The 72,089-nt window shown below is 36.3% G+C and overlaps 3 protein-coding genes across 5 annotated transcripts; all 3 read left to right on the forward strand.

The window, feature by feature from the left end:
* The first annotated feature begins 6,849 nt into the window (after window positions 1-6,849).
* LOC114307627 (uncharacterized) lies at window positions 6,850-21,311 on the forward strand. 3 transcript variants are annotated; one of them, XR_014330326.1, is made up of 6 exons: window positions 6,852-7,061; window positions 7,261-7,306; window positions 8,606-9,451; window positions 12,204-14,228; window positions 14,993-15,105; window positions 20,278-21,311. XR_014330326.1 is itself a non-coding variant. In XM_028253027.2 (4 exons), the coding sequence occupies exons 3-4, from the start codon at window positions 8,606-8,608 to the stop codon at window positions 14,085-14,087; spliced, it is 2,730 nt and encodes a 909-aa protein (XP_028108828.2). In that variant the 5' UTR covers window positions 6,850-7,061; window positions 7,261-7,306; the 3' UTR covers window positions 14,088-14,691. The 3 variants fall into 3 exon arrangements, 2 of the variants coding, with proteins under 2 accessions (XP_028108828.2, XP_028108829.2); XM_028253027.2 differs by lacking the exons at window positions 14,993-15,105; window positions 20,278-21,311 and having other exon boundaries at window positions 6,850-7,061; window positions 12,204-14,691; XM_028253028.2 differs by lacking the exons at window positions 6,852-7,061; window positions 7,261-7,306; window positions 14,993-15,105; window positions 20,278-21,311 and adding an exon at window positions 7,583-7,688 and having other exon boundaries at window positions 12,204-14,691.
* Window positions 19,393-21,311, forward strand: LOC145791787 (uncharacterized). The gene is made up of 2 exons (XM_082872225.1): window positions 19,393-20,224; window positions 20,320-21,311. Exons 1-2 carry the CDS (start codon window positions 19,533-19,535, stop codon window positions 20,666-20,668), a joined length of 1,041 nt encoding a protein of 346 aa, XP_082728351.1. The 5' UTR covers window positions 19,393-19,532; the 3' UTR covers window positions 20,669-21,311.
* Window positions 21,312-31,734: 10,423 nt separating this feature from the next.
* Window positions 31,735-35,030, forward strand: LOC114307628 (Photosystem II reaction center PsbP family protein). Its single transcript, XM_028253030.2, has 3 exons — window positions 31,735-32,260; window positions 34,147-34,366; window positions 34,593-35,030. The coding sequence occupies exons 1-3, from the start codon at window positions 31,945-31,947 to the stop codon at window positions 34,903-34,905; spliced, it is 849 nt and encodes a 282-aa protein (XP_028108831.2). The 5' UTR covers window positions 31,735-31,944; the 3' UTR covers window positions 34,906-35,030.
* Window positions 35,031-72,089: the final 37,059 nt, after the last annotated feature.

The raw sequence follows: 72,089 nt of genomic DNA on the forward strand, positions 1-72,089 counted from the left end.
ATTGCCTTACGGTATTATGTCGACGACGAATATGTCGTGACTTACCGTTATACATATGATTCTGTGCCCTGCCTATTGCAGATTGACTATCACAATGAATGCAAATAGCTGGCATAAGTTTTGGCCACATTGGAATGTCTTCTAACTAAGAAGTGATGAGGCCATTATGCTTCTTCTCTTACTTTGTCTAAAGCAATGAACTCAGATTCTATTGTGGATCGTGCGATGTATGTTTGTTTCGTAGACTTCCAAGAAATAGCAGCGCCTCCCAGAGTAAAGACATATCCACTTATGGATTTTGAATATTTAGTGTCCAATATCCAATTTGCATCACAATAACCTTCGAGTACTGCTGGATATCGAGTAAAATTCAAGCCATGATTATGGGTGAATCTTAGATATCTAAGAACCCGAATGATCGCCTTCTAATGGTCTTCTTCGGGGTTACTAGTGTACCTACTCAATTTACTGATAACATAAGCTATATCAGGACGAGTACAATTCATTAGGTACATTAGGCAAAACAATGATTTGGGAGTATTTTAACTGAGACACTGCATCACCTTTATTTTTCGATAAATAAAGACTGATGTCTATAGGTGTTCTAGCTACATTCAAATCATCCTTGATAAATTTATCAAGAATTTTCTTAATATAATGAGATTGAGATAACGCATATCCGTTAGATGTTTTAGTAATTTTCATTCCTAATATAACATCTGCAACCCTCATATATTTCATATCAAATCTTCGGTTAAGCATTTGCTTAGTTGATTTGATCATGTTTTGACTGCTTCCAATGATAAGCATGTCATCCACATAAAGACAAACTATGACATATCCTTGGTCAGTGTTTTTAACATACACGCATGTGTCACATTCATTTATCTTAAGCCCATTAGTAAGCATTGCATGATCAAATTTTTCATGTCATTGCTTAGGTGCTTGTTTTAATCCATAAAGAGATTTTACAAGCCGATAAACTTTCTTTTCTTGCCCTGGCATTACAAACCCTTCGGGTTACTCCATATAAATCTTTTCATTTAGATCACTGTTTAAGAAAGCTGTCTTAATATCCATTTGATGTATTTCTAATTTAAATAACGCTGCTATAGCAATAAGCATACGAATAGATGTTATTCTTGTCACAGGAAAATATGTGTCAAAATAGTCTAGACCTTCCTTTTGTCTGTAACCTTTTACTACAAGTCTTGCTTTATACTTGTCTATTGAACCATCTGCCTTCATTTTTCTCTTGAATATCCATTTATATCCAAGAGGTTTAGAACCTGGTGAAAGATCTACCAATTCCCAAGTATGATTTTGCATAATGGACTCAATTTCATTATTAACAGCCTCTTTCCACAAAGGTGCTTCAGGATATGTCATTGCTGCCTTAAAGCTTTGAGGTTCATTTTCTAACAGGTATGTTTGGAAATCTGGACCAAAGGATTTTGATGTTCTCGCTCTTTTACTTCTTCTTGGTTCATCATCAGTTTAATCCTGTTGGTCGAGACCATTATTGGTGTCTTGTGTTTGATTGTCATTAGTCTCTTGACTTTGTGTATAATCATAAGTTCTTTTCTGTGAACTTAATTCCTGTCATTTCTTGTAAGGAAAGACATGTTCAAAAACCATAGCATTCCTTGACTCTATAATAGTGTTTACATTTATATTAGGTATTTCTGATTTATAAGTCAGAAATCGATATACACTACTATTTTGAGCATAACCAGTAAACACACAATCTACTGTTTTTGGTCCAATCTTAGTCTTTTTAGGAACATGAACTTCAACTTTTGCCAAACACCCCCACACTTTTAAGTATTTGTAGGAAGGTAGTCGACCTTTCCACAATTCATAAGGAGTGCTGTTGGTTTTCTTATGGAATATTCTATTAAGAACATAATTAGTAGACAATATTGCTTCCCCCCACAAGTTCTGTGGTAAGCCTGAACTTAGTAACATGGCATTCATCATTTCTTTTAGGGTTCTATTATTCCTTTAAGCAATTCCATTTTGCTGTGGAGAATAAGGTGCTGTAGTTTGGTGCATAATGCCATGTTGTGCACGAAATTCATTTAATGGTGCATCATATTCACCACTCCTATCACTTCTAACCATTTTAATGGTTTTACCAAGTTGATTTTCAACTTTTGTTTTGTAGAGTTTAAACATTTCTAAGGCTTCATCTTTACTTCTAAGTAAATAAACATAACAATATTTTGTGCAATCATCGATAAATGTTATGAAATACTTTTTGCCTCCTCTAGTTTGAACAAATTTTAGATCACATACATCAGTATGAATTAATTCTAGAGGTTCAATTTTCTTTTCAACCGATTTAAATGGAGCCTTAGTTAGTTTCGCTTCTACACAAACTTCACATTTATGATTATGATTAATTTCAAACTTTGGTATATAATCCAAACCAATTAATCTACCCAAAGCATCATAATTTACATGTCCTAATCTACCATGCCATAAATTCGACTCAAGAATATAAGCAAAAGATGTGTTATTCTTATTAATAGCAACTTTTGGTACAACGTTATTACATTTAGTTTGAAGAGACCATCACTCATGTATCCCTTACCAACATACATGCCACTCTTTGTTAATACAAATTTATCAAACTCAAAGACAAGCCTAAAACCATTTTTACTTAACAAAGAATCAGAAACTAAATTCTTCCGGATGTCAGGTACATGCAGTACGTTGTTGAGGATCAGTTCTTTCCCTGATATCATCTTCAAGATCATTTTTCCTTGTCCAGCCACAGTAGAAGTAGAAGAATTTCCCATGAAAAGTTGTTCACCATTTGTAGCCTCATTGTAGGTAGTGAACATCTTCTAGTCCGTACATATATGACGAGTTGCTCCAGTGTCAACCCACAACTCTTTCGGATTTCCAACCAAGTTAGTCTCAGACACCACAGCAGAGGTTGATGTCATTCACCCCGTCAGAGATGTAATCTAGTTCAGTTACATTGGCCCGATTGGTAGTCTTCTTGCTTATACTTTCGCGATCCTTCTTAGGGCGGTGGAAGTCAGAAGCTCGATGTCCAGTCTTACCACAATTATAGCATTTTTCTTTGAACTTCTTGTTGCCATTGCTGTCGCCTTGTTTAGGACCATCTCCAGTAAACTTTATCTTTTTGTTATGTGGTTTATGAACTTGTTCAACCACATTAGCCTTGGACTTAATGAGATTTTTTCCATTCCTCTTTTCAGCCTTACGGTTATCTTTCTCAATTCTCAGTCTTATAATAAGTTCATCCATGGTCATCTCTTTGCGTTTGTGTTTTAAATAATTTTTGAAATCTTTCCAAGCTGATGGTAACTTTTCCACTAAAGCAGCGACTTGGAAAAACTTGCTCAGAGACATACCCTCAGAATGAATATAATGTAAAATTAATTGAAAACTTTAAACTTGAGAAATTACTGTTTGGGAGTCTACATTAACAAAGTCCCGAAATTTACCGACAACAAATTTCTTCGTGCCGGCATCCTCTGTCTTGTATTTCTTCTCAAAAGAATCTCACAATTCTTTTGCTGACTTCAGAGGACTGTAAACATTATATAGCATGTTGTCAAGGCCATTAAAGATGTAATTTCTACACAGGAAATCTGAATGTTTCCAAGCATCTACAGCGGCAACAACTCGCCGATCACTTTCACCCTCTTTAAGTGCTGGAGCCTCTTCATGGAGAAACCGGGTCAAATTAAGAGTTGTAAGATAGAATAGCATCTTCTACTGCCATCTCTTAAACTCAGTACCGTTAAATTTTTTTCATTTTTCTCCATGATTTATTGGTACTTGAACATGGTTCTGGATAGGGACCGGTGTTGGTGTTACAATTGGAGTACCACTTCCAGTTGCAGTAGCCATAATCTCTGATTACAAAAATCAGAAAAAATTAAAATACAAAATAATTTTATTTTCCTTGTTACGAAAACTAGAAAAATAAAATATCACAATAATTTTCTGTAACACAAATTTAATATTCTGCAATTGTTAATGACACCAGTATATTATTACTAGTTGTCAAAGAAAATAGACAGTATATTACTATTATCTGTCAAATAGCATAAACCACTATTTGTTTTTCCAACCAGAATGTCTTTATGAAATCACAGAAAATTAAATACAATGAAGATACCAGGACGAATCTGTCTTAAGATTGTTGGACAATCTTCACTGTAATTAAATTAATTAATTCTGTTTGGGTACTAAATGACAAACAGAATATAAAAGATAAAAAGGAAAGGAGAGAGAAAGTTTGATTACAAAAATCAAACTAGAAATAGAATTAAATAAATAAAAAAACAGATTTTATTTTGTTACAAAAAAAAAATTAAAATCTGATTTAAATAAATAATAAAACAGAAAATAAATAAATAAATAACTTTCTTGATTAATATCTTGAATATTATTCTGATTAAGTCCAGTGTTCGACACTGTCTCCTTAAGACAGATTTGTTCTCTCTACGGTGCTTTCAGAATATGGACGTCTATCTCCCAGGATGAAATGATCAATTACAAATAAATGCAGCACTACAATTTATTTATTCAACGAACACACTAAGTGTTTACACTTTTTCTCACAAAAATTAAATGCAGCAAAATGAAGAATAAATTTGCAGAGGAGAAGTACGGAATTTCTATGTAAAAAACCAAATGAGGGACTGCCTATTTATATAGGTGAAGTGGTGGCTTGGTGGCTGCCAGTTGGAATGTAATAGGTAGCAAATCTGTTTTGAACAGATACTGTACCTGTTCAAATTGAATTTTGAAAAGAAAACCGAATCTGGTTTGAATCTGTTTGATAGATAAAAATGGTTTTGGGTTTGAATCTGGACAGATTCGGATCTGTCTAAAACCTGTACAAAATTCTGGAGAGGTGCAACAATTTGAATTCAAAAATTGAAAATAATATGGACAGAAATTCGGACAGATTTTATTTCAAAAAAAAAAAAAATTCAAATGTTTTTGGCCCAAAAAGATTAGTATTGGGCCAAACAAGCCCAACCACACACCCGCGCCCAAGCCTAGTCCGCCCGACCGAACGGACAGCGGCGGCGAGCGCGTGTGGTGATTTTTGGGTCCAATAGGTCTAGCCCATGTTGCCCATAACCTTCCTCTCTACAAAACTTGGGTACCCCTTGAGGCACATCCTAAGTTTCAATCCCATACCTTATAAACCCATTCAAAACTTTCCACAAAATCAATGTGGGACAAGTCATTTTCCAACCTTAAGGAATTTCTACCAAAACTCCATTTCCATAGAGCTCACTTTAGTTTCAATTTTCCATTCACCCGATAATGGTTTTGAGCAACCAAATATACCACGTGAATCACAACGCGGCATAGAACGCGTTACCACTTTGACCCATGAAAATGGATGCACGGGGGCCCACTTAAAAAATAGACCAAATTTAGGAAAAAATTCTAGTTTTACCTAGAATTTTCCCAACCATTTCTAACACTATTTTTACCGTTGCCGTTATTTTCAAGTCCATGCAATCCTCACCGCTTGTAACAATCTTATAGATCAGAATTGTATCGTTATTGTTTGTGACCACCATCGAAATTCTAAACCTTGTTCATTGTTCGCAACCACCGCTCACACCTCTATTATCTCATTGTTGTCAACATCACTTGCCGATTTTTTTTCTTCTCATTTTCTCTCCCTCACTTGTATTTGATTTTTGTATTGTTATTTAATAGGCATTGTTTGTTGTAATGATGTAAAAATATTTAGATTTTGTTTTTAAGTTCAAATGAAATTAGTCAGTTAAATTTCTCGAATTTTTTGAAGTTCAGTATATTTAATCAGTGAAATTTCTTAGACTTTCTGCAATTTCAATAGATTTGATTAGTGTTTTTTTTTTCTTTTTTTTTTCCTGCAATTTCATTATATTTGGTTAGTGAAATTTCTCCGACTTTCTACAATTAAGTAGATTTGGTTAGAGAAATTGCACTAACTAAATTTACAAAAATTGTTGAAAGTTAGACAATTTTCACTATTACAGCAAAAAAATCATGTAACAATTACAATTTTCAATTTGACAAAGTGTCAAAGAATCACCAAAAAATAATCGCAAGCAACCGATGGTTGTCGTTGGTCACCGACGACTGGCAGTAGCGATCAAAGACAGTCCCCGACGATTGTAGAGATGTTGAAAGTTTGGTACGGTAATGAAAGTATACTAAGGATAGTTTTGTTCGAAAAAAACTTAATGTCCTTAACTAACAAACATATTTTAGTTGTTCTTAAAATACAAAATCTTTTTTAGGAAGTTGAATAAAAAACCCTAGTAAAAATGTGATGTCTTTTAATTTTATATTTCATTCAAATTTTGAGAGAAACATGATTATTAATAAATTTTTTGATAATAATTACACTTTCTCTTTTTACAAAATTTGAGAAATAAATTAAAATAATTTCTACATTTTTAATAAACTTTTAAAAATACGCAACAAGCTTACTTTACTTACAGTATCTCTCGTAATTCTCTCTGTCTAGGATAGGATGGGTACATGTACGCCTTATTTCGCTTTATTTATATTTTTAGTAAATATTATGTAATTTTTTGACAAAATTAAAATAATTTATGATTTACTCATAAATAAAATCACGCATCTTTATAGTAATACTATATATTTTTGTGATAATTTTATATATTTTAAGGTGTAAAGATAATTTATTAAAAAAAAAAATAATATTATCATAAAAATATATAATATTTTTGTAGCAACCCTAATATAAAAATAATAATAAAATCCGTCCCATTTATGATTTTGGGACATTACACTACTATAGATCTGGATTTATCATTAAAATGCATAATTTTATTTTTAAAACACGTATTTTACAAACACACCAAAAAAAAAAAATGTGTAGCATGGTGTGCGTATAGACCGCCGAAGGAATTTTCAACAAAAGACTTTCGGTCTTTGATTTTTCTTAGTCTCTTCGGTACTCTCTCTCTCTCTCTCTTCTGAGCCCCGTCAATTCAAGCCTTCGAAGCCATGGAAGCTGATCCCTTTTAAACCAGGTAACCATTCTTCACCAACTCTCTCTCTCTCTCTCTCTCTCTTATATATATGGTGCAAAGATGTGTGTCTCTGTGTATAGATATATACCTAGTGCGAGTTGGGTTCTCTCTTTTCATTCTCATTTTGAAGCGAATCGTTCAAAAGATTGACAATCAACGCTATTCAACACATGATCATGATAACCCATTTGTTTCACAGGTTTATCTTTCATGTGGTTTTGGACCTTTGGAGTTCTTTCTTGAAGGTTAGTAGTGAACCTCATTCCTATTATGTAACTTGGTATATGAAATGACTCAATGTACATCATCCATTGCTTTGATTCATGTGTGAATGGTCATTTATTTTCAAGATTCGGCGAAAATTTGATATGCCTAGATGGGAATTAGTAATTCCAAGGATGGGTTGTTGATGAGTGTAGAGTTGATTTTGTTCAATTTGACTGTTTGTATTGAATATATTGATAGGAAAGTAGCTTTCTCAATTCACGTAATTTTGGGTTATTGATATTGATTTGAACTTGTTTTTTGGCAGTTGGCCATGATGGGAAGTCATGTGTTTGAACCTAAAGTGGTAGACCAATGGCTAAAAGTTCCATCTTGAGGCCTCCCCCTTAGGGCTTAGGCTCGGTAATTATCTACTATATGTGGGACTACGACTACATGTACTGGGGATTAGTCGGGGAAAAACTCCAAATGCCCTCGTGAGGGAAAAACGAAGGCCCCAATTTTTTTTAGGAATAACTGCAGACTAGTATGAATGCGGGAAACAAAGGCCCCAATAGTTTTGACCAAATGCATGAAATTGGAGACTAATACTACTATATTAAGGAAGAAGAGAGTAAGACCTGGTGATTATCAAATGTAAAATTCTTCTAGTCCTGGTATAGTGGGTGTTTGGGAAGTGGGTTTTTTTGTAGGTTTTTTTAGTTGTAGGATATTATTGGAGAAATTTTTTTTTGTGTTTGGGAAGATAGTTGGATTTTTTAATGGTTGAATGTGATGTTTATGAGAGAAAAAGTGAAATGATTATGGGGTTTGATGTGATATTTTGTTTGGATGTGTTTTTTTTTGGTTTTGTAACCAATTTGTCTTTTAGTGTAAAAAAACAAAAAAAACCTAAAAAATTTGTTCCCAAACACCGCCATAGTGACCTGGTGGTGAGAAAGTGAACTAAATGTTTTTAAAGACGTATTGAAATATCATGAAACAGTATGGGTAACAAAGAAAACCTTGATACTTTTTTTAAAAGAAATTTTTTTTTTGGGTCGGGGGAGGGGATCTCGTGCTCCTCGTCATAAAATGCACCCGGTCCTATCTATCAGAAATGAAATCAGTATTTGTGCTTCCTCTTTTTTATTTGAGTCATGTAAACATGTGATTCAGTTCTTGTTTCTTTATATTTAATTCAATGGGTATTCTTGTTAGTCATGGGCAGATATGTGATTGAGAACATCTTGAGGTTGAAAACATTTATTTGTATATTCCTTCATGACCGGATTTTGAATTTATTGTTCTCATGGTTTCTAGTTTGTCTTGTCTGGCAGATGGATTCTGGTGAGCTGGATCGCAATGGCAAATGTGTTGAAGAATTGTTTTCAGAGAAGTTAGTTCCTCTGAATTCTCCTGATACAAGTGATATGTTTGGTGATCAACAAGTGCACCCCCGAGTTGGTGATAAGTACCAGGTGAAAATTCCACGCATGATAACAGAATCTGAGCGGCTTCATCTTCTAAGGAACCCAGATGATACTGAGATTAATTTTAATGTTTCTCATTATTTTGTTTTGGGATTAGCAGTTCCGGCAATTTGGGTTGATGATAAAATAAATAACAATCAAAATAAAGGAATTAAAGTTTATAAAAAACGTGATGATTCAGTTAATGCAAAGGGGTCAGTGGGATCTAAAAAGGTGAAAAAGAGGCAACATATTTCAAATAAGAAGGGTTTGAAAGCCAAAACATTAGATGTTGCATTGGATTGTGGAAAAGAATCAAAGTCAGCTATCTCCGAACCTGCAATGGCAGGAAAAGGTAACCCAAATCAAATGTGCAGAAGCAAAAGCTGTTGTTTGGTTCCTGGTTTGCTTGGTGATTCTCCTTGGACAGACATTGAATTCAGTAGTTTTCTCCTTGCATTATATATTTTTGAGAAGAATCTCGTTCAGGTGAAGAGATTTATGAAAAGCAAAGAAATGGGGGAAATCCTATCCTTCTACTATGGGAAGTTTTATGGGTCTGATGAACATCGGAGATATGCAGATTGCCGGAAGATGATGAAAAGCCGGAAGTGCAAGATTGGACAGAGAATTTTTACTGGATGGAGGCAGCAGGAACTGTTATCTCGTTTGCTTCTCCATGTCTCAGAGGATGCAAAAAGTACTTTGGTGGAGGTATTTTATGTTTTAATGCCACAAATATGACATGTTAGTAATTCCAAATCTGGTTTATTTGATCAATGGTGACATACATGTTCGTTCACTTTATGTTTTTTTTTTTTGGACAAGTGTGTTCATGTTTAATACTGGAATAAATTTAGTTATGTTCTTTTTGTGATGAATTTCACACAAGAATATCACGTTGTTCCAAATATATGCCAAAATAGCCATTTTTTCCCCCCTCTCATTTCGTTATCTATGCATGTTATACTATTTGTTACATAGCTTCTCTATCCTAAACTCGATTTGTTGTGTTCAGTGTCTCATCCCATTTTTTTAGGAAAAAAGGTAGGACAAGCAGGTTTGGCCCAATACTCTTGGGGACAAGCGAAATCTTAAATGGGGTTTTTTTAGATTTATTATTTTTTCACACTATAAAATTTATTATTTAAAACTGAAGTTTTATAGAAAAAAAAAGAAAGATAAAAAAGCAATTGAAGTGGTGAATTATTTAAAAGTAATGGACGATTGTTTACTAAATGTATGGATTGTTTATGTTTATAGAATATTGTTGACTATACTAGTAACAATTGCCTTTGGAGACATAAATTTTTTAAAGCTTAAGTTCATCAAATTTTATATTCAGTTACTTACTTTAGAAAAAGTTTGAACAAATTAATAATGTTACCCATCGAAGATGTTCAAAATCTATCTCAATAATTATGATTTATGTTTCTCAATAACTATGATTTATGTTTGTCTCGATAATTATGATTTATGTCAACTTCAATAATCATGTGAAATTGCTAAAAAAAAGTACAATATTATAATTATTGTGAAAAAAATTATAATCCATTCACTCACTAATACGATATTTTCTTGGTAAAAAAGGAAAAACTTATACAATATTTTCAAATTGGATTTACTACCTAATATTTTAAGTGATTTATGTGTATAACATGGGTAAAAAACCAGTAACTTTAGTATTTATATATGTAAGAAAATTTTATGTAGGTAAACCAAACTAAACCAAATCAAGTCTTAAGTCTTAAGTCTTAAGTCTCATCAAATGGGGTCGGCTACATGAATCCTTCTTCTCCACTTGACTCTATCAATGGCCATTTAGTTAGTCAAATTCAGGAGATTCATATCTCTATTTACTACACCCGCCCACATTAATCTAGGTCTATCCCTTCTTCTAACACTTCCATCTACCATTACTGTTGGTCTCCGTTGTATATGACCAAACCATCGCAATTTATCCTCTCTCAATTTATCTTCTATCGATGCTACTTCTATCCATTCACAAATATACTCATTCCTAATTTTGTCTTTTCTAGTCTTACCACACATCCACCTTAGCATCCTCATTTCAGCAAAACTCATCTTATTTATATATTGTTTCTTAGTTGTCTAACATTCCGTCTCATACAATATCGTTGGTCTAATAGCCATCCTATAGAATTTTTCTTTTTGTCTAATGGGTACTCGTTTATCACATAGTACCCCAGACGCACTCCTCCACTTAAGCCACCTTGCCTTAATTTTATGGACCGCATCCACTCCAATTTCCCCAACTGTTGTGATAATCGATCCTAAATAATGAAAATATTCACTCTTAGGTAGTTCCTAGTTCTCAATTTTCACTTCTCCTCTGCTTCAGTTTTTATTTTTTCTTGTACCTACACAAACAAGAGAAAAAAAAAAAATTGAAGATACTATTTTACCAAATTTTTATTTTTTTATTATATATATATTTTAAATATGTATGAAGGTCCCATATTTAAGTTTGCCTTGGGGCCCAAAAAAGTCAGGGCCGACCCTGGTCAGTAAGTGTCATGTCCTTTACTTTGGGGTCTCTATTTTGCCAGTCTTATGGCCATTTCTTCCACTTCGGGTGTTTACTGTAATAATGATGCATCATATTTGATTTTTTACTGTGATACTTGTACATTGCTATTGATTCTAATTTTACTTGATATTCTTCATTATAATTGATTCAAATAGTGATCGACCATTGTACATAAAAATATTAAATGTATGTGTCATAACGCAATAAAACAAAAAATAATCAAAATTGCGGTTCCATTTTAATGGCAAAGTGCAAGCTCGTCGTTTCTCTTTCATTTTCATTTTATTTTTTATTTCTTGGTTGGAAAGGCTAAGATTCAAGAAAAAGAGAGACAAAACTGGTGTATTTTTGTTGTAGTTGAGTGGATTGGAGATGGGGGTGTCTGAAGTTAGGAGGTGGGTTTAGGGTTTTGAGTGGAGAGAAGAGGGTGACCAACAAAGAAGGAAGGGAGAGAGTTGTTTTTTTCATTATTTTTTTTCTTTCTGAAGTTTATATTATTCATTTATTTATTAATAGAGACAAAATAGGTATTTTAAGAAAAATATTGATTACATAGTCAAAATTTGGTTGACCAAGTGACGACAATTTGGTATTACAAGATTTGATTGTAAGTTGATCTTAAAATTTCAAATTTCTAAAGGCTTGTAATTTCTAAAACATTGATGGTTGGTAAGAGTGGACATTGGTTGGGAGCGGACTAGCTATTGAAATTTGTCTTGGGCTAAACAAGTGTCATATGGAATTACAAGTAAGAACCTCGGATTGAAATTTTGGTATCAGTTGTTACTTCCATCCATCTTTGTATAGGTATTGGCTTTGGTTCTAAAGATGTTGAAGTGCTCTCGAATTACAATATACTCTCCGATGAAGAACTGTTATGCTTAATATTTTAATTTAGATTTTGGTCATTGTCAGGTCTCAAAGGCATTTGCTGAGGGAAGAACTTCTCTTGAAGAATATGTTCACACCTTAAAAACTCTTGCTGGTATCCCTGTCCTCATAGAAGCAGTAGGTATTGGCAGGGGGAAGGAAGATTTGACAAACCTTGCAATGGAGCCTACTAAAACTAATCTAGTGTTTCCTTTCCGGCCCAAAATACCAGTTGGCAAAGCATGCTCTTCCCTTGCATTCGAGGACATAGTCAAGTTTCTAACTGGAGATTTCCGGTTAAGCAAAGCTCAATTAAATGATATTTTCTGGGAAGCAGTTTGGCCCCGTCTGTTAGAAAGAGGGTGGCACTCTGAGCAGCCGAAGAATCATGATTATTATAGTTCCAAACATCAGCTGGTTTTTCTTATGCCTGGTGTTAAGAAGTTCTCAAGAAGGAAACTTGTGAAAGGAGACCACTACTTCGATTCTGTTCGTGATGTTTTAAGCCGAGTTGCATCAGAACCGAAACTTATCAAGCTTGAGGACGAAGAACCTAGAGTCAGCAGCTGCGAGGAAGTACATGAAAGAGAGCCAGAACCCACAATAAACCATGATGATCCAGCTGATCATCAGCAGCTTTATTACCTTAAACCCCGAGTTTCAACATACAATCCAAATCTTTTGAGGTTAACTGTTGTGGATACTAGTTTGGCTTGTGGAGAAAAATCATCGAAGGTGAGAGAGCTGAGAAATCTACCCTCTGATACTGGAATTACTTCTATCTTGAGTAATCATTCAAAGGAATCTGATGGTGATTCCTCCGGGGATTCAGTCGATGTGCCAGACTCTGTTGTTATGTTATTGAAGGGTCAGAAGAAACCTAGATCTTCCAATCATAGTAAGGGTATGGTTGACAATAGCAATTCAAACCAAAGGATGTCAATCGATGACTCAAAAGCTGCGAAGAAATTGGTGGGGAATCACCACTATCAGGACCCAGATTTATCTAATGCCAAGCAGTCGAGGACCATCAAGAACTGCTTCAGCAGGAGAGTGAGACCTGGCCGTTCAAATTTGTTGCCCCCTCTCACGAAACAGCGGACATTGGCTGCTTGTGCAAAGGATGACACAAGTTGTAGCATGGAGAAGTTCATGGTGGGTTCTGGATTCACACAAGTGGAACCCAGTTTCAGGTCTAACTCACTAGACGTTTCCAAAGTTGGTCCTTTTGATGAGAAGAAGGTATTATCAACAAGTTCTTCGTTAGAAGGCAGTCCAAAAAAGGACAGCAACAAAGGCATTCTTCATGAGAATATGTATGGTACGGAAATATCTCTTGCGGAATGTGAGAAACCTCAATCACAGCCGTTGATCGACCTAAACGTACTCCAGGACCTATCAGATTCTGAAAATGGTGAAATATGCGACACGAAAGTCGATGAAAGCGAGAAAAACCCTAATGCTAATGTTTTATGCTTTTCCTCTGACAAATACGAGCTTGTGAAAGAACCTAACAACTTGTGTACTTCCAGTAATGTCAATGCTGCAGAAAAACACCTAATTGGGAGTCCTAGGAGGCAAAGCACAAGAAACCGGCCATTAACAACACGAGCATTGGAAGCTCTTGCATTTGGCTACCTAAGCACAAAGCGGAGGCGAAAAGGCACGGAAAATCAGAGGCAAGATAACCCAGTATCAAAGCATTCCTGCAAAGCTCACATCAGAGCCGATGTAACTTCAAATTCTGGCAGCATTAGCAGTGGTATCTTGGATGATAAGGATCAAAATGGTGTGGACGGAGTTTGTAAGGGTAGCAAAAGTACGGTTAGCAATTCTCTTTCTGAAACTGAAAGAAAAGTAGCTCTAGAGCTAGTGGAGATCTCTAAAGCTACCTATCATCCAGGAGTTTTGAATTTCAATGATGATTGATCTAGTTAAGGTGCTTAGGTTACCAAAGATAGCACATTTTATACTGTCTTCTTTTCATCTTTCTACAATCCCTGTACCATTCAGTTAACCGTTACAATGCATCACATCACGGTACTGACATCCATTTGAGAAGAAATATAGGTACCTTTTACTCTCTGTCGTGATTTGGCATGTTACAGCCACAGCGGTTAGGCAATGGGCACTTGCTGACCATTGCTATGCAATGTTTGTAGAGGAAACAAGCTTGTTTTACAAATTACACTACAATCTTCATATTTCAAATTCTGTACTCTGAAGGAAATTCTGTTGGTAAAAGTTGAATATTACCGGATTGTAAACATGCCAATATCCTTGGGCGTATTGTTACAAGCTATTCACAATCGATGAACTTACTGGTGGGGATTGGAAATGCATTGGATAATGGAAAACTTAAAGATTTTATAATTTTATTTATGAGGTTTAATTCAATTTAGAGTTATGTTAGGTTAGTGTTCTATTTTTGTAACCTTAAATAGGGTTTCCTATGTTGCCTATATATATGGTTCTATGTAATAGTTTTATATTAGCCTTAGATTAATGAGATATTGAGTAGATTGTGGCCGTTTGTGTTGGGGTTGTGTTTTGACCCTTGTTCTTCATTTTCTATTCTTATTCTTCTTGATATTTGGATCCTCTCTTTTGGATTGGTTCTCTATATATTCTGGTTTGGGGATCGTTTGAGTAGTTCAGTGGATTTCTTAATAGCTGTTCGACATTACATACGCTCTAATTTTTTAAAAGGGCAGGAATGGTGTTTATATACATTGTGGAGAGGCAAGACGTGATGCTTGAAAGACATGATGCTTTTTTTTCTTGTTTAACATCACCTTGTTCTTGTGGTTTTTATGTTTGCTTGGCGGTTACAGGGGTTTGTAAAGCTGCCTCAGCACCAATCTCCTATCTCAACTGAGCTACTCAAGGCTGTATGAAGTATTCATGTTTTGACAAACTTTGTGCAACATGAAGTAACAGTATTTAGGTGAGTCCTCTTGTTATTTTAGTCATGTTGCAATGATTTTAGGTTGTAGTATTTTAATAATGATTTCATCTGTTAGTATTGAATTGAAATTTCTGTCAATGTTTTTATTTGTCTCTTCTGCTTTGTTTGAGCATATTCTACATGCTTCTGTTCTTAAGCTTACTTGCAAAAATAAAAATCACGAAATAGAAAGGGCCAAAGTTGGTCTTAGGCCTATATTCTGCGTACTTTAGGATAAAAAGTTACAATTTTAAGGATTTTATTTAAAGATGATACCAGGTGGTGTTAGGCCAATATACCATATTCTGCTATGAAGGATTAATTCTTACAAATCTACGATGTTTTTCTTTTGTCATTGTATCTAAGTTATTTTATTCAAACTTGTAACTAGTTTCCCCCCGAAGTGTCCGAAGTGTTTTTGATCTAAAAAATGTAAATTAAAAAAACAAAAAACAAAGTGAAGTTGTGGCTTGGGACGCATTTTCCCCTTGCACTTACTTGCACCTTTATGAATTTGTAATTAAAATACTATTTGGCTATAAATTTGGGACCCGATTAGTGGTGGTGACGTGCTAGGTTGTTGTACACGTCTGTGTTACATGGACTCGGCACTTTGGGCTGAAGTACCTTGTTTCGACACGACACGACACGACACGACACGACACGACAAGGGTGCGGGTGTGGGATCTGTGTCGGATTCGCCTGTTCTCTCTCGGACATGGCTTTTTATAGACAGCAAAAGAAATGAAAGAGGAGAGAGCAAGAGAGGACCTGGTCACCTGTCGAAACGGCGAAGACATCGGTTGCCGACTTTGATTCCTTTGGTCGTTGCTTCGACATGCTCGATCTCCATCTCCTGCTTTGTCTTCTCTCTCATCTCTCGATCCCCTGTCTTCTCTCTCATCTCTCGTCTCTTGATTTGTTGATCTCTCTTCCTCTCCTCTCTTCTCTCGCTCTCGATCTCGATCTCACTCTACTCTCTCTCTCTCTCTCTCTTCTTTTGTTTGTCTGACTTCTCTTTTCTTCTTTCTTCTCTTCTCTCTGTTTTATTTTCTTCTTTCTTCTCTTCCTCGATCTCCCTCTATTTTCTTCTCTTTGTTCTATTTTCTTCTCTTCTTCTTTATATTATATTAGTATATAATATAAATTACGTTAATATAATAATATATAATATTATTCATATCATATAATATTATTCATCCATTATTCATATTACATTTACATTAACATATAGTATAAATTACATTAATATAATAATATATGATATTATTCATCCAAAAAAAATTATATAATATAATATATCATAAATAATATAATTTTTATGTTTAAAATAAAAATAACTTATTTTATCATATATAACATAATTTATTTTATATATAAAATAATTTTTATTTGTTATTTATATAATATAACTCATCTTCATATAATAAATATATATATTTTTAAAAAAACTATTTAACGTATCTCCGTATCCGTATTCATATCCATATCCATATCCATATCCAAATTTAGATATATATCCACGTATCCTTAATTTTTAATTGCCCGACCCTTAGACCCGCACCCGCACCCGCACCCGATACCCGTATCCGAGTCCGTGTAACATAGGTAGACGTAGAATGCAAGTTGTTCTTGTTTCTTGATGTGTGTTGATCGAATGGCTCAAATTAATCATCTTGAAATCAATATTATTGAAAACTTGATAGGGATTTATTTATTTATTCTTTATTTCCCATATTAGGGGTTCTCAAGAAAGGGAAATGCTAACCATTGATCATTGGGTGACTATGAAGCACGGACACGGACACGGACACGGACAATTGACACGGCAATTTCCAAAAAATGGGAACACAGACATGGTGGGGGCCACAACAATTTTTTTAAAAAAAATATATTTTTATGTGTTATGTAGATTCATATTACATTCATTTTAAATCAAAATTAACAAACATTAACATAGCAATATTAATTCAATAAATATAACTACTACATTTAAACAAATTAATAGATCATCCATTCACAAAAAGTCATAATAAACGATAACAAGAACTAAGACGAGAAGGGAAAACATTCAACATCCAACAATATGCTTCACAAAAGTATTAAATAAGAGAGGCAAAAGAAGGGAAGGGAAAAAAAAAAGAAAATTTAGCCTCGTTGTGTCCCATGCCGTGTCTTGATATGAACATGCGTGTCCCCGCCGTGTCCGTTACGGCACCGATTTTGGAGTGTCCATGTTTCATAGTTGGGCGACTATGAAGTACAAACACTTCAAATAGGTGTTGTAGTAGTGTCGAACATGAGGACATGCTGGGAACACGTATGGGACATACCATTTGGCGTGTCCCTTTAATTTTATTATTTTTTTTTGCAGGAGACACGGTAGGGACACACCGAGGACACGCGTGTCCAAATTTGGACACGGTGGGGGTATTTTTTTAATTTTTGTAAATTTCTTTTGGGGTCAAAGTGCAAAATTAAGAAAGTAAAAAAAGAATATTGTTGGATGTTGAATGTTTTTCCCTTGTCATCTTAATTCTTATTATTTATTTATTTTTTTTGTGAATTGATGGTTTATTAATTTGCTTAAATGTAGTGATTTATATATATTGAATTAATGTTTATTTTTATTAATTTTGATTGTTTAGTAACATAATATTAATCTACATAGCAAATATATATAAATGAAAAAATTGCCGTGTCTCCCGCCGTGTCCATGTCCATGTCCCCCGCCTTGTCCGTGTCTGTGTCCGTATCCGTATCCGTATCCATATCCCCATTTTTTTGAAATCGCCGTGTCCGTCTCTGTGTCTGTGCTTCATAGTTGGGCGGTAATCAACATTGGTATATGTCTGAAAAGTGTATTAAAATATGTAAGATAGACATAAAAATTTATTGGAATATATAAAATGTGTATTGGAGTTTTAATTTTTGACATCATTTAATCTTTAACCAACGTCCGGCGCCAAAAAATGCTTAATGCATGTGTGGTTATGGTCACACTGGTTCAAATTAATTTGAATCATAGATCAAAGAGATATCAGATACTAATCCTCCTTGGTTCCCTTAGACTACTATGAATTTAGTGAAGACTCATTAAAGTATACCCAGATATGAGACCAAACCTTCCTGGATCCTTTAGTTACTAGAATAACACAATTCAACACTGGACTTTACTAGTAATTTGCTTAGGGAAGGTGTATATGTACTTGACTTTAGCTGTTATATAGAACTTCAACACCAGCTGTGAGAGTGAGAGAGAGATTCATGTACCTTTTCCTTTTCCCTTTCTCTTTTCAAATCTCTTCCTAAATCCATTCTCCAAATACAACCTTAGAGAAGGTTTATACGTTGTTGAATTTAGCTGTTAGAACTTCAACAGCAGCTGAGAGAGAGAGAGAGAGAGAGAGAGAGATCATTTTCTCTAATAATAGCGATCAAATGGCACCATCAATGGAAATGATTGATGAACTTGTTCCTTTATAGTGGTGGTCACAGTGACAGACAGTTCTGTAAATTGATGAGTATTTTTTTTTTTCTTTTTTAATTTTTTGAAAATCATGCTTGGCTAGTTGTAATTATCTAGGCAATAAAGCCTGAAATAAAAAATGAAAAAAGAGATTTGTAAAGAAATATTACATAGAAAATTCCACGAAAATAATTTGACATTGATATTTTTGAAATAATAAGTTACTTTGATGAGTCTTTTGATTTAAATGAACAGATGTGAACATTCCACATCATTTTTTATAAATCTTCTGTATATATGTTTTCTGTTTGTATATCATTACTCATTATAAGATAAAGCATTTAATAATATTACACTTTTTATTTTATATTTTTACCACGTTTAGGGTTGCTTTGGCAATTGTTTTAGTAGTAGTTTTTTTATTATAAGATTTTATTGGGAAAGTTGAGTAGGTCCTTTTAAAAAAGTTTTTTTTTTTTTTTTGGTGTGTGTGTGTGTGTGTGGGGTCAATTGCCACTTTTTTTTTAGCCGAAAATAAACATGCTCTAAAAACTTTGGTTTAATTAGCCAAAAAGTAGATAAAAAAACAAAAACAGCACAACCTTATTTTACCATAGGATGTGACACATCCACAACAATTAGATGTTAATAAGGTTCATGTGGAACCAATTGCACCAACGGTTGTGAATTTCTCATGTCAGATGATAAACTAAATATGGTATAAAAAGATAGGAAGCGTAGAATTGTTATAAAGTATCCCAAGTCTATGAAAAACTAATAGAAATAACATGCTGGATCCTCAAACCTGGATCCTTTAGTTAGGAGAATAAACAATTTCAAACAGTTGACTTTGCTAGCTTGGGAAGGTGCATATGTACTTGACCTTTTAGCTGTTAGAACTTCAACACCAGCTCAGAGAGAGAGACAGAGAGAGAGAGAGCTTGATCATTTCAGCCACATGCATCCTTTGGTCCTAATGGACTCAGACGATGACAATGAGGAAGTTGACTGCTTCGGCTGTCAACGACCAATATTGCCTGCAGGTCCTGCCTATAGTTGCACCCCTTGCAACTTCCCCAACGAGATCAACCATGCCCTCCACCCCCAACACCCTTTTATCCTTACTGCAAATTCAATGTCCGGTTGTGAGTTCCAAGAATGTAACGCATGCTGTAAACCTGTCTGGAGCTTCACCTACGCTTGTTCCCTCTGCAAGTTTTACCTACACATCACATGTGCATCATTGCTTCGGAGTGTTAAACACAGTGGTCATAAACATCCCCTAACCCGCCTGCTGAAGCCAGCTATCTTTACTTGCAATGCATGCGACATATGGGAAGGAATATCCTACCTCTGCATGACATGCCTGTTTTGGGTCCACCCAAATTGTTCCTTGTTGCCAACATTCATGGTGACAAATAGTAGACTTCATAAACACCCCCTCATCCTCACATCTTCTCTTTGTCTAGACAATTCCAGGGGCCCGTTTTTTGACTGCAAAATCTGTCATAACCAAATAAACCAAAAATACTGGTTTTACAATAGTTTGGAATGCAGTTTTGTTACCCATGTGGGTTGCTTGACATCAGAGATACTACAATCTTGGTTGACCTCTAACTTGGTTTATTATTATTATTATTATTATGTCCTGTTTGTTCTTGTGATTAATTTAGTAATATTTTCATCCTTTTTGTGCTTTTCAGGGGTCAGCACAGTTGGTCGATTCTTGAACTGATTTGATTATCCCTTAACGGAAACCACTGTGGGAAAGGATTAGAGAACAACACAGAACATTTCAGCCATGAACACTGCTTAACGCTAGGTGATGATCTGGTTATGATGAAGAACGACGATGAAAAATGTGATGGGTGCATACAACCCATCTTGGCTCCATTTTATAGCTGTGAGCGCTGTAACTTTTTTCTTCATGAATCATGCGCTAAATTGCCAAGAAAGATGCAACACCCGCTTCATGTACAACATCAACTCACCCTCTTCGCTACGGTTTTCCATGATGGTGCCTTTCAGTGCCGTGTTTGTTATTCTCTGCAATGGTTTCGCCTATACTTGCCTTTAGTGCAACTTCTACCTTGAATGCAACTTCTACCTTGATATCAAATGCAGTGTTTTTCTGGATCAATCGGTCATGAATCTCAAAAATACTTAATGTGTCTCAACTTGGTAAATTCCAGAGATTGCATCGCTTGTGGTAATGGAGAGGCTGAATTCAAATGTGCTATTTCCCGTTCCGTTTCTTCTTGCACTTTAGTTGTGCTATGTTACCAATGATAGTGAGACACAGAAACCATAAACATCTCCGCATCCTCAGATACTCTCCAATTGAAGGAGAAGTTGAAGATCCAGACCAGTGCATCTGTGATATTTGCGAGTACTTCAGAAACCCAATGCACTGGTTCTACTGTGCAGAATGCAATTTTACAGCGCATTTGGATTGTGCGGAGATCCGTGGAAGTATATCAAGTTTGGTGGCACCACCTATGAATATGAGCCTCATCCACACGCTCTCGCTTTGGCTAAAATGACAAGAAACAACTGTGATGACTTGTGTGAGATATATGGCGATCCTTGCAAAGCAATGACTTTCCAATGTGCTGGTGCAAATTTAACATCGACTGGAACTTTGATGCCAAATTGTTCATATAGTTATTATTTTTCCTTTTTTGTTCTCTGTTATGAAAACAACTGAAGACAAATATAGGGTAGATCTGTCTCTCAATCCTTGTCTTTTACGGTTGTGGGTGTTTTTCAACTCTAATTTCTGGCGGTGAATGATGGCAGCAGTGGAGTTGGGTAGCAGCGGTTGGGATGACGGCAATCACGAGTTTGATCTTTAGCTTGATGTAGATCTTGGTAATTCTTCTAGAACCGCAGTTGTTTTTTTGGCAGCTTTTATTGTTTGTAAATTGTACAAGGTTTTTAGTTTCGCTTTTGGGCTTTGTTATTTTTTATATTTTTTGTTTTGTATGATGCTTATACTTTTTATTTTAATGTAACTGTTTTTAACTTATTTTTAAAATTAAAAAAAAAAAGGAAAAGAAACTAATTTGTTTCTCGAAAAATGATATACAACTATTTCTAAATTCATTTTTTAGACTTAATGATGTGTAAGTGAGATTATTGGTTGATGATTAGAGAAAACATAAAAGAGAGAATTGCCTTAAATATTCAAATAGATTGTCACACAATTAGGCTTGGAAAGTGAGTCTAATTTTGAGCTAGAATGGAACTACTCTACATATTATCATGCATGCGTGCAAATCCAACATTATTGTATCACACGGCTCACAAAAAATTTATAAAAAAAAAATCCTAAATTTATTTATTGATTGTTATTATAATTATTATTTCCATTTCGCATAGACCGAAAAGATTCGACTGCATTTACATCTGTAAGTATTGAAATGTCCTAACCCTGGGATATTAACAATAATGAGATTGCAGATGGCACATTCAAAAGCAATGCCTATGCGAGTATTACCACATAAGTCACATGTGGAGGAGGAGTCGTCTTTCTCTTTCTTTTTCACAAGATTGACATCATATATGAGGGTGAGCATCCAACTTATAGGTTCGCCCAAACTTGATATAAGGTTATTGACCCCGAATGCATTTCAAATGAGCAGAAATGTCACAGCCTGGTTCTGCACACTTGTAGGTCCAGTGCTCCGGGTTTCCTTTTTTCTCACAAATGACACAGTAATATTTGTCCGAATCATCATCTTTATCTGTGGAGTATGTAAGGCTAATAAAATGTCTCTGGCATTCGTGCTTACCTGTTTGCGGCAGTGTGGCACAGTCCGTGCAAAGGTTAAAGTTGCAATCTACACATTGCAATTTGACGTGGTACCCAACATTACCACATGCCTTGCAGGACTGATCCTTGGTAAAATTGTGGAGGACAAGGTCGTGCTCATGTGCCTCGTGCCTGAGGGTGTTTTGAATTAGACTACAGTGAATGTTAAGGTTGAAATCGCATGTCATGCAATTGTAGGTAAAGCCATTGCAAAAATTGTGGCAGGCATCACGCTTGAAAATGCCAATGATGGAAGGCGACCTTGGGAGAAGGGTAAGTCGGGATATGGGCGCAGTGGATGCCATAGATCAATGGGTAATTCAGCACATGTTTTGTGGAGAAAGTAGTGATGACATTCAAGGCAATGGTAGAAAGAAAGGAGTATTTTAGATGATAGACTGTGCGCGACCATCAAATTTTTCATGGTCATTCCCTAGCACCTCCTCGTCGCATAAAGTTAAGTAATGATCATGGCTAAAATGATTTATCATCGTCACTTTCATTTCTTCCCCTGGGCCTCCTTCCTCATTGATATCAATGTTTGTCCTGTCGAATAGTTTATCTAGTACTTCACTTTCCACCTGAGCCCTTTTGTTGAAGATCGTTCTGAATATATAAGGAACATAACAAGAAAGAAATAAATAAGTAATTAGGGGTGTTGAGATAGCACAATAGGACGTTCAACACATTTCCATGAACTTGAGCCTTAAATCTGCCTCTAGATTTGAATATTAAAACAGATTTGATTGGTGTAAAATTTTTGAAAACTAAAACAGATTTGAAAAACTGACCAAACATCACAATTTCAGTCAGTTCAGTTTCACTGTTTTTTATTTTTATTTTTAACAGCAGTAGATGTAATGGTAAAAAGAAAGAACTAGGACCTATTAATTTGAAGAGGGGAAAGAAAGATAGCTAACCTGAAGAAGTACCTTCTGTTAGATATTGTGCAAAGTATATGTGCAGCACAGTTACAATCGAGACAATAATAGGACCAACAGTCTGTGTAATTTGCTTTATTGCAAATTAAACACGGCGAATGGCTGCAGCTGCTGTTGTTAGAATCATCCAGTTGAAGGAGAGACTTGATGAGGGTGAGGGGGTGATCATGACATGCAAATTTCACAGGGCTTTGTAGTATAGCACATTTTGGGTGCACCCAGAATTGGCAAGTGGTACATCTGTAGGACATGGTTTTGCCTATGGGTTTACTGCCACTGGCATCACAGTCAAAGCTGGCATCTGTCTCATCTCAGGAGTCTGAGTGGGTGTTCATCTTGGCATTCACTTTTGGTTGTCTCACGTAATGAAGCACATATAATGTCTATCTTGAATTTGCTAGAGGAAACAGTACAAGTGTAGTAGAAGCTGTAGGAGTCTTCATGACAGGCATCACATTCATGACAGACATCTCTCGCCCCTACGCTGTCATGGCTGTTATGTCGACTTGAAAGGTGGTCTGCGATGAGGGTAAGGCGATGATGGGGGTGCAAGTGGTGTTTGATCTCCTGAGACAGTTCACCACAAGATTTGTGCAGAAATAAGCTGCATTTTGTGCAACCATATGTTGTACCTTGCATTATAGGATGCAAACAGGCATGACAGACAACATTCTTTTTCTCTTGATAAAGGATCAAAGGATGCTCATGGAAAAAATGGTTGATCTCCATCTCCATCTCTCTCTCTCTCTCTCTCACACACACACACACACACACACACACACACACAAATATACACACTACCAGAGCTGGTTGTTGAAGTTTTAATAGGTAAAGTCAAGTACATATACACCACCTCCAAGCAAACTGCTAGCAAAGTCAACTATAGAAATTGTTTATTCTACTAACTAAAGGGTCCAGGCAGGTTTGAGCTGCCCTTGCAAGTTGTTCAAGAAATGCATTATATGATGCTCCGGATAAACATGTGATTTTGACAAAAAATAATTTAATTTCTGGTTGTGCTAAGAACACATATTCAAAACACACGCATCTTATTTTGTATTTTGAATATGTGCACTTCTAGACTTGGAAGTCGTTTGGGATTGACTTTTAAATGACCTTTTTGTTGTTCTTTGTTTTGGTTTGAAATTTTTTTATAAAAATTTTCAAAAGATTTTAGACTTTTAGAATCTACTCTACTAGATGAAGTGGAAAAATAAAAAGTCCGAAAAAAAGTTCACTAAAAAAAAGTAAAAAGCAGTTGGCTATTTTGAATTTTTTTTTTTTTTTTTTAATCTTCTTTAGTAAAAATATTTTGCTTTTCTTACTTATTAGATTCTTCTACTCTAGACTGATCAAAAAAACAAAAAATGTTGATACAAGTTTGGAAAAAAAAAAAAAAAAATTCACTAAAGATAAAATATATATATATTCCAATGTGAAGCAGAATACTGCAATTTCTTCCTTTGCATCAACTGTGCTACATTGCCGCAAACAGGTAAACACAGTTGCCACAGACACGTTCTTAGCCTTACGTAATCCCCGGTTAAAGATGATGATTACGGATATTATTGTGATGTTTGCGAGGAATTAAGAAACCCGGAGTGTGAAGAACCAGATTGTGGCATTACTGCTCATTTGAAATGCATTACGGGTCTCATGACCCTCGTATCAAGTTTGAGACCACTTATAAGCTCGATGCTCACCCGCACCCTATCCAACTCGTGGAGATCAAACACAGCGCCTCTCGATGTGAGCAATGTGGTAATCATCAAACCAGAGCTGCAGTTGAATGTGCCATCTGCAATCTCATTATTGATGATATCCTAGAGATTGATTATCCCCATAGTAGCTACTGTCGATGCTGGCAGTCAGAGCCATAGAAATTTTGATTTTAGTAATCAAGTAATGGGGGGGTACTGAAAGGGAGATTTATGATCTAGTTTCGGCCAAACAAGATTGGGCCGAGGTATTTGGCTTCAAGATTGTGCCGTGGTTTTGCTCAGTAATGGCAAAGGGCCTGTGGAACCGAGCTACTTGGGCTCTTTGGTATGAAGGCCGGTCAAGTGAGAGCTCGGCTGAGACGTCCGCAGCCTAGAAGGGCTTCACGGTTTGTGCGTTGCTCGGTCGGAAGGCGCGCACCCATAGCTCGGCATGAAGATTCGTGCCTGAAGCTCGGCAGGAAGGCCTTTGGTTGACCGGAATGACCAATCCCGTGCTCGGCGTCGCCGGAATGCGGTCGAGCACGGCTGAAACGAAGCTCGGTTATTGGAAGCACTTGGTCTTGAAGTGCAGTATGGCTATTGGCAGCCGAGAAGCTGCAGCCCGGCTGCCGAGCTTCCAATAGAGTGGGCTGGCAGTTGGGTTAGGTGATGTTCAACGTGATTTGTGCTGACAGATGGGATAGCAGCACCAGGTGTCGAGAGACTAATGAGAGTAGATTTGGGGCGCAGAAGGTATATAAGCGGGTCTGCGCCCCCCATACGCGGACAGACGAACACTTTGTAAGGAATTTCTTACACTCAAACACCTCTCTCTCTCTCTCTCTCTCTCTCTCTATCCTAAGGTGTGTGCTAACTTGATCGTCGGAGGGTTTTTCCGGCCACACACCGCCGGGTAGCTCACCATTATTTGCGCGCAGGTGATCGGACATAAACGGAGCTCGGAAGAAAGGAGTACGGGCTTGCCGGAATATTTGCTCCCCGTACAATTGGCGCCGTCTGTGGGAACTTTGCAGATAAAACCTTGTCTTCCACGCTCATCTGATCGCCGTCCATGGCGAACAACGATGAGTTTCCGTTGTCCGCTATCGACGGAGTTAACCTGGAGTCAGGCAGACGGAGAGAAGGACATCCTGCCATTCCTCCTATGGTGGACTTGGAAACTTCTCCAGGAGGACATTCAAGAGACACGCGGGATAAGCGCGGAAGAAGCTTTGGACATTCACGGAGTCCAGACGGTCACCGGCGGCGGAGAGAATCGCACGCCAGGCGACTGGAGCACAAGCTAAGGGACCAAGACGCCGTCATCCGGAGAATGGTGGCGGAGATGGAGGATCTTAAGCAACATGTCAAAGGGAAGGGTGTAGCTGGAGTGGGAGACCACAGTGAGCGCACCCGACCCCGCCGTTCATGCAGTCAGAGCCAGCGGCGTACTCCGTCCATCTCGATCACCAGAAGTTACAAGGTTGAAGATTCCGACGCGCACGTAGAGAAGTCCAGCGCGCAAGATAGCACCTATCAACCCTCACGTCCAGCGACGACGTCGAGGTATTCTTATTCCGCTCGTTCAGAGTATTTGCGGGTAGTCTTGAAAGAACGGGCTCGCCGGCGGGAGGCTCAGAGGGTGCCGGCGTTCCAGCGGCTATCCTATGGGGTTCACGCCAGTGAAGAGGTCAGAATGCCTCCACCTCGCCTAGCTGCGCCTCTCTTTCTAGACACAGACTTGGCAAAGCTGAGCGCCACCCCTTTCTCCGTGGGGATAGAAATAACACCGCTTCCCGCGGGCTTCCACCAGCCTAAGTTCACACTTTACGATGGAAAAATCGATCCCTATATGCATGTAAGCCACTTCCGACAGGTCATGGCCAGACATAGGCGGAATGACGCTCTTATGTGCCTTATCTTTCCGTCAAGTTTGGGCGAGCTGGGCTTGAAATGGTTTGAAAGGCTGCCGGAGGGGAGCATAGAAAGGTGGCGACAGTTGGCCGAAGCTTTTGTGACGCGCTTCAAAACAAACACCAAAACGCCAAAGGAAGTTGACCACCTTCTCAGTGTGAAGATGGAGCCGAGCGACACACTGAAGGCATACAACTCTAGATATTGGGAAACCTTCAACGAGATCTTGGATTGCCCGGTCAACCTGGCAATCACCCAATACAAGCGCGGTCTCCCGGTCGGACATAGGCTGAGGGACTCGCTTACAATGAAACAGCCGCCATCCATGGGGCAACTAATGCAGCGCATCAATGAGCACATCCGATTAGAGGATGATGCAGTGGCGTCCACCGCGAAGACAACCCCGGTGGCAACAGACAAACAGGGCTTACAAGATAACCGGACTGGCGGGTAAAGGGGCATACCACTTAGAAGATTTGGATGGCAAAGGCGTACCCCGGCCATGGAATGCGGCCTTATGTAATTTTTTTTTTTTTTTGAGGGACTTGTTTCCCCTACACTTCTGAATGCAAATGCTCTTTTTGTCAATGTGATAGAAGTGAATTACTTTTGCTGAAGAGCTTTGTTGTGTCCAAAATAATAGTGGATGAGGGGCCTACTCTTCTGTTCCAGCCGAGTTGTTTTACTCCGGCTGAAGAGTTGATGATTTGCTCAACTCCGAGGGTCCAGCCGAGATGATTTGCTCCGGCTGAAGAGTTGATGATTTGCTCAACTGCGAGGTTCCCGCCGAGATGTTTTACTCCGGCTGACGGGTTGATGATTTGCTCGACTCCGAGGGTCCAGCCGAGATGATTTACTCTGGCTGACGGGTTGATGATTTGCTCAACTCCGAGGTTCCAGCCGAGATGATTTACTCCGGCTGACGGGTTGATGATTTGCTCAACTCCGAGGGTCCAGCCGAGATGTTTTACTCCGGCTGAAGAGTTGATGATTTGCTCAACTCCGAGGGTCCAGCCGAGATGATTTACTCCGGCTGAAGAGTTGATGATTTGCTCAACTGCGAGGTTCCCGCCGAGATGTTTTACTCCGGCTGAAGAGTTGATGATTTGCTCGACTCCGAGGGTCCAGCCGAGATGATTTACTCCGGCTGAAGAGTTGATGATTTTCTCAACTGCGAGGTTCCAGCCGAGATGTTTTACTCCGGCTGAAGAGTTGATGATTTGCTCAACTGCGAGGTTCTAGCCGAGATGTTTTACTCCGGCTGAAGAGTTGATGATTTGCTCGACTGCGAGGTTCCAGCCGAGATATTTTACTCCGGCTGGCGAGTTGATGATTTGTTCAACTCCGAGGTTCCAGCCGAGATGATTTGCTCCAGCTGACGGGTTGATGATTTGTTCAACTCCGAAGTTTCAGCCGAGCTAATGTTGCTCCCCTTCTTTGGAGTTCCCTGGCCGAGCTGATCTTGTCCGCCAAGAAGGAAGTCGCGGAGCGGACCTTGCTCGTCTTCTTTGGAGTTCCTTGGCCGAGCTGATCTTGTCCGCCAAGAAGGAAGTCACGGAGCGGACCTAGCTCCCCTTCTTTGGAGTTCCTTGGCCGAGCTGATCTTGTCCGCCAAGAAGGAAGTCGCGGAGCGGACCTAGCTCCCCTTCTTTGGAGTTCCTTGGCCGAGCTGATCTTGTCTGCCAAGAAGGAAGAGGTGGAGCGGACCTTGCTCGCCTTCTTTGGAGTTCCTTGGCCGAGCTGATCTTGTCCGCCAAGAAGGAAGTCGTGGAGCGGACCTTGCTCGCCTTCTTTGGAGTTCCTTGGCCGAGCTGATCTTGTCCGCCAAGAAGGAAGTCGAGGAGCGGACCTAGCTCCCCTTCTTTGGAGTTCCTTGGCCGAGCTGATCTTGTCCGCCAAGAAGGAAGTCGCGGAGCGGACCTTGCTCCCTTTCTTTGGAGTTCCTTGGCCGAGCTGATCTTGTCCGCCAAGAAGGAAGTGGCGGAGCGGACCTTGCTCGCCTTCTTTGGAGTTCCTTGGCCGAGTTGATCTTGTCCGCCAAGAAGGAAGAGGCGGAGCGGACCTTGCTTGCCTTCTTTGGAGTTCCTTGGCCGAGCTGATCTTGTCCGCCAAGAAGGAAGTCGCGGAGCGGACCTAGCTCCCCTTCTTTGGAGTTTCGTCGCCGAGCTGATCTTGTCCGCCAAGAAGGAAGAGGCGGAGCAGACCTTGCTCCCTTTCTTTGGAGTTCCTTGGCCGAGCTGAACTTGTCCGCCAAGAAGGAAGAGGCGGAGCGGACCTTGCTCGCCTTCTTTGGAGTTCCTTGGCCGAGCTGATCTTGTCCGCCAAGAAGGAAGTCGCGGAGCGGACCTTGCTCCCCTTCTTTGGAGTTCCTTGGCCGAGCTGATCTCTTCCGCCAAGAAGGAAGTGGCGGAGCGGACCTTGCTCGCCTTCTTTGGAGTTCCTTGGCCGAGCTGATCTTGCTCGCCAAGAGGGAAGTCGCCGAGCGGACCTTGCTCACCTTCCTTGGGGTTCCTTGCCGAAGAAAGTGGATCACCAAGCAAAAAGCTTAGCCTGGCCTTGAAATGTAATCCCAGTCACGCTAGCGCGGACGGAATTAAGGGGCAATTGAAAGGGAGATTTATGATCTAGTTTCGGCCAAACAAGATTGGGCCGAGGTATTTGGCTTCAAGATTGTGCCGTGGTTTTGCTCAGTAATGGCAAAGGGCCTGTGGAACTGAGCTACTTGGGCTCTTTGGTATGAAGGCCGGTCAAGTGAGAGCTCGGCTGAGACGTCCGCAGCCTAGAAGGGTTTCACGGTTCGTGCGTTGCTCGGTCGGAAGGCGCGCACCCATAGCTTGGCATGAAGATTCGTGCCTGAAGCTCGGCAGGAAGGCCTTTGGTTGATCGGAATGACCAATCCCGTGCTCGGCGTCGCCGGAATGCGGTCGAGCACGGCTGAAACGAAGCTCAGTTATTGGAAGCACTCGGTCTTGAAGTGCAGTATGGCTATTGGCAGCCGAGAAGCTGCAGCCCGGCTGCCGAGCTTCCAATAGAGTGGGCTGGCAGTTGGGTTAGGTGATGTTCAACGTGATTTGTACTGACAGATGGGATAGTAGCACCAGGTGTCGAGAGACTAATGAGAGTAGATTTGGGGCGCAGAAGGTATATAAGCGGGTCTGCGCCCCCCATACGCGGACAGACGAACACTTTGTAAGGAATTTCTTACACTCAAACACCTCTCTCTCTCTCTCTCTCTCTATCCTAAGGTGTGTGCTAACTTGATCGTCGGAGGATTTTTCCGGCCACACACCGCCGGGTAGCTCACCATTATTTGCGCGCAGGTGATCGGACATAAACGGAGCTCGGAAGAAAGGAGTACGGGCTTGCCGGAATATTTACTCCCCGTACAGGTACCATATATATGTTACTTTTATTTCTAATGATGTAATAATGTTATAATCCATTTTATGATCTTCCAGCTTTGTTTCAGTTTGAGTAGGCATTATGTGTCCTTCATTACCTAAGAGAATATGTCATGAACACCCATTGACACTGCTCAAAAGCCAGCCATCTTTGTCTGCGATGCCTGTGGCGAAAAACCCCAAGGCAAAAGCATGTTCTTTTACCTATGTATCACTTGCCAATTCTGGGTGCTCCCAAAATGTGCTTTACTACAAAGCAGCCTTGGGCTTGTAAATTGAATGCTCTCTTAATCTTAGATTGGCCTTTTCTTTCATTTTTTGTTATGTGGTGGTGATCGACTATGTAACAGAGGTCGTAGCCCTCAATTAATTGTCTAAAAGCTTTCAATTCTGATGGTAGAGGAACCACCGTATATGCAAGTAGCAAGCATTGCACAGAGTTTCAGTAAATTTGAAAGATTACATAAACTCACTGAGGCAAATCAACAAACAGATAGTACTCATACTGGATAACTACAACAGTCCGGGAGTGGCGTGTAGGGGTCTCTTACAAGTTACATTTATTTATTTATTTATTTTTTTTTTTATTTTTTTTCACCTAAAAAAAAGTTATATTAAATCCCGTTTATTTGGCGGGTTAAGTTGAATGAAATTATTAATATGACAAAATTGAGCGAATGGATTACAAATATACATATATTATATTAGAGATGTAAGATAAATTACGTCAATTTATAAACTATATAGTGATATTAGTGGTTATAAAACTACTTTAAAGCCCTTGTCATATATAAGACAACTTCATTATTTTTATAACGTGAGGGGCAAAATTGTACTTTTACCTCCAATCTAGTGCCCTCTGGATTTCATAGTCCCATAAAACTCTTAGGCCTCGTTTGGGACAGGCTAATTTAGTAACTTTTTGACTATTTGGCTAAAATATGAGCTAAAAAAAATTAGTATGCCTCCGTTTGGGAAGTGGGCTGGCTTTTTGACTTTTTGATTTGTTTGGCTATTTTAGCCTAGGCTAAAAAGTTTGGTTTGGGAAGGGCTTTTTGGCTTTTTAGCTTTTTTGGCTTTTTTTGTGAGAGAAGAATGTAATGATTATGGGGATGTGATATTTTGTTTTTTGTGGCTAAAATAGCCTATTTTGTCTTTTGTGACTAAAATAGCCAAAAAAACCCGTTTAGCTCTTGCCAAACGGAGGCTATATTTGGGATGACTTTTTGACTTTTTACGAAAAAATGTGCAAAAAGTAGAGGGAAAAGAGAATTTTTGACTTTTTGGTATGAGTTGTTGGCCTTTTGACTAATTTAGTAACTTTTTGACTTTTTAACTAAAAGATAGGGTTCCCAAACGAGACTTTAATCCCGTAATATTTTTTTAAAGCAAACATAATTTTTGTGAGCTCTCTCACTACTAAATCAATTGCATCACTTGTGTCCCAAAACAAACATGCCCTAAGTGGCATCTCACTAGTAGAACCAATCATTAGTACCGCCATAAAACCAAAGCAGCAGATCCTAACCCACCACCACATGATAACTACCATAGCCTTAGCCTTAGCCATTCAAACCAAGATTCTTTGTGAATAATAACAATGGCCATGCAACACTACTCTCATTCCCTTCACAGGACATGTATCACACAATCGTCCCGTGACCGGAAAGACAGCCTCCGGGAGCCAACACCACTCCAATCTCCGGCCCAGCAATTCGCACCCCTAGCGTCGGTTTTTAATCGTCGTCTCGTGACCGGTGTCGGGACAGCTTCTGTGGTGGCTCTTGGAGCTAATTTTGTGGGGATTACAAGTTTTCTGCTAGGATTTTCGCCGGAGAATGGCCGGAATTTGAAGCTGGATGTGCTTTATCCGATTGGTGGTTATAGTCGTTATGTCCAAACAAATGAAGGGTTTGGTTAGTAAGTCCTTATGATTATTTTTTTTTAAAATTATGTCTTTGAAACTACACTTGATGGATCAAAAATTAAAGATGGATATAATTTTATTTGATTTTCTAAGGTTATATACATCAAATTTATGAAATTCTACAGGAACCAATTTTATATATTTTAATTTATTAGAAATTAGAAAATAACAAGGACTTCTTTTCATCTTGATTTTAATTCTTTCTTTTTCTTGATTTTTTTTTTTTTTTGGTATGAAGCTTTATATTAGCATTAGCTAACTTTTTTTTTGGATAACAATAACAGCAGAACCAAGAACTTAGATATAAAAAATTTAATTAAAAAAAAAAAAAGAGTTGAATTCCAACACATTGTTTTTCTTGATATTTTGTTCTTAATCTCTAGCATTATTATTTGGCTAAATATGGAAAACATTTAGTTTGATAATTTTGTTTATCTCTAGCATTACTCCTTTATTTAGGGTGGATGAGGATTATTTAAGTTGACAACTACTAATCTATAGGTGGAATTTAAAAGAACTTCTCCCTAATTTCAAGGTAATTAATTTTTTAAAATTTATTGAAGTTGTTTTTACCCAAGTTAAGTAGAAATTATGGCAAATGGTCTCCACATAACCCAAGAGAAGTAAATAAAAAAAAATTATAAGTAACCAATTTAAGCTGCAGCAAACAATACCAACATTGTGGTGGTACTGATTTTGGGCTTGTTATCTCCCCATCGATTATTATAAAAAAAAAAAAATTCTTTGGATAAATATAGGGATTTTTATTGATATATCCTATTTAGAAGTGTTCTAACCCAAGAAATCCATGAATGAATTTTTTAATCCACTTAGTTCCATGTATTTATACTTTTATTCTATAAAGTCATTTTTCTTGATTTACACTATTTTCTTAGACTCTTATGCCCTTATATTTAATATTAATATTTAATGTTGATATTTAATATTGGGGGAGGAGAGAGAAGGGAAAGGACCCAGACATAGGTTATTTCATACATAAATTAAATAATATTGATTCTATTATTTTATATTATTACATAATGTGAATATATTTTTAATTGACAACACATTAAAAATAATGTGAACATTCTCTCTCATCTGATATGAATATATTTTTAATTGACTACACATTAAAAATAATGTGAATATTCTCTCTCATCTGATGTGAACGTTGACAACACCTTTTTAAAAAATTCTCTCTCATTTAATGTAGTGATGTGAACGTTCACAACATGTGAATCTTCTTATTTTTAATTGACAATACATTAAAAATAATGTGAACATTTTCTCTTATTTGATGTGAACGTTCACAACACATTTTCGAAAAATTCTCTCTCATCTAATGTAGTAATGTGAATGTTCACAACATGTCATATTTTTAATTGATAACACATTCTTATTCACAACATGTAATGATGTGAACGTTCACATTCATATGCTTTAGTATGAATATTCACATCATGTAATTGATGACACAATGAGAAAAATTCATTTCAAATTAATGTGAATATTCATTTCAATTACATGATGTGAATATTCATATCATGTAATTGACAACACAATGAATAAATTCATTTCAAATTAATATGAATATAATTACAGTTAACATCCTGATGCATAGAAAATATCAAAAATAATGACAATCAACATTAACTATCAACATTAATAAGGGTAGGAGAGATTGGGGGTGTTTTGGTCTTCTTACCTCAAATAGAATCTAATGAAATAGTAAAAAAAGAATATGAGTTGAATGGAATAAAACTCTTAAAAAGAAGATTTATCAAAAAAGCTGCCATAAACATATTTCTTGTTCAAAAATAAAAAATATATATATTTAACAATTTCAATATTTCCTTTTAACCTTGTGAACAACAGAGTTTATATACCCAGCAGCCTGGGTAGGAGATCAGACACTGCTGAATAGAGCAGTGGGAAAACTAGAGAGATCACTTGACCCACCTCTCCCAAACAATGCAGCACCCGACGACCGCCGTCGCCGGAGTGTAAATGAGCCGGTGGTGGCATTCGGACCGCCAGGATCGAGCGGTGAGCTCAATGTCAGTGTCATTGTCTCTCCTGTTCCTCTTGATTTCTCGTGAGTACTACTCTGAATTCAAGACTTCAAAATGTCATAACTGTTTGTCTTAACGTGCTGTTTTAAGTGTTGTTGTTTTAAGTGTTATGTAACTAGTATTATGAACTTAATGAGCCCAAAGAGAATGGTGAAAGCATCGTTTGGTAACTTTGTCAGTTTTTTAAATTTTAAATTTTCTCTTATTTTCACAAAACAAATAATATGTTAAATACTATGAACATTACAGAATCGAAACATTCGGAGGAGCCAAGGAAGTCGGGGAAGCTGTGATTCGTGCAATTATAGGGTCGAGCCGACAGGCTGATGTAAAAGCAGTACTGATACAATCAAACTTGAGAGAGGACACAAAGAGAAATGTGAAATACTATGAACTCGAATACAGAGTTGGAAGCCCGTCCTTTCGACGACACAACATGGCTGTGTGTTGTGCTCAGGGTGGAAGGTTGTTCACTCTGAATGCACAGGCACCAGAGTCAGTGTGGCCAGAGGTGAAATCAGACTTCTATAGAATTGCTGATTCCTTCAATCTAACATCTTGATATGAGAGAGAGAGAGAGAGAGAGAGAGATGTTTTTCCTTTTCATGGAACAATGTTTTTGCCCTAATTATGTTCATCATACATAGAATCATCTCACTTCCTAGAAGCAGTAGTTGTCATTGTTTACATTGTTAATCTCAAGTTTTGACTGAAAGTACGGTAGGAAGTAAATACAATGACCAAGGTGAAATATGAAGCCCTGTTTGATTGTGGGATTAATTAAGAGAGAATAAGAACTGACTCGGCAATCGGGCATACACTCTGGCAGTATTGCATTTTGGTTGTCAAATTGTCAATAGGTTCCCTCCAAATTGTCAAGATACGTGGGGTTTACGATTTAGATTTTGTCCCCTAATTCAATGCTTCCCTCCAAATTATATTTCCTCCATCAAATCGTCTAAAATAATCCTTCAAATCTTAACTCATATTTTGGGAAGTATGATAAAAGTTGACTTTTTAATCCCCCTCCCTTTTTTTTTTTTTTTTCAAAAAAAAAAAGTGTAAAAAAGTCAGTGATATGATAAAAAAAAAACTAAAAAGTCAAAAAAGTGATTTTCAGCTGAATTGTCAAAACAAGCCATAATATTATCCAACAATCTCGTAGTACTAAAAATAACATATGAGATCCATGAAATTACTTTTACTTTATTAGTCTCCTGATCTAATCTCCTAAACAAATATAACTTTAAATGGGATGACAACTAATGTCATCCCCCATGCCAACTATGTCCCGGGGTTTGGAGATGCTGTGCTCAAAACTGTGACATTTTGAATGCTTGAATAAAAGTTATTTTCGTCCAAACACCGCCACGGTCTTGACGAAAATAGTTTTTATTCAAGCATTCAAAATGTCACAGTTTTGAGTACAACAGTAACTGCTGTGCATAATGCATAATAGTTATCCCCAAACCCTTCTCTATGCTCTAAACAACTTTCAATAAATTAAGTTGGTCATTTCTACACACTTGGAACTAAGAGACGAGAATGTTGATTATTGTCAAATATAAAAATTGATTTACTTTGTTTGGTTTTATTTTCTATATTCAATTTTTAGAAATTTGAGTTTTTTATTTTTCACATATATATATTTTTTTTGTTTTTAGTAATTATTTTTAAAATTTTAGGCAATTTTTTTTTTTTTTTTTTTAGATGCATAGCACCAAACATTTTAATTAACATACATAAATTAAAACTTACAACTTAAAATAAAACATACATAAATTAAAACTTACAATTGTTTACTGGAATGACGCAAATAGTTCTTCAAAATACATAACTTGAAAACGAATTTGAAAATATAAAGTTACTGCAATAGCTATTTTTCTTGAGAATGAGCACTCAAATTTTTCTAACTCTGCCTTATTGTTGACTGAAGAGGCTCTTTTATAGACATAAGGAGTTTACTGTGAGCCTTATGAGGTTTACTGTGAGTCTTGTGAGCGAATCTGACTAAAAGAGGCACATGGGAGCCAGCTGCAACTTTTGGTGAGTGACAAAAAGTGATGGCTACCTTTTACTGTTCTGAATTTGTCGGTTGGATACATTATGATGAATGATGAATAGTAATGTTGACTTTTTGATGAATAGTGAACAGTAAATTTAACTTTTTTCACTATTCATTGGAGGCATGTGACTAGGGGAATCAATATATATATATATATCAGCAGCTTTTCTTAAAAGAAGAGTATTGATTAAAGCTGATAATTATAGCTATATAGAATCCAATGACCGAATTAAGCATATAGGTCCTGAGCATCTTGGAACTGGGGCCCATAAGGATCCTGGTTAGTTGAACCGGAAGAAGAGTGTGCACTATTTGAACCTTCTTCTGAACTGTTTTCATCAAATTGTGACTTGGCTTGGGCCATGAGTAGACGGGCTATCTGCAGAAGCTCATCTTTGGATGACTTGGATTTGACTTTGGGCTTAGCCTGAGATGATGATGATTTTACTTTGGATTTGGATTGATCAGACGTGGGCTTTGTTGACTTGGGCTTGGAAGAACTAGAAGTTGGGCTTCTAAGGTTGACTGGAGAAAGTTGGCTTCCTTGTGTTATTGAAGCAGTTGGGTTCTGCTGAGCTTTAATCATGGCAGGAGTAGGAGCATGGAGGTTGACTGGAAACTCAGTTTGAACTTGTTCAATGATGTGTGAAATTTTGAAATTATCCCACCATTTAACAGAGTGTCGGCGAAAGATTAAATCATCAGAAATATCATATTGCCATTTAAATATCCACGGGACTTTGTATTTGGATATAAAAATGAACAGTGGAGGAAATTTCTTTTGTTGTGGACTGAACGGGAAAACAGTAGAAAAATAATTGACTTGTTCAATCATCATGGAGGGGAAGATATCATTAATAGCCCCATATTGAGTCCACCAGCGTCGAAACCAAGTGGGGAATTCTGACTTGAATTTATGATCAAATTAGAGGAACCAAGAGTGACTGTTTGACTCATTTTGATACAGGAGAACTTTGAACCAGGCATCAATATAATCATAATAACTATATTGTATTGTATGACCAGGTAAATCATGGGGTTGGAAAGGAGAAGCCCATTCATTCAGAGAGACAATAATGTGAATGTACACTGAATGGTACACAATCTTACTAGTGTAAGTCTGATCATAAATGAGTTTAATAACAATGGACTGATGATTAAATAAGATGTTTTTGTAATAGGTAATTGACTTTTCTAGATGAAGAGGAACAAAATGCCATCCTGGAGGAAAATATGATTTGACTAGGTCAAGAATAGTCTGATTATTTTTGTGACTGGGTTCTTTGAAAAAGAGATTAGTGGTATGAGATTGAACATAATCAGAACGAGTAGATTTAATAGGGTTAGGAGGGTAAGGCGTAACTAACTGAGATGAAGACGCAAATGGATCAGTGGCTAATGCAGAGGTATAACTAGGTTTAGGAATATTACCAAGGACTTGGTAACGGTTGACTAGTTCAGCAGGATGGTATCTGGTGACTAGGTCCAAAGGAGGAACTGGTTGACTAGAAGGAACAAGAGCCTTGCTAGAAGGTCTCAAGAGTCTTCAGGCAGACATCTGTGAATAAAATAGGTAGACTAAAATTAGCATCCAATGAGGATATCGAGCTTGCTTAAATGATAATCAACACAGTTAATGTAGTGAGCAAGTGAATGACAGAGACTATGAATTGTATGAAAACGAATAAATTGAGCACATTTAGTGGATTTTTTGGCTAACTTGAGGCAAGCAATATGGTGAGCAGTTTGGTGAATGAGTAATCGATAATGGGTGACATGTGATTTATGGTAGGAAATAAAAGGAGTTGCCATCCTCTATCCCCCTTGTAAAAATTTTCGGGTAAGAAAGTCAGGAATATAATTTTGACTACCAGGTATATATTCAATATCAAAATCAAAAATATTTAAAATAGATTGCCAACGGGCAAAAATTTGCTTACTAGCAAGATTTTGAACATCTTTTTCTAAAACATATTTAGCAGATTTGCAATCAACATGAAGTAAAATTTTTTGATTTAAGATATCATCTTGAAATTTACTAATACATAAAACAGTAGATAAAATTTCTTATTTAATAGTACTATAATTTTTCTGTGCTTTATTCCAGACACCAGAATGGAAATGAACAATTTGTTCAGATGACTGATGGGTGAGTTTCTGAAGCAGGATACCACCATAACCAATATCAGAAGCATCAGTTTGAATAATTTTGAAGGATTGTTCAGCAGGAATACCAAGACAAGGCAAAGTCTTGACATATTTTTTGACTTGTCGAACTATAGAAGTATGGAGAGAAGACTAAGGAGGAGGATTATCTTTTAGCCGATCAAAGAGGGGTTGACAAGTTTTGCGAAGGTCTTTGTAGAATTCAGCAATATAGTTTAAGGAACCTAAAAAGCGTTGTAACTGATTTTTATCTAAGATTTCATGAGGAAATTTAGAGGCAAATTCAATAGACCGACTAATGGGAAGAATTGTACCATGATAAATATCATACCCTAAAAAGTGGACTTTAGTTTGGAAAAGTTTAATCTTAGGGGCAGAGATAACGAGGCCATTGTATTTAATGAGGTGAAAAAAAGCATTAAGATGTTTCCAATGTTCATATATAGATTTTGAGAAAATAAGGATATCATCTATGTAGACAATAGAAAAATGACTAAAAGGATTGAAAATTTCATTCATAATATTTTGAAATTCACTAGGATCATGTTTTAATCCAAAGGGCATAACATTCCATTCGTAATGGCTAAAAGGAGTAGTAAAAACAGTTTTATAACGATTATTAGTATGAATTTGGATTTACCAAAATTCACTTTTTAAATCAAATTTACTAAAAATGACGGCTTGACTAAGTCGTTTAATTAAATCTTTTTTATTAGGGATGGGATAACGAATCCATTCTAAAACTTTATTTAATGGTTTATAATTAATGATAAGATGAGAGACTCCTCTTTCTAGTTCAACATTTTTGTTAACATAAAAAGCAGGGCAAGACCAAGGTGACTTACTATGACTGATAATTTTATTGTTTTATGGTTCATTAATTTCTTGTTTGCACATTTCGACTAACTCATGGTTCATTTAAATAGGTCTAGATTTAGTAGGTATTTGTTTTTCATTAAAATTTTTAATATATGGGAGTGTAACTACATGTTTTTTCCTATGCCAAAAAGCACTGCGTAAAGTAGAACAAACAGTATTTTCTAATTGAGTTTTAAAATGATCAATTTTAGAGATTAAAAGAGGATTAATTAATTGAGTTTCAATTCTCTTATAGTTTACTTCTTCTTTAAGAAATTTAAGGTGTTTAGTTAATCGATTGATTGTTTGAGAAATAGAATAATCTTTTAGTTGATGTAATTCTTTGACCTCAGGAGGTGACAAAAATTTAAATGTAATTGTATGACCAAAAGCTTGTGTAGTGATTCCTTGATTAGTTGTAGTAAAGGGATATAATAGGAAAATAAAAGGGGTACCTAAAATAACTTTATCAGTTACATTTCTAACTAAAACAAAGGATGTTTTAAAATAAACATTATCTTGACAAATATGTACTTTGGGTAATTTATATTTGATATGCATTTGATTTCCATTGGCAAAACTTAATTGTTCAGTAGTTTTGTGGTAATATTTGGTTGGAATTAATCATTCTTGAATACAATTTAAATCTGCACCAGTATCGATTAATGCAATAACTTCATTTTCAAAATCATTAATAACTAATTTGATTTTTGATTGCCATTTTTGAATATTAATTTGATGAATTATATTTAAACATTTACTATCCTGATCACTATTGTGTGTAGTGGTTCGATTATCAAAGAGGACTTTATTAGGATCAGTTTCAGATCCATCCTCATGTTCAGAACCAGGGTTATTTGATTGTTGAAAATCATCAAGGCTTTTATTGATTTTTAATATGGCAATTTCGTCTTCCAAAGTTTTATCTTTAGTTTTTAATTCTTGGATGGTGAATTTGATTTGATTAATCTCATTTTGTAAGTCTTGTAAAGTAATTTCTTTATATTTTTCTTTTTTGAACCGATCCAAACTTTTGTTTAAACTAATAATTGGTTTATCATGTTTAGGCTTTTTATCTTTATTTGTTAATAAAGATTTTAATTTATTGGTATATTGCCTTTTTAAGTCAGGGTTTTCTGATTTAGCAATTAATTCAATGAGAGCAGTTTCTTCTTGTTGAGATTTACTTAGGACATTAATTGTTTTACAGCAAGTATCATTACATCCTGATTCAATATCATTATCTGTATTATCAGTAGGAGAATAATAAGTAGAAGTGCTACTAGAGGTAATATCATTGTCAGATGAGGTATTAGATTGGTTAGGGGATTGATTCAGAGAAATATTTAATTTAAATATATCAAATATTTGTTGTTGATTTTCCTCAGTAATTTGTAATTGATTAAGTTTGTCTTTAACCTTACATTTATTAGAATAATGACCCTTTTTACCACAGTTGTAACAAGTAACATCAGGAGTGGGTTTTGACCATTTTTTAGATTTTTTAGAATATTTCTTTTTGGAGTTAGTATAATATTTATCTGTTGATTTAGAAGGGTAATATTTCTTTTTTCCCTTATGGGAATATTTGTAGGAAGATTTTTTATTTTGATTTTTACTAAGTTTTCTTCGTGAAAGAGCCACGGGAAGTAAACCATATTGTTCACAGAAATTTCCTAAATCATCTTTGGCTTTGTGTTTATCTTTAGCAGCTTTTTGACTAAGTTTTAGATCAATACACATTTTTAGGCCTTCTTTTTGAATAGTGCTAATAATATCACCATAGGTTAAGTTGTCATATTCAATAATCCTAGAGGGTTGACTAAGAACATCTCTAATTTTATTGGCAAAAAGGCTGGGTAATCCATTAATAAATTTTTCTTTCCAAAATGACTTAGTACAATCATCTCTAAACATTACTCTAGAAGTAAAAACATCTTTATACCATCGAAAATCACTTAAAGTAGGGCAGGTTAAATTGCTTAATTGATCATGAATACGAGAATGAATATTAGTAGGTGTTCTAATAAAATGTTTGACTATGGTATATATTAAAGTATTAATACCATCAGGTATAGTGGAACCTATTTCTTCATCAAAAATGGGAAAACCTTCATCGTTCATTTGAACAGCATATTGGATGGATTCTCGTTGATCAGAAGTGAGATATTTATCCCACCAAGCTTTGAGGGTTCCAGTAAATCTAGTAGTGATTAAGAGGACGATTTCTGGTTGAGCATAATCAGGATAATTATTAAGATAACTATTAGAGACTATAGACAAATGATTGAGTTTTAGGAGGATTTGGTGTTCACTAAGACCATCAATATTCCATTCATATAATTTTTTAGCCGAAACAGAAAATTGATTACTAATATTTGTTTCTTCAAATTGGAGATCAGGAGGTGTAGGTTTAGTATACCAATTTTTGGTGAGAGTGGTAGGGTTAACTTTTATAGCTTTAGAATAGGTGATTTTATTAAGATGAAAAGATTGAAATTGTTGTTCTAGATGATTAATCTCATTATCACTAGATGTGCCAGACTGAATAGGAAATTCTAATGGATGTTGTTGTGTTAAGACAGTAATTCCTTTAATGTTAGAGGTAGATGTGTCTTTACTAGTGGATGTAGATAATTGATTAAATATTTTTTCAATAGCATCAACAGTGGTATGGTCCTAAGTATTTAAACTTAATCGTTTTCTATTACTAGGAAGATTAATAAGAGGTTTATCTAAAGGTTTACTAACAGAAGTAGGACTAGCTGAATATTCGTCAAAAGAAGTTTCAATCTTATCAAGTTGTTTGCCAATAGTTTTTAAACATTGATTTGTATAGTTATTTTGTTCAATTACTTTTTTAACTTCAGATGATTCATCACCAGGGAGTTTGAATGGAGAAGCTGGGACAACAGAGCATTTATGTTCAATAAGTATTTTCTCTAAAGGAGGATGACTAGCGGAGACAACAGTATTGGAAGAAGTTTTCCATTTGGTTTTTGTAATTACATTTATGTTTTGGTAGTAATTTTCTAAATAATCAAAGAATTTAATTTCAATATTATGTTCTATCATAAATTTATACCAGATTTTGGTAATTTTAGATTGTTGTGTTGTATCATAAGTATTTCTGTAATTTTGTCGTTTCAACTTATTTGCATTAGATTTAAATTCAGCATGAAGCCTATTAAGATCTGGAGTAAAAGGTTTACTAATAGTTAATAATTGTGGATTAATAGGAGGAGCAACTTCGAAATCTGTTTGAGTAGGTGAATCTTGAGAAATAGTATCTTCTTCTTGAAGATGTGTGTGGGTAGAGTAAACGGGTTTACTAATTTGAGAGATAGAGGAATTATCTATTCCTTTCATTTTACTATGATGAGATTGGGAGGTGGATTCATTAAGGTGAAGTTTTTTGTCTTTTCTAGTGAATAACGGGGTATTAAAAATTTCATCTTCATCAGTTTCTGGAGGTAAACTAGATGTACTACGTCTAGTAGATTGAATGTAAGTTCTATTAATTCTAATATGGATAGATCCATCAGTAAATTATTGAATATGTTGAATATCTTGACTATCAAAGGATTGTTGATTTTGGGAATAATTTTCATTGACAGTAACCCAATCATCAGGAAGATTGATATCTTTCCATTGAATCATTTTTGGAACAGTAATATTGGTTGCAGTGGTACTACCGTGAATTAATAAAGTTTTATCCTTTGGACTTTTGGTTAAAGCTTGAACATTTAAATTCGTTTTAATACATTTATAATAGATTCTGTAAATTAAAGCAATGTTATGTACACTTTCTAACATATTAATAAATTCTCCAAATAGTTGAATATTCAATGTTAAAGCTTTTAATATGTGAGGATCAGGTAAACTTAATGTAAAATCAGGAAAACAATTAAAATGGACAGAACCTTTATGGAGGCTGGATTCCATCATACCCATTACACTTGCATTATAATTAATAAATCGGGCATCTCTTAAACATAATAAAACAGAAGTATTTTTACCTTGTTGAGTTAGTGGATTTATTCCTACTTGGATTAATCCTAAATGAATAAAATTATGACCAGCTTTGAGATGTTTTCGGAAAGCATCTTTAGTTAATAATTGACAGGTTTCTCGTGGTTTACTTAAAGCATAAACTTGTTCAACAATTTTGACTTGTAAATCAACGTTAAAAGTAGACTGTAAAAAACTAGTTTTATAAATTTCTTTAGTTTTTACTTTAGGGATATTCCAACCTAAATCAATTTTAACATCTTGATATTCATGTTCTTCTTCATTTAATACCAACTCTGAACTAGGTATAGGAGCAAGAGTTATAGATCTGGAGCTAACTGAAGAATTACTTCTGAATAATCGACTCATCATGATTTCATAAAATTAAATCCAATTCCAAAATTCAATTATAACTTATCATGTTTCCTCATACGGTGTGTTCACTCATACCCTTTTTGGGAACCCCTAGATCCTACAACTGCCTAATCCTAAGGACTTACTCTAGATTGGGACGAAAGGTGGGTAGCTACTGACCAAGTGGAAAACAAGAGATAAGTTAAGCAATAATGAGGAAACTGGAATTTAATAAAAGAAAATCAAATGAGAAGGTTAAGCAGAGATAATAATTCAACAATAACAGTAAAATATTTGTAAACAAATATTTTAAAAAATCAATAAAAATACACAAGAATACTAAAATATATTGAATTTATATATATATATATATATTTGGTATTTGTGAATTTTTTTTTTTAAAAAAAATTCACAAATATTATACTTTTTAAGTGTATTTACGTTAGGTCTATCTAAATTTTTTTAAAAATTTACTTAAAATATTAAAAAATTTAGTGAAAAAAAAAAACGGAACATAAAAAATTTTAATTTTCTAAAAAGTGAATCCAGAAAATTGAAACCAAATAAAGTGATTTTTCACCCATTATGAGAGTTTTTCATTGTATTAAGTTGTTTATCTATTCTAATTGTGACTATTTCTTGTGTTGGTTTTCGGCTTCTAGAATTGTATTATTGGAGTTGTATTTGATCTAATTCTTCTCATATTTATAAATAATCTCTTATCGGCTGACACCTAGAAAAAAAAATTACAAGAGAATAATATTGACCCACCTTATTAGCTAGCTAGTTTTTATTTTTATTTTTTAAAGAGTAGTTAGCTAGCTAGTTAGAAGACAAATGATGACTTATGTGTGTTGCGAAATTTCATTTGTTAGGAGCACCGCATAGGTAATGTCAGAAGGTAATCTGAAAGTGATTATTGGGTACTCCCAAAATAACATGTTGCATTGTTTACATGGATATTAGTTTTGGTGTTGTTGGGCTTGTGGACCCCACGCCGAGTGCTACATCAATGACCTAAGCCATTGAGTTTGTTTGGTTCCTTGAGTAGATCATTATTGTAAAAAAAAATTAACCTAGTCAGACATCAATAATTGTCAATTTAAATTATGTCTATCTTAAAAAAAAATAGGCAGTCAAAAGAATAATCTACTCTTCAAACCTCCCAAACCCAATGAATACAATCATTGACGTGAGATCTACCAATGCTGTTGGGCTAGGCCACCACCAATAACAAAACTAATTTCATTTTTATGGTAATCCAAACCAATGATGTAACAGGAAAATCTTATGAGTGAAACATAATAACTGTTACGACCTAACCCGCCTCTACAGGTTCAGCGCCGTAACTGGCCAGTAATCTTGGGATTATCAAAGGCCTCTAAACAGATTAACATATGATAAGGGGCTGCGAAAGCAGATATATATAAAATATATATAGTCCATTAAGCTGTGCAGACATATATGGAACATACATAAAACTTATATTTATATAGGATTACACCCACATCAACATTTGTGCATACAGACAACCAAAAGGTTTGTTTGAACTTAACAAAAGAAATACAAAAGTTCTTCAATATGGTTTACAAAATATGACCGACCACTGCAACGGGAACCTCCTCAGAAGGCACTGTGGCTGGCTGACAAAACAGAACTCCAAGCCATTAATTATGGGCTTACCTACATACATAAATAATACAGTGAGCTGGAGCCTAGTGAATAATAACAGAGTAAAAGGATTTAAATAAATGATGTTCATAACAGATTCAGAAATCAGAGTTCATTTTTATTTCAGAAGTAGAACCAGATTCATTTTCATATTCTTGTTCAAATCACATACAGAAATCAGAGTCTCTTGCTTAATTATATGTGGTACATCCATTAGCGCTAACAGAATAGATACAAAATAGATACAGAGCAGATAATGCTTACGAGTAACTAGTTCCATAAAGGAACCTCCGGATCCGGGTAATAGATAACAGATATGCTGAGCTCCATGATGGAGCATCCGGCATGGGTAACAGATTTCAAACATACTAAGTTCCATAATGGAACCTCCGATACCGGGTAACAGCTAATAGACATCATATAATGCTAAGGATGCCACAATTACATTTCAAAAATTGGACAATCATTCATTGTACAGAACATAGCATTTTAGAAAACGGATCTTATTTCATTATATAGAAAATAAATTAAGTTGAACATAACTTTACTAAGGTATTACTTACAGTTGGCTCAAAAGCAGACAGATATGGTAGACTGATCAGATATCTTATAACGCGTAACCTATATATACACATAACAGATACATACTGAAACGTGATAACCCTGTTTCGTATTATGCTAATTGATCTTGATTATGATTATGATTATATGTTTGGTATGGTCTTATGTGATAATTATGTGATTATATGTGTTTTTGTATTTCTATCTGTTCACCGTAGAAAAATCTGTTTGATTTTCTGCTTTAAGATTTAAATTAAAGGCCTTAGAGGCGTCAGAAACTGAAATTGATTACGCTATTGTGATTAGCGTAATTTTTAGTGCCCATGGTGAAATTTAATTGAAAACTGATTCGGAATGAATTAATTAGTTTAAACTGATTGAATTAAGCACCATTACTTAATCCTAATCAAGTTTGATTAAGAAAGCTTATATAAGGGGCCCTATTACACTTAACCTCATTCTTTTGAGCTCAAATATGAAAATCACACTCTAGAGAGAGAGAGAGGGCCGGTTCTAGAGAGAGGAAGAGGAAGAATTGGGTATTTTGGTCCAAAGTTTATGAATTTGGAAGCTACTCTCAAGATTTGACTACATTTGTGAAGATTGGAGCCCCTAGGTGAGTAAATTCATGAGTTTGAGTTTGTGATTTTGTGGACTCAAAGTTAGATGGTGATCAAGAACATAAAATGAGTTGAATTTGATGATTATGAAATCATTATAAGCATGCATGCAAGAAATTGCCATGAATTTGTATATTTGAGCATGAAGTATATGATCCATGTCGAAATTTGATTGAAGTGCATGCTTTTGATCATCTCTTCATCATTTAAGTTGAGAATGGAGATTATATTCCACATGCAAGTACAATTCATAGAGGTATGAGTTTTGAATGCATGATTTTAATGTGTTGGAAGTAAGTTTGGTATAATTTGGGTATGCATGTAATTGATTCATAGGATTTGAGCTTCATAATGTAGTGAATTGGTGTTTGTATCATGTTAGTAGATGTATATGAGAGTTATGGGTCATAAAATGCAAGCTATGTCAATTTGAATACAAGTTTGAAGCTTAAACTGGTTGCTGGAAATTCCAAAATTTGGCATGTCCGCTCGAGCAGGGGAGAACACCGCTCGAGCATGAAATGTTAGTTCCCAGAACTTTTGTAGGCATTGATGTCCGCTCAAGTGGGGAGAGTCACGCTCGAGCGTCAGTCACATGTTTCGACTCTTAGCTTGAGCGTCCAAAGTCACGCTCGAGCGCAAAAATGAGGCAACCAGTACTTTTGCAGACCAGATGGGTCCACTCGAGCGTTAGAAACCGCGCTCGAGCGGGGAGCCCTGTTTTAGAAATTTTGTAAAGATAAATTTATGTTTTGTTTCCATTCTCTTTCACTTCTAAGCACTTTTAGGCATACATTGAGCCTTGTAAATGGACTAAGAAGATAAGAAAGAAGCCTAAGAGGAATGTATGAGTTAAGAATGGATTGAATCGTTTATGACCCGATATGTGTTATGTATTATGTAGGGTCGAGCACAAGGACGAATCCATCAGCAGAACACTGTGAGTAATATCTTAATAAAGATATTTTGAAGTATGCTATTTGTCCAATCGCTTACTCCTATTTGAGTTTCATAAGTTTGTTAATTTGAATTATGGACAAATATCCGTTTGATATGAATGATTGGGCCGAACGCCGTTTGATATGAATGATTGGGCCAAAGGCCATCAGACATGAATGATTGGGCCAAAGGCTATCAGATAGGAATGAATCGAGCCTGAGGCCATTTGATACGTCTGGATCTGTGGTCACTTGATACACTAGATAGAAACATGAATTGGGCCCAAGGCCATCTGATGTATTTGTTTCAAATTCCGTTCATGTATCTCCTTTATTGATATTATTCACTGGGCTTTTGCTCATTCTTATTCATGTGTCTGTAGGTGAGCCAAGAGATGTTTAAACCCAGCCTCAGTGAAGTATGTGAGAAACAGTCAAAGTTTTGAGGAGTCAGCCCATACGTCTCACACACGAGACTTGTTTTTGCCCTTTTGTTCTTTTGTTATATTTTTGCTATGTTGACGAAAACGTAGGATTACCTTTGTCTATAAGTTTTGTTTGGCTGACTGCATAATTGAAAGTTCCTAAATATAGATTCACTCTATAAGTATGTGTGAGTTATTATGAAATAATTTTGGAATGATTTTGCTATACCATGTAAGCACAACTCTATGGACAATTCGTATGTTTGCTTTCGTTTTGGCCCCTCAACTCTAATAAGATATGTTTTATTAAGTTTGAGGCTGTAGGTAATCCCTTGATTATTGGCCGGTTATGACCTTAATCCATAGGGGCGGGTTCCGGTCATGACAGAAACATACGCTCAGAATGTACATAACTCATTTCATTTCTATTTTGGTGTGTTTCCAATCTTTATCCTTATTACTATGTCTTAATTAGGGCTTAGGAATGCCTAAGATGCGATGAGAATGCTAAAATGCATTTTAGAACATTTAGTCAAATTTTCAAAAATAGGGTCGTTTGCTCGAGCGCAACTTTTGCTGCTTGAGCTGTCTATAAAGTTTACAAAAGTACTTGTTGCTTGATTTTTCCGCTTGACCGTCGCTCGAGTGCAAGACTGAGTAAAAAAAGGGTTTTCGCTCGAGCGCAACTTTAGTCGCTTGAGCGGTCTACAAAAGTCTATAAAACTTCTGGGAGCTCTCATTATCCGCGCAAGCGCAGACTCCACTGCTCGAGCGAATGTTGCGAATTTTGGAATTTCTAGATTGCACTTCCAAGTCCAAACTCGAATTCAAAGCCTTAAAACACAACCTTTGGGCTTCCAAAACTTGAGAAAAACATGTCTAAACTTGTAACACATAAAGAATTAATGATCATTTTACAAAATCAAGGCCCAAGAGTAAGTCAGTTGTTCCAAATTCAACTTGAAACTTCAAGATCATGGTTTGTATGCAATGATATGAGCTTTAACTTTCCAAAACATGATGAATAGAGGTATTGGTACAAAAACATGTTGAATTCTTAAACTAAAACCAAAATATGAACATACATGGAACAATTTCTTAAACAACATGCTCTGATTGCAATGCAATGCACATGCATGTATGTATACTCTTCTTGTCTACTCCACCAAGCTTAATTCTTGCTTCAATTCACTTAATTCTATTGAATATATGTGTCAAGTACCCCAATTACACAACTAAAAGCTTGATTTCTTACCTTAGGTGCTCAATTATGGCTTAGATGTGCAGATGTTTTGAGTTCACAAGTCAACTTTTTACTTTCTCCTCCAATTCTCACACTTAGATGTAATTTTTTGGTCTCTCTCTCTCTCTCACTCATGTTTTTTAGGCTCAAATTGATGAAGATGAGGTGACTCTAAAGTGGTGTATAAGCCTTATATAGGCTTGATTAGGGAGTTTAATTAACTAGGCTTACCACTAATCTAATGGGATTATTTTATCCTAATTAATTCGTCCCGAATCAAATTTCAATTAAACCCACCATAAAATTCTAAAAATACTAAATAACACATAAATCAAATCAATTTCTTAATCAGCTGTCGATAAGGCCTTCAATTCGCAGAACAAAGCAGAAACACAAACAGATATTCCTATTACAGACAGATATGAACACAAATAATGCGATTAATTCAGAATTTTATCTTAATTAGTTATTAGGCATATTTAATCATAGATTAAAGGCTAATCATAGGTTGGGGTAGTTACAATAACTCATCTATGTTAAATAATTAGAAAACCACAATGAATGACCCACTTAGTATAGGTTGTGATTTCCCATTAAGTAGGAGCACTATGAAGATTTTTTGTACTATGAGATCAATCAAATTTTTGTATTTTTTAATTTTCTCACACTAGTGAGGTCTATGAGCATGTACTAATGTCAATTTGATTAATTTGTATTTGCTAATAAAAAAAAAAATGTGTTTGCCACTATAAGTAGAAAGATTCTAATATACACTCTTTTAAAAAAGGTATATTATATGCATCCTTAATTATGCCATTTTATTCTTTAGTTATGATATTATTTTAATTATGATTCATGAGTTTTTTATTTATGTTGTGTTTAATTATGATTTTTTTTTTTAGTTATGACTCAGAAAATTAAAGTTGTACCATTTTTCTTTTTAGTTATAAGATAAATATTCCCCTATAAGCATTTCATTAAATTTACTTTATATTTTTTAAAATTTTGTTTTCCTTTTCTTTTCTCTTTATAAAATTCTACCTAAATCAAAATTAGGATGAATATTGTCATAATTTATTTAATTTCCTAATTATCATTTTTACATTAAAAAATTATTGTTATTTAATTATCAAACTAAATTTTGATTTTTATTTAAATATGTGCATAACATGATACTTAGAGCATATCCAATGGCAAATGCTATAATAGCTATAACGACTCCAATTTTGACCTGACACTTGTGGTAGTTCGGACTCAGGTTTATGGTTTCTGAATGTTGTTCATTGCCTTTTCTCTTTATGTCTCCTCAAATTTGGTTATTTGGACATGTTAAGTGTGTTTGGAACATGTTGGTTGCTTGGTTTTCAAACCTTGTGTTGTCCAGAATTTTGGTCCTCCGCTCGAACGGCCTATCTTGCACTTGAACGGGATTTTCAAACTCTCAGTACTTTGCATGTCTGCAAAAGTACTGGAGGGGTGTTTTACACGCTCGAGTGGCGTTTCCTATGCTCGAGCGACCCTTTTTGAGCTCGAGCGGTTTGTTTGTCATCTACAAAGGTACTGGATATGTGTATTCTGCGCTCGAGCCGGACTTTTTGCACTCGAGTGCAACAATTTATTGTGTCTGACACTTGAACGTCAACTTTTGCACTCGAGCGGATTGTGCATATATCAGATAGCGAAAATGACTTTTTACATCACTTTTTCAGATCTTTTCTTTCAAAAACCCCAAAGAAGACTCTCTCTCTCTCTAAAATACACTATCTCTCTATTGTTTCTCCTAGATCCGTTAATCTCTCCGCCCTAGTGTCTTTGGAAAAAGGGCAGAGCATCTTGAGAGCTTTTTTTTTATCTGATTAAAGTTTGATTTCGGCGCCATTAGAGTTTTGTTCTTGCTCCATTGGTCTTCTAAATTTGAGGTAGGGACTCTCTACACCTTAATATGGGTTTAAACTTGATTATGGGTTGTTATATGAATAAGATTTGGGGATGTTTTGAGCAAATTTAGGATTTGGGTTCAAATTTGAAAAGAAGGGTTTCTATATGGTTGTTATAGAAATGATTATGGGGTTTAGATATAAAGTTATTTTGTGTCAAAATAGATGATCTTGGCCCTTGGGTTAATATTTGAAAAATGGGGAGCTTGCCCTAAAATATCTTGAATAATTGTTTTGTACAAATAATGAAATTGGTATGAAAAATGTGAAATTGGGAGGTTGTGTACATGAATGGTGCTGTTGGATTTGCTCAATCACTCACCTATGGAAATTTAAGGATTTATCTGTTATAGAGATTGTATATCTGTTTAGAGATAACTGTTTTGGGCTATTGGCGGAGGATAGTCATGATTGTTGTAGACATTGCATGCGGATTAGGCGAATTGAAACTAATCCTTTATCCATTATCATTAAATATGATTATGAATGACATAAATTGTATATGTATAATATTTGGGACGAGAAATGTGATGTACTCCATGTTTTGAGGAGAAGAAAGGGGATGGACTCCATTGAATTGAGTTGGCCTGTGTGTCCAGATTGAAAGTCTTGAAAACTATTTGTATACATGGGTGCCGATTCCTACAGACGAAACCTCTGTAAAATGGCAAATAGAAGTGAGTTCATGGTGTGATTGATTTTAATTTGTTGGAAACTTGTGAGGTGTATCCTCTGTTGGGTGGATTAAATGCAGTGGATGTATCTATTGAACCAAAATGAAGGGAATGAAATGTAAGTTTGGCATACCATGATTTTGGAGAAAGTTATAAAGATTTTGTTGTAGGACAATGAAAATGTGCATCATACTTATATCTTGTTAATTATCCTATACTATGTTAGATTGTTTCTACTGGGCTTTGGCTCACCCTACTTTGGGAAACTATTTTCAGGTACCGGTGACATGCTTCCTCCAAGGACGTAGCTTGGGAGGATCTAGAAGCTCGATGCTCTATTTTGTTGTTTTGTGCTAAATATTTATTCAAGCCAAGGGCTTTATATGTACAGAGCTTATGACTCTCTCTTTTGTTGTAACCAAGTAGTGTCTTGGAAAGATGTAAGCCCGTAGGACATTTATTTTGTTGATCATTAACTGGTATTACATGCTATAGATTCAGGATGTACATTTATGAATATATATTGCATGTGTTACCTTTTGTAAGTACGAACTCTGATGAATGAAAGCATATCATTCTATTATTACTTCTCTTATGAGTTGGATTTGTAGTATTATTTTGAGGGCGTTACAATAGCATTTTGCTATTGCCCAATTATGGCAATGAATAGTAGCATTTGACTCAAATTATAGCAATGGTGTTCCAATGGAGAGCTATCATTTTTGCTATTTTGGAACAGAAACTGGTGTGTGTGAGATGTCCAGTCAGCTAGCTTTCGTTCTACAAAAATGGTGGGCGTGAGGAAGGCAGGGATGTTTTGCTGGGAGGAAGGGGGGGAAATTTTTGTTGTGAGTTGGCAGTTATGGCAGCTGCTAAAACTTGTGTCAAATTTGCCATAACTTGCCATTGGAGCAAGCTTTTTGTCAACTACTGCCAAATTATGGCAATAGCAGTTCCAATGACTTGCCATTGAAGATACTCTTACCCCCTAAAAAATGTGCACAACATGGTTATTATGTTAGTATTTATTTGAGATAAACAACCCTTCACACTTCATATCCATTCATACTTCTCTTGTGGGTCTCAATTCAGACTCAGGCCTTGTTTAAAAAAGTCAAAAAGTCACTATCCTATTTAAGTCACATCACCTCTCTACCACATCACTTCAAACCCAACCCATGCCTAACCCATATTTCATAAAAAGTCAAAAAGTGCACTTATTTAGATCATCCCAAACCACCCCTCACTTTGATGATCCAAATCGTATACTTCATAAGCTTCATAGCAAAAGTTATTCATATAAAAATTAGATTTATTGACAACTATAAATACATAAACAAATAACGCTTTGTTTTACAAAATGAATTGTTTGACTTTACAATCTTATTTGCTATTCATTTTATAAAACAAAATGTGATTTGTTTTTATGTTTATAGATGTTCGATAAAATTAATTCTTTGCATGGATGACTTTTATTACGAAACTTAGAAAGTAAACGGTTCAGATCATCGATGTGAGCTTAAATTTGAGCTCACAAGAAGAGTATGAAGGAATATGGAGAGATGTAAGTATGAAGGAGACCTCATATACCAAACAAGAAATTTGTTTCTTTAAAAAATAAAAATTTGTTAAAAAAAAAAAAAGGAAGTCACAACCTTTAAGCTTTATTTGGATTAAACTATATAAATGCAATTTTTTAAGTCACATCAATCAACCTCTCCTCTCTATTTTTCTACATTTTTTTTATTTATTAAAAATCAAAAAATACACTTATTTAGAACATCCCAAACTATCAAATTGAAAAAAAGAAAAAAAAAATACTAACAAATTTGGAAATAAATGAAGACTGTCAAATTTGGAAATAAAGAAGAATTTCATTGGCAGTATAAGTCGGTGGATGCACGTGCACAAGCAAAAATAAATGACTATCTCCAACGATGAATTAGATTCATCACCAGATCTGAATTTGATGAAAAAATATCACTTTTATGTCCCCAACGGTTTCACCAAGAAGATATCAAATTGAGAATGAGCCAAAACTTTCACTAAAATGAGAAGCTGGAGCAGATTTAACCAAAACACTATGCGTTTACGTTAGAGGTGGCCCCACTGGACAACCGGACGAACGTCCAGCCGGTCGTCCCAAAGGTCATCCCACAAGTCGTCCCTTACATACAAAAAATTGCATAGTTGTTCTGCAGTGCTTCAGTGTTTAGTGGCCTGCGAACTGCTTCACAATTAGGTTGTTTTTGTGGCACTCAACAATAAATTCAAGGTTGATATAGATTTAAATTTCTATCAAAATGCAATATGGAAAAGTTGCATGGACTTTCCATTAAATTTGTATCAAATATAGCTGTTCTGCACCTGTAAGTCCAATAAGTTACCGTTAATAGGTTACCGTTGATGTTACAGAGTATTTGACAAACTTATGTTACTGTGATCTATAACATATACCAATCTTTGAACTTCACTATATCATTAGAATTTTTATTTCTTTGTGAGCTTCAGTTTGACAATATCATTACAATTTCTATTTTCTTTGTGAGCTTCAGTGTATTTTATCTGTTTTTCAGCGTCAGTGTATATCATTAGAATATATTTCTCTGTCTAAGTTGGATGTTGTATCCTACTGAATTTTCTTCAAACTATGGAAGATTTTGAAATGTTTAAGGAATCACAAACTTCAGAGCACAACATTGAAATTAATTTTATTTCGGAAACTTCTCGTGTTTCTCGTGGTAAAACGTTCATAATTATAGAAGATGAAACCTTATGTAGATCTTGGTTGGCAGTCTTTTAAGATCTCATTACTGGTAATAGTCAGACCATGGCAATATTTTGGGAATGAGTACTCATTTATTTTAATTCACAATTGAGCGGTGAATCAAATCGAAACCGTATTTCTTTGTCTCACCGTTGGTCTATCATGCAAAAGGCAATTAATAAATTCTGTGATTTTCTTGGGCAAATTCAATTGAGGCAACAACGTGGAACAACTGAGGCAGACATGGTAATTTTTATTTCTATTATTAAATATCAATTTTCTTTTGTAATGTATACTTGTTATCGATATGTTTTTAATTTTCGTTTTGTAGATCACTGAAGCGACGCAGATGTATCATACAATACAGAAAAAGCGCTTCACATTTGATAGAAGTTGGGATATTTTGAGCCGAAGTTGTAAGCGGAATGAATTTAGAACATAACCAAAAAAAACCACACAACATGCATATCAAGGTTTGAATCCACCAACTGAAGATGAGGCTTTTCAACCCAACTACAATATTGCAGGGACCAACAACCAACTAATACATCAACACGACCAATTGGTACTAAGTCCGCGAAAAAGAAGTTAAAGAATCAAACAACTCACGATGTTAGATTTGATGAAATGGCTGCCAACCAATCTAAAATTGTTGAAGTATTATCATCTATCTCCGCTAGAACTGTTGAACGAGATGAACAAAAGGCAATTGACCGTGAACAAAAGGCTGCAGAGCGTCGAAGAGGGGCCGAGGATAGGGAGGAACAACTTAAAATCTTATCTATGATGAATGAAAGAGACAACGAAATGAAGATCATAGAATAATGTCAATAGACATGACAAATTTAAATCCTATGCAAAGGACGTACTATGAAGAACTTCAACAACAAATCTTATTTCGATCAACAAATTAATTTCCTTGACTGTTTCTATATTGCATTACATATTTCGATCAACAATTTATTGCATTTTGATCTATTTTTGTATTGCATTTTATTCTATTTTAATTTATTTCTGTATTGGAATTATATATATGTTCATAGTGGGTTGTATTGATTTTATTATTTACAAACAGTAACAGTTCATGTTGATGGTGGGTTGTATTGGAATTATTTATATTGATTTTATTATTTAAAAACTTAAAATCTTAATACAAACACACTCACTCTAAAGTAACTTTGAAAATAAAAGTGATAGCAACACACCAAACATGGTCACAAAATAAATTTATTGTACAGAGATTGCCAAATTTAAATATTACATGAACAAATTTGTTAAAAGTGCTATTCACAGTTCAAATATCTATCAATTTTGTTTGTATACTTTATTTTTTTTTAAAACATGCTCACAAATATTTTTAAAATACTCATGTTTACATTACTACCAACAAATAAAATTGTCCAATATGTTCTAAAAGGGAGATCCATTACATTCATAAAGCAAAATGTCCTAACAAAATATAAAAAGTTGTTCCAAAAAAAGAAAACAATGAAAATACTTCATGTAATAGTACATTCTGGGAACAAACAAAAGCCACAGAACTTTTCTTCTCATCCAATCTCTCATCCAAACAAATCAAAAGTCATTGTCCAGTGGTGGTGGAGGGAAGTAGTGCTGGTAGATGTCATTTACGCGATGCTCAATTTGATCTATGCGATTGCTTGCCACTTGATGACATCTTTCACTGTCCAAACGGAACTCACCAAGTTGTTGAATTAATGAGTTATGAGCTGTGGCAAATGCATCGAACTGAGTACCCAATGCATTAACCTGATTTGCCATTTGTTGTTCCCACTGCACGCGCTGATTATGCCGTTCTTCTTCCATGGCCAAAAAATCAGTCCAATACTGAATTGTTCAGTTGATGGCATCGCATTGTCGTGAGGGTCTTCCGGAGCATCATCTGGTGGGACATCTGCATTAAGACTTTCCATTAAATTGTCAGCTCCACCAACACGGGTCAGTGTGTACTCCGAAATGGGTGAAGAGATTTTAATCTCTGCATCACCTACAAGGTAGATCTTAAAATGTTTGAAAATTTTAGTGAGCAGAGCCCCAAAAGGTAGTGACCAGCCAATGAATTGACCAACATTTGCTGCCATCATTTCTTTCATTATTATGTAGCACAAATCCAATTTCTGGCCAACTTCAAAACAGTATAACAAATAAGCATTAAAATATGTGACAACATCAAAATGTCCTCTTTTTGGAGTGACATTTTCTACTATCCACCGATGGAAAATCCGAAGGTGGGGTTTCAGATGTTTTGCTTGTAAATTAGTCCCGATAAATCTATTCTCACAAAGTAGTATATACTTCACTGATATTACCAATAATGTCAAGTAGGTCAGACTCACTTTGAAATGGATATGCATATCTCCTTCCTCAACTTTAATAATTCGTGATAAAGTGGAGATATCAAGCTGAATACCATTACTCTTCACATAAGATAGAAGAGTAAAGTTTTCATCTTCTTTATTAGTACCTCTCAAGTGAACATAAAATAAAGACACAAGACGTGGATATACCTTTTGTGGTAAATTAATTAAATTTACCCACCCCATTACCTCAAGTTTGCTAACTAACAGTGGATCATGTTGACGTGGAAGATTAACCCTTTTCACGGTTACAATAGGTCGGCTAGAGAAGCTTTGAAAGATATGTTCACGACTGTAACTGAGAAAATCATTAGTAGGATAAGCCTCAATTTGAGGTTATTGTTGTTATTGTTGGCGTAGTAGAGGGTTTGAGCTTTCATCATGTTCTGGTTTTGCTCTTTTTGTTCTAGGCATGATGTGAATATCTATTCAAATTTATTGGAAATGTGTTAAATATCAATGGTGAATTATAGAAGTTAATAAATTCAATGTGAGGAGCTCAAATAGTGTGAAGTGTGATGTGCAAAAGTGCAACAGATAAGGAACTGCACACTGGAAGAAAAAAAAAAAGGGCCAGAAGATCAGCTGGTCAAGCCACCGGTTGACCCACCTATTGCGGATTACACTTTGTATTTGTATTCGGTTTGTGCTGCTCTTTGGCTTACTGTTTCAGTTGCTCTGCCTTGCTAATTATTTCAATGCACACTTCCAATATTGAGTGGATATAAAGTGAATATAGAGTGTTTTGGAAGTAGAATTTGGCTTACTGATCTTGGTTGCTGCTGCTTTGGCTTGCGGTTTGTGGAGCAAATTTTTTATAGTCATTTCTCTCCAATATTGAGTGTATATAGAGGGTCAATAAATGAGTTAGGTGGTGGAGGAAAGTAATAAGGTATGTAAATTGCTTAAATGAAGCAGTTGGAAGGTGGTGTGTGTCATGAGGCATTCACCAAACCTATAACTCGTATGCCACTTTGGTACTGAATTGTCAAATTTCGATTGTACATTGAATTGTCAACTTTGGATTGTATTGAGGTATTGAATTGTCAAATTAATGAGGTATTTAATTTTCATGAGGTATTCAATAAATGAATAATACATTTATTATTTTGTAATTCTTTTGAATATATATTTGCAAATTCTTTGGTAATTTTTTTTCTAACGGATTAAGAAATGGTAATCAAAACTGAAATTCTTTTGTAATTTAATATATGTGGATATATAAAAGAACACAACATCAGTAAATTATGAATTGGATAATCAGCACACAACATTTATGAAGTGTCAAATTTATGGATTGGATTATGAGAACACAACATCAGAACAGAACTTGTCAAGTACTTGGATAATCAACTTTAAGAATTGACAAAATTATGAAGAGCACTAACAACAAACAAACACTGACAGCTTTCCTTGCGTAATGACCTCTCATTCCAAAAAATAACCAAAAGTACATGTTCGCGTCCACGTGGTGAATTTAGTTTTCACCGTGAAGATGCCACATATGTTCTATTAAATTATTGCGGAGGGCATGATGTGTATTTTTATCTCTAATACCTAAATGACGAGAGAGAAATGATTGGAAGTCATTGTTAGTACTTCAGGAAAGTTCTACTGGTGAGTTAGTTGATGAAGTATCATAATCAAAATCAAAATGCTCATATCTCTCATCTTCGATAATCATATTATGTAATATAACACAACTTTTCATTATGTTCCCAAGCATTTTCGGAACCCAAAAACGTACGGCACCACCTATAATTGCAAATCAGGATTGGAGCACTCCAAATACCCGCTCTACTTCTTTCATTGCTGACTCTTGCATCATTGCAAAATGTTGCTTCTTTGCTCCTTGGAGAGAAGAGATTGTTTGAACTAGTGTTGCCCACTGAGGGTATATACCATTAGCAAGGTAATAACCCATGTTATAAGTGTGTCCATTAATAATGTACTAGACAGGGGGAGCTTTACCTTGGGCAAGATCAGAAAACAAGGGCGATTGATCCAACACATTCAAGTCATTTTGTGATCCAAGCATTCCAAAAAATGAATGCCAAATCCACAAGTCATAAGAAGCTATTGCTTCAAGAATGATGGTTGGCTTTTCTGATGGCCTACGTATTGACCTTGCCATGCCTTTGTACAATTTTTCCACTCTCAATGTATGCAATCTAAACTTCCCAACAAACCCGAAAACCCAAGAACCTCCCCAATAGCAAGTAATCTAGCAATATCAGTTGATGTTGGAGATCTCAGGTATTCTAGTCCAAAGATTTCAATTACTGAATAATAAAAGTGTTGCAAACTTTGAATTACAGTGCTTTTCCCAATACGTATATAATCATCAACTGTATCTGCTGCCACTCCATATGACAATATTCTCATTGTTGAAGTCATCTTTTATAGGGGAGACAATCCAAGAATATGATCTGCATCTTGTTTTTGAACAAAATATGGATCGTGTGCTTCAATAGCATTCAAAATTCGCAGATATAGAGGACGACGCATTAAAAAACGTCTCTAAAATGTTGTGGGTGAATAAGCTGGATTTGCTGCAAAATAATCAGCGAACAATCGCTCATGACCCTTCCATCTATTGCGACGTATATACTTATGTCTTACAACAGAACCACTTTTTTTCTTTGATCGATCAGTTGATCGCAGAATCTGAATCATACTAGCATTATTTATCTCATAAACCCCCAAAAGTGTGACAATTTTGTCATCATCAGACTCACTATCAGAGGATGAGGAAGAAGAAGATAATGAAAATAAAGTGAACAGGTAAGAATTTGAGGTACTCATTATGCTGTACTTTCAATTCTGTCCCCTTCCAGATATAAATGTACCTCTTGTCTGGTATATAGTACATGGATAATGTGTTTATATCAATTCTTGGAAGGAAATCATTATTGGAGGCAACAAAAAATGGAAAATATTTAATGGAGGGAAAAAGAAATGGGAAATAGAAAGGGAGGGGGAAAAAAAATTCAAAACCTTAAACGGTCGACCGACCGGTCGACCCCAGTGTTTTGATGCACGCTACAGTGCAATGGTTGGAGCTACTCATATCAAATTGAGGAAATTGCCTTTTTTTTTACTCAGATTTGGTGAAAAAATTGGTGAATCGTTGGAGATGCTCTAAAAAGAAAAAGAAGGTTGGTGGATATTTATATTTATATATGTGTTAAAGAAAGAAGAAAGGTAGAAACTCTCTCTCTCTCTCTAGATTGCTCTTTGTCTCTCCGGATTCGTTTATCACCTTTCTTCATCTCTAACGACGACGATATTGTTGATCTCATCTAAGGTAATTTTGAAATCTTCTTTTTAAGTTTGTTGATCTCAAACCCTAATTTCAATACCCTAATTTGAAAAATAAAACCCTACTTTGTTGTTGTTGGATTTGATTGTTTTGTTTCTGTTAATGTGCCCTAATATTGATTTTTTTTTTTTGTTGCTCTCAATATCAATTTCGCCTCTGGTTTCGCTTCTGTCAAAAGACTGCAAACTCACTTTTCTCCATCTCTGACGACAATGATCGCACCGTTGATCTCATCTAAGGTAATTTTGAAATCTTCTTTTTATGTTTGTTTCAAAGCCTGAATCTGAAACCCTAATTTCAAAGTCCTAGTTTGAATATTTTTTTGAAAATCCCCTAATTTGAAACCCTAATTTGAAAAATAAAACCCTATTTTTTTAATCAATTATGTTATTAGAGTTTATTGTTCTGTTTGTTGTTAGTTTGCCCTAATTTTGATTTTTTTTTTGTTTCTCTCTCTCTCTCTCAGTGTCTCACCCTCTCTCGCACTCTCAATCTCAATTTCGCTTCTCTTAGAAGGCGACGGCCTCACCTTTCTCCATCTCCGACGATGATGATTGCACTGTTGATATCATATAAGGTAATTTCGAAATCTTCCTTTTAAGTTTGTTGAAAAACCTAATCTGAAACCCTAATTTCAAGTTCTAGTTTGAATATAATTTGAAGCTCTAATTTGAAAAATAGAACCCTAATTTGAAATTTGTTTTTTGAAAGCCCTAATTTATTGTTAATCAACTCCCTAATTCTGTTTTGTTGTTGTTGTCAGAATTAATTGTTTTGTTTGCTGTTAGTTTGCCCTAATCTTGATTTGTTTTTGCCCAAATGTGTGATTCATGAATCCTTTAAATTTTACTTAACGACCGTTATTCTCTCTCTCAATTTAAATTAGACATATATAAGAATATGTTGATATCTATACATATACATTCATATAGACATTTTAAGAAGGAAGGAAGAAAGGGCACATAGTATGGTTTGAAGAATCAGATATATAGATATTTTGGTTTGAGTTCTACAATAGAACACATGTTTGTAATGGTAGATGCCTTGATTTGATGCACTTGTACTATAGTGTAACATGTAAGCTTTTGATAATGTAACGCCCCCAAATTATTACAATAAATCCAACCTTTAAAATAGAATGTCAATAGAAATAATATGCTTTCATTTGTCAGAGTTCGTACTACCAAAGATAACACATGTAGTATACATTCATTAATGTTCATCTTGAATCTATAGCATGTACTATCAGTTAATAATCAACAAAAATAAATGCCCTACGAGCTTACACCTTTCCAAGTCATTTCTTGGTTACAACAAAAGAGAGTGTCATAAACTTTGTACATATAAAGCCTTGGCTTGAATAAACATTAAGTACAAAACAACAAAATAGAGCATCCAGCTCCTAGGTCTTCCCAAGCTACGTCCTTGGAGGAAGCATGTCACCGGTACTTAAAAATGGTTTCACAAAGTAGGGTGAGCCAAAGCTAGTAGAAACAATCTAACACAGTATATGAGAATTAACGAGGTATAAGTATGATGCACATTTTCATTGTCCTCCAACAAAATCTTTATAACTTTCTCCCAAAACTATAATATGCCAAACTTACATTTCATTCCATTCATTTTAGTCCAATATATATATATATATATCCACTACATTTAATCTACTCAACAGAGGATACACCTTACAGGTTTCTAACAAATTAAAATCATCACACAATGGGGGTGTTTGTTTCAGCTTTTCAGAGCCAACTTATGGCTTTTAGCTTTGAAAAAGTTATTTTGGACTGTTTGGTTAAACTTATTTCAAACAGCTTCTGATTCTAATAGCTTATTTTAACTCAAAAAAGCTGATTTTGAGAAGCTGCTCACCCCTTGCTTCTGATTATCAGCTTCTGCTGTGGACATGTTAATTTATGGTTATACTCTTAAATTTTTTTATTTTTTATTTTTTTTAAAATAGAAAAAGACTCAAATGGACTATAGATTATTATTATTATTTTTTATGAGAAATGTAGACAAACAAAAAATAAAAATTAATTGAAAAAGCTATTTCACAGCTTATTTAACAAACACTACTCAACAACTTAAATCTATAATCCAACAGCTACACCAAACAGATTAACAACTTCTGATTAAAGTCATAATCTATAATCTGTTAAGCTATAATCTATAAGTTGTTTTAACAGCTACACCAAACGGGGCTAATACATTAACTTCTATTTGCCATTTTATGGAAATTTCGTCCGCGGGAATCTGCACCCATGTATACAAATGGTTTTCTGGACTTTCACCCTGAACACACAGGCCAACTTAGTTTAATGGAGACCATCCCCTTTCTTCTCCTAAAAAACGGAGTACATCCCCTTTCTCCTCCCAAATATCATACATATACAATGTATATCATTCATAATCATATTCAATGATAATGGTTAAAGGTTTAGTTTCAATTCGCCTAATCCACATATAATGTCTACAACAATCATGACTATCATCCACCGATAGTCCAAAACAGTTATCTCTAAACAGATATACAATCTTTATAACAAATAATTCATCAAATTTCCATAGGTGAGTGATTAAACAAATCTAACAACACTATTCATGTATACATCCTCCCAATTTCACATTCTCCATACCAATTTCATTATTTGTACAAAATAATTATCCAAGACATTTTAAGGCAAAACTCCTCATTTTTCAAATATCAACCCAAAGGCCAAAATCAACTATTTTGACACATCATAACCTCATATCCAAACCCCATAATCATTTATATAATACCTACATAGAAAACCCTCTTTTCAAACTTGAACCCAAACCCTAGGTTTGCTCAAAACATCTCCAAATCCCACCATCTTCACACAACGACCTATAACCAAGTTAAAACCCATATTAAGGTGTAGAGAGTCCCTACCTCAAGTTTAGAAGACCAATGGAGCAAGCACGAAACTCTAACGATGCCGAAACCAAATTTCAATTGGATCAAAGTGAAGCTCCCAAGATGCCCTACCCTTTTTCCAAAGGCACTAGGGCGGAAAGATCAACGGATCTAGGAGAAAATATAGAAAGAGAGAGTATTTTAGAGAGAGAAAGTCTCACTTTAGAGTTTTTGGAAGAAAATATCTGAAAAAGTGATGTAAAAAGTCATTTTTGCGATCTGATAGACGTACAATCCGCTTGAGCCCAAGATTTGACGCTCGAGCGGAATATCTGATATACGTACAGTCCACTTGAGCCCAAGATCTGATATACGTACAGTCTGCTTAAGCCCAAGATTTGACGCTCGAGCGGAATATCTGATATACGTACAGTCCGCTTGAGCCCAAGATTTGACGCTTAAGCGTCAGATATAAAAAGTTATTCCGCTCGAGCGCAATAGGTCCTGCTTGAGTGCAGAATGCACACCTCCAGTACTTTTGCAGACAAATTGCTCGAGCATAAGAAAGACCGCTTGAGCGCCCACCTGCTCGAGCGTAGGAAATGCTGCTCGAGTATAAAAAACACCCCTCTAGTACTTTTGCAGACGTGCAAAGTATTGAGAGTTTGCAAACCCCGTTCGAGTGCAGAAAGGGCCGCTCGAGCAGAGAACCAAATTTATGGGCAACATAAGGTTTGAAAACTAAACAACCAACTTGTTTCAAACGCACTCAACACATCCAAATAACCAATTGTAAGGAGGAGTAAAGAGGAAAAGACAATGAACAACCTACATAAATCATATATCCAAGTCCGGACTACCACAAATGTCGGGTCAAAATTGAGATCACTATAACCTCCCTCCCTTAAACAATTTCATCCCCGAAATTTCAACTAGAGCTCAAAATCGTTATTAAACCATTCACAACAACATTAGCATATCCAATTCTACATTATGATCCACACACCGGTCATCCATTCTTACCAACTCGATGTACAAGTTCTAGGATCAAGGATGTCAATTACAATTCTCAATCATTTACAATGTTTAAATCAAACCCAAGTTCTTTTTCCAAACTTTACTCAATATATATACAATACTCCCTAAAGTGATACAACATACACAATATTCCATATTCTTAAAACATATACAATGTTTATATCGAATTCATGTCTCCAAACTCCCATAACATATACAATGTTTTCACAATTTAAAACATATACAATGTTATCACATTTCATGAATGTAATTAAAATCTCAATACATGCTCAGGTACCAACAAACAAGTCCGGATATTTCTCTCGGACTTCCAATTCACGCTCCGAGGTCGCTTCCTCGACTCTGTGATATTTCCATAATACCTTTACTAAAGGAATTGTCTTGCCTCGCAAGACTTGGTCCCGGGTATCCAAGACTCTCACCGGTCTCTCCTCATACGAGGCATCCTCGTCGACCTCTAAGTCGGTCCAATCCAACACATGCAATGGATCCAACTCATACTTCCGGAGCATACTAATATGAAACACGTCATGAACCCCGAAAAGCTGTGGCCGCAACGCCAAACGATAAGCAACCTCTTCGACCTACTCAAGGATCTCAAAAGGCCCAATGAATCGAGAAGACAACTTCCCACTCTTTTCAAACCTCATTAAACCCCTCCTATGTGATATTTTCAAGAACACATGATCCCCTACCTTAAAAGACAAGGGTCTCTTCCTACGATCGGCATAACTTTTCTAATGACTCTAAGCTGTAAGTAACCGCTTACAGATAAATGCCACTTTCTCAGTCATTTCCCGAACCAACTCTGGACCCAACAAAGGTGCATTACCCACCTCAGCCCAACACACAGGGGACCTACACGGTCGGCCATATAAGGCCTCAAATGGTGCCATACCAATACTTGATTGAAAGCTATTGTTATAGGCAAACTCCACTAAGGGCAGGTGCCTCTCCTATGACCCTTTGAAGTCAATGACACAACCTCGAAGCATATCCTCAAGGATTTGAATAGTACGCTCGGATTGCTCGTCAATCTGAGGATGATACATGGTGCTAAATGTCAATCTAGTGCCCAAGGCACTCTGCAAGCTCTGCCACAACCGAGCTGTGAAACGTGGATCTCTATTTGATACAATCATTACTGGGACCCCGTGCAACCTCACTATGTCCCGAATATACAAGTCAGCAAGGAAATCTGCTGAGTTGCTCACACGCATAGGTATAAAGTACGCTAACTTGGTCAACTAGTCAGCTACCACCCAAATGGCATCACTACCCCGTTGAGTTCTAGGAAGACCCACAACGAAGTCCATCGTAATATGCTCCCATTTCGTGCCTGTTTGGTGCAGCTTAAAAGCTGCTTATTTCAGCTTTCAGCTTAATTTAAGTTATTTTGATGTGTTTGGTTTAGCTTATAGCTTATAGCTTATAGCTTTTTGGAAGTCAGAAATCAGCTTATTCTTTGAGTGGGGCAAGAGATACTTAATTTATAAGTCAGAAATCAGCTTATGTTCATAATTATAAGCTATAAGCTGTTTAGGCATAAGCTATAAGCACTTTCCTACAGCTCTACCAAACAGGGACTCGGCTATAGGCAAGGGTTGCAACAAACCTGTTGGCCTCTGATGTTCGGCCTTCACTTGCTGACAAATAAGACTCCTCGATACAAATACCGCCACATCCCTCTTCATACCCCTCCCCCAAAATTGGTGACTAAGGTCATGATACATCTTTGTGCCTCCCGAATGCACCACAATGCACGAATGGTGAAACTCTCAGAGTACTTCCTCTCAGCAAGACTCCGGTATGAACAAGCAGTCACGACATCTCCCACTCTGGTCAGGATACACATTCAGGCCCTTCTCTACCTTTCCATTGGAGATCTTCTCCAGGAAGGATTCCACCTCAAGGTCACCCCTCTGTGCTTCTATCACTCGATTCACAAGTGTAGGTTGTGCAACTATTGTGAATAAGGCTGCAGACTCAATGGACTCACCGAGATGTAAGTCAAACTCTCCAAGAGCACCCAACATCTTTCATTCTCGAATAGCAATATAAACTATGCTTCTAATAGATTTCCTACTCAAAGCATTGGCCACGACATTGGCCTTCCCCGGATGATAATGCAGCTCGAAGTCATAATCCTCTATGAATTCCATCCACTTCATCTGCCTCAAATTCAAGTTTTTTTGTGTAAACAGATACTTTAGACTCTTGTGATCAGAAAATACCTCAAATCTTTCACCATACAGATAGTGCCTCCAAATCTTTAAGGCAAAGATCACTGCCGCTAACTCTAAGTCGTAAGTAAGGTAGTTCCTCTCATGTGTTTTCAACTGTCGCGAGCCATAGGCTACTACCTTCCCCTCTTGCATCAAAACACAACCCAAGCCTTTCCGAGAGGCATCACAATATATTGAATAGCCCAAACCCCTCTCCGAAATAATCAAAACTGGAGTAGTGGTTAACCTAACTTTAAGTTCTTGGAGTGATTTCTCACAGGTTTCACTCCACACGAATTTAATCCTTTTCCTCGTTAGCTTAGTCAACGGCGAGGCTAGTCTAGAGAAATCTTTCACAACTCGACGGTAATACCTGGCCAACCCCAAGAAACTACGGTTCTCGAAAGCATTCTCAAGTTGTTCCCAGTCCTAAACTGCCTCTATCTTGGATGAGTCTACAGTCACCCCTTCCCTAGATACCACATGGCCTAAGAACTTAACCTCTTTCAGCCAAAACTCACATTCCCCAAACTAAGCATACAGCTTGTGGGCTCTAAGTAACTCAATTACTACCTGCAAGTGTTCTTTGTGTTCCTCCTTAGAGGGTGAATAAATCAGGATGTCGTCCACAAAGACGACTACAAAACGGTCTAGAAACTCACGGAAGATCCAATTCATCAAATCCATAAACACAATCGGTGCATTAGTCAGCCCAAAAGGCATCACTAGGAACTCATAATAGCCATACTATGTACGGAATGTCGTCTTTGGAATGTCCTCTCCCCTCACTCTCAACTGGTGATAACCCGATCTCAAGTCTATCTTCGAGAAGAACAAGACCCCTTCAATTGATCAAACAGATCATTTATACGAGGCATTGGGTACTTGTTCTTGATAGTTACCTGGTTTAACTTTTGGTAATCTATACAAAGTCATAACGTAGCATCTTTCTTTTGGAAAACAAGGCTGCAACTCCCCAAGGCAAAGTACTAGGGCGAATGAAACTCTTATCTAATAATTCCTAGAGTTGAATCTTCAACTCATTCAATTTGGTAGGTGTAAACCTATACGGTGCCATAGAAATTAGTGTCGTGCCAGGAACTAAATCAATAGAGAATTCGATCTCTCAGTGAGGTGGTAAACTAGTAAGGTCCTCAGGAAAGACATCGGGGTATTCACAAACCACCCTTGGCAACTCAACCCTTATTTCATCACATTCACTATTTAAGAAGCTAGCAATGAGGCAACTAAGCTCACTCTGCCCACACGGATCATATACTGGCAATAAAACTCTATCCACCTGGTTTCCCAAGAAATAAAAACAATCACCGCTTAGAGTACATACAGTAACTCTCTGACGGTAGCAATCTATAACAGTCTGGTATGACAATAACTAGTCCATACCCTAAATAACATCAAAACTAGACATGTCAATCGATACAAATACAAATGGAAGTCGACGATCGGCAACCTCTATGTCATAACCCTGACATCCCTGCTTCAAAATAACCTCACCACCGATATGTGACTCTATATAGATAGGAGGTGCTAACTGAGCCAACTCTAACCCCAAAACAAATGCAAATGTAAATAAGATAAATGAATGTGATGCACCCGTATCGATCAACACATTAGCAACTGAATTGCAAAATAAGAAAATACCTCTCATAGCAGAAGGCGCTGATACAAGATCTAGCGCGGTAACAGCATACACACGCCCTGTAGGCCGCTGGTCTACCTGCTCACCCATCGGAGCATAAGACTGATGCATTGACTGAGCCAAAGAGGCTCCCTGATTGGCCCTCGAGGCCTATGCTGACTATGCTGGCTAGTGGCTCTGTGTCTGCCTTGACCCAAATGCACCAGGTGTGCCACCCAACTGTGGGCAAAGCCTCTTCATGTGCCCCGCCTACCCACACTGATAACAAGTGAGCGGCTGGCCTCTCCTCTGACTCTGGCTCTGAGAACGAGCTGAAGACTATGTAGATCGCTGCCCCTACTCTCTGCAGGCAAGTTGGAGACTTGTGGCCCATGTAATAACCCGACCCTCTTATATGCTTTACATCTCTAGTTATATGAGTAATTACATGTTTAATGTGAAATTTCATATGGAGTTGTGCTTACATTCATGAATTATTTAATTATGACATTCTATCTGTTGGTTATTAGAGAAAATCTGTTAAAATTAAGACGTTTGGATTTGAAATTGAAAGCCTTAGGGCGCGATAACCCGAAATTGACTTTATAATTATGATCAACATGATTTTTAGGACATAATATCAAGTTTTGTAAAAAATTGATTCGTAATGAATTAATTGGAAAAAAAAATTAGGTTCAACACTCATAAAACTTATACCTAGATAGAAATAAGAGTCTTGGATGACTTGGTAGCAAAAACAAAAAAAAAATATTTTCTAAGAGAGTTTGAGAGGGTGCTAGAGAAGAAGAGGAAAAAGAGGAGGCTTCAACAAGAGTGAGGATTGAAGAAATTGAAAAGAGTTTTTGAGACTAGAGTTTAAGGTATGTATAATTTAACTAGAATGTCCTACCCTTTCTCTCTTTAATTGATTTGAGAAGGAAATCTTTACATTCATGTAAGCTAGGGTTTACAATAGGAGTCTTGCTTATGGTAATTGGTTGATTTGAAGGATGATCTTTGTGTTTTAGGTTGTTTTGAGCTATGTTGAGAAGGATTACCTCTTATTCTTTAGTTTTACATGTTTTGAGCTCACACATGCATCTTGATGTTTATGGATATATATTTTGATAAACTAAGTATGGATGAAAACATAAAAGATTCGGGATGTATATATGAATTTAAAAAGGGTTATGAACTAATTATGTTGTGATTCATGTTTATTGTGATGATATATCATGATATTGAGCTAATTTTTCCTATTTTGCACCTTACAATGTGTTTGGTCAGTTGAATTTTGTCTAAGTTTCGGACTGCCCAAAATAGAGTATACGATCGCACGTGCGAGGCTCATGGCAGCACGTGCGGGAGGCACAACCGCACGTGCTGGGCTCACAGCCACACGTACGGAAAACAAGGGTGGAGGACTAATCTACACTGTAATAAAAGCACGTGCAGGCCACATGTGCGGCGCACATGCCCGCACGTGCGGTGGGGACTTCCGTACGTGCGGTTAAAGATGGAGAATTCTATTTATTTCTTTCGCTCTGTTTGACCCTCAGAATGTGTTAATACGTCCATTTGATGTTTCTATAATGCATTTAATTATATGAAACTTAGCGAATCCAACAATTGAGAAATAAGAGGAAACTAAGGAAAAGTGATGTACTTACGAGTTATGTGCTGTGTGTAGGGCACATACAGGAGCGGACCATCGTTCATCTGCATCACGTGAGTGATAGTAGTGTAACGACATATTTCTTGTATTCATATATGTTATGCAATACTTAATTCACTCTTTTAGTAAATAACTTATGTTATATGAGTTATGTTTGAGGGAGTAATTGGAATGATCAAACATTGGCATATGGGATATGGACCCGAGGTCATTCTGTTGTGCTATTATAATGGTCCTAAGGCCGTTTTGTATTTCATTGGGCCCTAGGCCGTTTTGCTATAATAATGGGCCTGAGGCCATTTTGTATTTCGTTGGGCCTAAGGCTGTTTTGCTATCATAATGGGCTTAAGGCCATTCTGTATTACATTGAGCCTAACGTCGTTCTGTCTTATGTGGGCCCGAGGCCGTTTAGGAAAGGGAATAAGAATAAGACCAACTTGTGATTTATGAATATGCACTGCTAAATTATGCTCATACTCTTAATCTGTTTGTGCTGCTATCATTCACTGAGCCTTGCTTACTCCATTTTTATGGATGTTTTATAGGTAATCAACCCGTGGGACAACCTTAGGTCAGCCCAGGAGCCTTTTGCTAGACCCGTTTTGCTGAGTCACCTGAAGTGACTTTTTTGTTTTATTTTGAAAAATCCATGTGATGGCATGTTTTGTCGATATTTGGGGAAATAGATATGTATATATATATATATATATTATCAATATTTAACTTTTGGGTTGTTACCCTTTTGCAAAGTTAGTGAATATGAATGGTGTATGGAATGTTATGTACTTGTGTATGATAATACATTAAGATCCTGGCATTTAGACACAGCTCAATGAATGTTTTATTCTACTATTATTTTGCTTTCGTTCAGGCCCCAATATTGAGTAAAATTTAAGATAACAAAATTGAGGCCTAAGGTCAAGCCGGTCATGCCCAAACTTTTAAGGGCAGGTTTGGGTTGTGACAGCCCAACTGACCACACTTGAAACAAGTGAAATCTCCCTGGCCACCTCTCCTAGAACCCGAACTCAGTATTGGAAACGTAGACCTGGACTGTGCTTCTTGGGGCTGTTGGGGATTAGAACCTCTCTGCCTCTTGTTGTCCCCTTGGACATCCTAACTCTTCTTGGAGCCCCTCATCCTCTCCTCCTCCATCTGCATCATAGTCTCAAGATGAGCCTCCACCTCCACAAGGCGTCTGTAATCTCTAATCATCGAACCAACCACGTTAAACATTAGCTCGGTCTTCAACCTCTTCTCAAACTCCAAGCAATGGCGTTCCTCAGTTGCCACAAGCTCGGGTGCAAACCTAGACAAGCTAGTAAAAGTGGCTTCGAACTCTGCCACAGGTGTGTTCAACTGCACCAGCTTAGAAAACTGTTCTCTCAACTTCTCCCTAACTATGGGAGGCAGAAACTTCTCCTAGAAGGCATTGACGAAAGCCTCCCAAGTCTCTCCAATGCCCCCCCACACATACTTTCCCCATACGTCTCCCTTCAGCTGGAAGGACGCCAAGGTCACTCTCAAACCGCCGTCTTCGATGCCGAACATCTCAAACGTCTTCACCATCTATTCCAGCCACTCATTCGCTTTCAGTGGCTCCTTGGGATCACCCAAAAACTCATCCGAATTCGACCGGAAAAACTCTCGCTTCAAAAAAGATGGCCCTGCCTCAACTACTTGGGCCTGGACTTGATTCTCAGCCTTGAGAATGTTCATGGATTCCCTCAATGTTTCGGCCATCTCACGGGCTAAGGCGCCTATGGCCTGCTAACCAACTGGTTCAGCCATGTTGGCCTGACCAACACCCTCCTCCTGTGTCGAAATATCATCTGGTACTAGCATCTCCTGCCTTCTAGGCCTAACATGCCTACCATCGTGTCCATGTCCTAACATTCTAATAAAGGTAACAAAAGAAATTAACATTTATAAATGTATCGAAGCTAACTCACTCGCATCCTAGTAAAGTAGACAACAGTGATTCACTCCACGTAAGCACGTATTCACAAAAACACATACGAATTTTATCCCTGGATAATGACCGTCCCACAGTGTTGCCAGAGTTCCAATTAGAAATAGCAGTGATCAAATGCTCTTCTAACAGGACTTCTAGGAACTCGTGGACTCAATCAACATCCTAGAAATTTAATCACATACCCATATAATCACATAAGCATTTTATCATATAGGCACATATCATTCACACTTACGTCTCTAGCAAACGAGACAAACCTATTGTGATACTAACCACTTCCCATGTACCCAAAGTATTCAAACCCGGTACGCTCTAATACCAAG

Source organism: Camellia sinensis, chromosome 5 (assembly GCF_055761805.1).
Source record: "Camellia sinensis isolate YWXY chromosome 5, ASM5576180v1, whole genome shotgun sequence".
NCBI classification, from domain to species: domain Eukaryota; kingdom Viridiplantae; phylum Streptophyta; class Magnoliopsida; order Ericales; family Theaceae; genus Camellia; species Camellia sinensis.

Coding starts and splice junctions, on each gene's coding strand:
- LOC145791787 (XM_082872225.1), top strand. CDS start 19,533: ATGCATCCTTTGGTCCTAATGGACTCAGACGATGACAATGAGGAAGTT. Junction 20,225..20,319: donor TATTATTATTATTATGTCCT/GTTTGTTCTTGT, acceptor GATTTGATTATC/CCTTAACGGAAACCACTGTG.
- LOC114307628 (XM_028253030.2), top strand. CDS start 31,945: ATGGCCATGCAACACTACTCTCATTCCCTTCACAGGACATGTATCACA. Junction 32,261..34,146: donor CCAAACAAATGAAGGGTTTG/GTTAGTAAGTCC, acceptor TGTGAACAACAG/AGTTTATATACCCAGCAGCC. Junction 34,367..34,592: donor CCTGTTCCTCTTGATTTCTC/GTGAGTACTACT, acceptor TGAACATTACAG/AATCGAAACATTCGGAGGAG.
- LOC114307627 (XM_028253027.2), top strand. CDS start 8,606: ATGGATTCTGGTGAGCTGGATCGCAATGGCAAATGTGTTGAAGAATTG. Junction 9,452..12,203: donor CAAAAAGTACTTTGGTGGAG/GTATTTTATGTT, acceptor GGTCATTGTCAG/GTCTCAAAGGCATTTGCTGA.